At 50.2% G+C, this 60775-nt stretch overlaps 3 protein-coding genes across 17 annotated transcripts; all 3 read right to left on the minus strand.

Moving 5' to 3' along the window:
• Positions 1 to 489: 489 nt before the first annotated feature.
• Positions 490 to 27292, minus strand: WIZ (WIZ zinc finger; the record flags this gene model as incomplete). Of its 12 annotated transcripts, XM_080935806.1 has the most annotated exons (13): positions 490 to 1600; positions 2793 to 2988; positions 3176 to 3595; positions 3752 to 4279; positions 5298 to 5849; positions 6416 to 6805; positions 7766 to 8269; positions 9073 to 9243; positions 13361 to 13684; positions 14783 to 16884; positions 19414 to 19486; positions 25571 to 25837; positions 26599 to 26909. In XM_080935806.1, the coding sequence occupies 12 exons, from the start codon at positions 25773 to 25775 to the stop codon at positions 1441 to 1443; spliced, it is 5625 nt and encodes a 1874-aa protein (XP_080791932.1). In that variant the 3' UTR covers positions 490 to 1440. The 12 variants fall into 12 exon arrangements, with proteins under 12 accessions (XP_080791932.1, XP_080791926.1, XP_080791922.1 ...); XM_080935800.1 differs by lacking the exons at positions 14783 to 16884; positions 19414 to 19486; positions 26599 to 26909 and adding an exon at positions 27255 to 27292; XM_080935796.1 differs by lacking the exons at positions 14783 to 16884; positions 19414 to 19486.
• Positions 27293 to 28671: 1379 nt separating this feature from the next.
• On the minus strand, positions 28672 to 41745 carry RASAL3 (RAS protein activator like 3; the record flags this gene model as incomplete). Of its 2 annotated transcripts, none has more annotated exons than XM_080935810.1 (17): positions 28672 to 29199; positions 29301 to 29364; positions 30031 to 30188; positions 30384 to 30777; positions 31477 to 31595; positions 31694 to 31895; positions 31970 to 32206; positions 32937 to 33081; positions 33680 to 33824; positions 34136 to 34672; positions 35108 to 35206; positions 35305 to 35431; positions 35805 to 35872; positions 37927 to 37988; positions 38095 to 38173; positions 38300 to 38439; positions 41370 to 41745. In XM_080935810.1, 17 exons carry the CDS (start codon positions 41743 to 41745, stop codon positions 29044 to 29046), a joined length of 3108 nt encoding a protein of 1035 aa, XP_080791936.1. In that variant the 3' UTR covers positions 28672 to 29043. The 2 variants fall into 2 exon arrangements, with proteins under 2 accessions (XP_080791936.1, XP_080791935.1); XM_080935809.1 differs by having other exon boundaries at positions 35805 to 35875.
• A 7547-nt stretch (positions 41746 to 49292) lies between these two features.
• Positions 49293 to 57342, minus strand: PGLYRP2 (peptidoglycan recognition protein 2; the record flags this gene model as incomplete). Of its 3 annotated transcripts, none has more annotated exons than XM_080935828.1 (4): positions 49293 to 49362; positions 52121 to 52331; positions 53237 to 54244; positions 57279 to 57342. In XM_080935828.1, the coding sequence occupies 4 exons, from the start codon at positions 57340 to 57342 to the stop codon at positions 49293 to 49295; spliced, it is 1353 nt and encodes a 450-aa protein (XP_080791954.1). The 3 variants fall into 3 exon arrangements, with proteins under 3 accessions (XP_080791954.1, XP_080791953.1, XP_080791955.1); XM_080935827.1 differs by lacking the exon at positions 49293 to 49362 and adding an exon at positions 51183 to 51482 and having other exon boundaries at positions 52150 to 52331; XM_080935829.1 differs by lacking the exons at positions 49293 to 49362; positions 52121 to 52331 and adding an exon at positions 51183 to 51482 and having other exon boundaries at positions 53364 to 54244.
• Between the last annotated feature and the right edge of the window lie 3433 nt (positions 57343 to 60775).

Here is a 60775-nt window from a genome sequence, read left to right on the forward strand (position 1 = left end):
GAGCTAGCAAGGTCTAGCTCACTGGCAGGGTACTTGCCTGGTATCTTCAAGGTCTTGGATAAGGTTCCCAGAACTCCACTTAAAGTCCAATCTTAAAATAGCTGAGTCTCAACTCTGAACTTCATTCCCACCCAAAGCTCCCAGCAGATGTATGCTTCTACCCAATACCTTCAGGGGTAAAAGCACCAAGGCAAGAACCACTCCTGTAGGCATGCTATTGTAGCTGGTTAAACTCAACCAGCCTTTCTGTCTTGGCTCCCTTTGCAGGCCAGCCAACCAAAACCCCTCACCAGCCACAGTACCAAGGGCCAACAGCTGAGAACTTGGACTTATCCCCGGCTGAGTCTGGTCGCTTTGATGGCTAACAGAGAAAACCCAGGGCCTTTGGCCAGACACAACACTCATCCCCAGCTCCAGCTGTCAACCGGTGCCAGGCTGTCACTCCACAGAAAAACACACACTGGCTGCTTGCCCTGGGGTGTTTCCAGAGAGAAATTTAATCTAATTTACATATTTCTAGGTACATTGATAACCAAAAGATGGCCACTGAAAAGGTTAAAAGGTCAATTAGCTCCCGGTATCTAGCTGGCCCAGGATTGCAAAATAAAAAGATCCACGTTCCTTATTCTCTACACAAAACGCATTTTTTAAAAAAGTGAAAGATCTAGGGAGCTATACATAGAAAGCAACAGTGAAAAGGGGGAGGGTGGCAGGGGTGGGGGAGGAGAGTCCCACCCCTCACTCTACCCTCCCAGCCCTGGAGCCCCTGAGGCTCTGACATGGCAGGAGGCAGCTGTCAGCTTTGAGGCCTTCCAAGCTAGGAAGGCCCCTGGGGGGGGGGGGCAGCCAACAAGGATTTCCGTGGCATTGTGGGCTCAGTGGGAGCTCCCAAGCCCTAGTGGGATAGCAGAGGGAGCATGGGTTCCCCTGAGCAAGCACCGTGGCATGATGTGGTCGTTTGACTTGGGAACTGAGGGGGCTAGGGCAGATCCCAGGTCTCACGAGGTGCATGTGCATGTGTGTTTGCCTGTGCGTGAGAATAGATATTGGTGGGGGCAAGAGGGAACAGGAGTCTTTGGGGTCTTTGCAAATGGCCACGGATGGCAGACATAGCCCTGCCTGGTTGCTAGACAAAGGGAAGTGCTGTTCTCCCCTGCAACCAGATTGGCCACCACCAAGGGCCTGACTACTGCCCCTGCTGGACCAACCAGGTAAGCTCAAGGAGGATACCCTTGTGGCCCCAGAGTCCTTAAGCTGGGGGAAGGGTAGCTAGCTGGCTCCCAGTGCCCAGGTTGTAGTGTGCCCGGCCCCAAGAGGCGCCGGTTTGAGGTTTTGGCTTGCTCCTTTGGAAGTGGAAAAGAAAGAGGGAAAAGGGGGAGAGGACAGAGGAGAAATGGGAGGGGAAGGGTGGCACAAAAGGGGATCCGGAATGCTTATGTGTTAGGGTGCCTCTACAGCTGTTGTCTGTGCCTGTGGGGCCTGGGGCTCCTCAGGCGGAGGGTCTGCTTTGGAGAAGTTCATCTCCAAGATGTGCCGCTGTAAATGTCGTACCCACTCTTCCTGGATAGAGAGTGGGCCCTGGAATTCCACTTCACAGAACCTGCACAGGAAAATGGAGAAAGAAATGGCCAATGCTTTGAGGAAAGGCAGAAGTACAGTCTAGTCCCAGTGCTTAGGCACACCCACCACTACTCAGAATCCATGTTAAGACAAGGACTCAAGGGAAGAAGTGTCCCCAACGAACAGCCATCTCTACTATTGTGGAGTCATGGCAGGATCTCCTGGGCATGAAATCTCCATGCTACATAAGCAGCGGATTCTCCAAGTGCCTTGCCATCTGACATGTGTGCTCCGAGAGGGCGGTGGACATAAGCAAAGCCTGTCTAACCATCCTTCCTCTCTCTAAGCTAGGCTCCAATGAGCAGAGGTCTACAGCCTCTACTGCTCCAGAGCAAGAGCTGCAATTCTACTTTTTTCCCCTTGGGTTTTTAGGAGACATGGTCTCCAACTCCGTAGTTTAAGCTGGATTTATACAGGTGGCAATCTTGTCTGAGCTTTCAATGCTACGACGGCAGGCCTGAACCATCAGTCAACATGGACGCTATTTTTGACTTGGCCCGTATTATATAGCTAGAGCTGAGTTACCTCAGGTTTCTAAAGCCCCTGTATCCTAGCATGTGATATGTTTGTATGTGTGTGTGTATATATGCATGTGTGTTATGTCTGTGCATGTATACTTTCAAAAGAATTAATTGAGAATTTTTTTCCTTAGCAGAAAAATGATTGAGTCCTTACTAAGTGTCAGCAAGGTTTTCAGGGCTTTGCTATTAAATTCAGTCCTCGCAACGCAACAACTCTATCAATCACGTCTGTATGAAATGTTTTTTTTAAGATAGAGTTTCACCTTGTAGCCCTAGTTAGCCTGGGCTGACCTTGATCTCAGACAGATATGCCTGCCTCTGCTTCCTGACTGCTAGGATTAAAGGTGTACACCACCACATCATGCTAAATTCTTTTTCAAGGTAAACAAACAAAGTGGCAGGAGCAGAAAGGCTCTTGTGTGATGTTACTAAGCTGTCAAGTGTCATTGCTAGAACTGAACTCAGGTCTGACTAGCTAGAAAGTTCCTAATATCAGCCGGATACTCTGAAGTTCCACTGCCAGTAAGAAGCCTTTAACCTGGGCACTGCTATGTACCTCAAAACAGCCTATGAGACCCCACTTCCCAAACCACAGAGACTAACTCATTTTTGGGCTTCTAATAGCCAAGGCTATACTAGGTGTTAGCATACCTGCACTTGAGGGTATAGAGGTTGCCCACAAACTTGACCAGTGACGTTTGGGGGGGCCGAGGCACCAGGGAGGGGACTGGCCGGACTCGGGGTGGGGGTTGCCGCACTTCTTCCAGCTTCTGTTGCAGGTCATTGGCTTCCTCACCACCCCGAGCTGCAGAGACATCTGAGGGGCGGGCTTGTCTGCGTTCAAATTCTAACGGACAGAGTGAGAGGTGATGTAAAAGGAGGGCTAGGAGACACCCCAGCTTTCAGTGAGCACAAAGGGCAGAGGGACTTAAGACTGTTCTGATAGAATGGCACACTGATAAAGTGAGGGGATTAAGCAACTGAGGTGTGGTAGCTAGCTAAGCTCCTCCCAACCCTCCTCCACCAGCACTCACTGTTGATATTCTGCCGTTGATGCTCCTCTGACTTCACGGTCCCAGGTGGGCTGGTTGCCAGAGGTCGTTCGCCACTGTCAGCTGCCCTGCCAGCTTCAGGCCCTGGTTCCCCCCCAGCACTTCGGCCAACCAGGGACAGGCCCCCAGGTGCCAGCCCCAGGGGTGGCCGCTTGTCACTGTCACGGCCATGGCCAGCACTGCGGAACTTCTTGGTAAAGGGGCGGCCACCCTGGATGTAGCTTCGGTAGGCGCCCACTTTCTGAGGCCGGTGTTTGATCCACTCACTCAGGGTCTCGATGGGAGAGCCGTTGACACACCACTCTGTCACACCAAACTGCCGCAGATGTGCCCTGGCATGGCTGGCTAGGGCTTTTCGATTTTCAAAGTAAAGGCCACAGAGCTCACAGCAGGCCTCGGTGGCTGCAGATAAAGGAGGTTGCTATTCTAAGAGTGCAGGAAAACCCAGGTAGCCTAAGCAAGGTCAGGAGCTAATCCCACCTCCCACAGGGACCTTGCCTCAGGGGCCCTGCTTGCCCTGACAAATGCCATCCCAAGACCCTACCACCCACTGCTTACAGGAGTGAGAGGTCTTCTCATGGAGAGTCTTTGTCTTGAAGGGCAGTTCAGTCTGGATGTAGGTCTTGGCCTTGACCTCTGCTGGGAGGAATCGGTCCTCCTGGAGGGGCCGCTTGGTTGCCACTGGGCCCAGGTAGCTGGTAGCTGAGGGCTTGGACCCTGTGATGGGTGACAGGCTGAGCTCCCGGGGAACCTGGGTTGGCCCAGCTCCTGGTTTTCCTGGCCGGTTAGCCAGGGGTGACAGAGGCAGTGGGGAATGCATGGCCCCAGGAGCTGCTGTGGGAGAGCCATCTTCAGTGAGGGCAGGAGCCAGGTCTCCAGCTGGAGGCTCTTTTTTGATGAGGCACAGCTTGGACTTCTTCTTCAGGATCTCCCGAAGTGTGTCGATGGGGGAGCCATTGACAGACCATTCAGTCACACCCATCTGGCGCAGGTGGGAGCGCGCATGGCTGGATAGGCCTTTACGATTCTCAAAGAACTCACCACAGAACTCGCACCGGATGTCACGCACTGGTTCTGCCCGAGATGCTGCAAGGGGTCAGGGGGTGGAGGGGAAGGAGAAAGGAGGCACTGGCTATGGGTAGGAAGAAGCCTCAAAGCTCAAGACCCAAGACAGTGCCAGACTTCTGGATGTCCCTATCCATGAGGCCCCTCCCTCCAGACCCCAGTGAACGGCTCCTTCACCTGGGCCTTTAGGGACATCTTATACATCCATCCCTTCTATGTGTCTTGTTACCTTAAATTCTAGTTGGCTTTACATGGTCTCCCTGAGTAAGACTGGGAAGCTACATCCTCTCTCTGAGCCTCAGTTTCCTTCTCTGCAAGATGGGGGATGAAAACCATATCTCCCAACATTTCTGAGGTGTAAAATCAAAAGGGTTTGGAGCATATGGCAGGGAGCTGTCAGGTGAGCTCTGAGGTGAAGCCTTGGCCAAGTTTGCTTAGAGTATACCAAGAATGACCAGAGTGACAGAGTGCCAGGAAAGCAAGTGACAGTGACATGATAGCAACTATGCTACAAGGAGCTTTTGTAACCAGGCATCATGTTAAGTACTTCATCACACTTAGTTCTCAAGAGAACCGTATGGACACCAGACATGGATTATGCTGATCTCCAACTTCTAAAACTTGCCCAACTCACTTACTACTTACTACAGAGATCTTGACTCAAATGTCAGCATTCAACTACCAGGAATGTTAGCACAGTTCAAATACTTGAATGCCATCCCTGCCATCCCTCTATTCCTTCCAGTAAGACTTCACTAGTGGATCCTTGCAGCTATTCCTCCTAGGAATATGGTTGGCAGCCACAACTTACTGGCAAAAGAGGGCATATAAACATAAATATATAATTCTGCTACTCTGCATGAATAACAGAGAAACAAGCTGCAGCTTGGGTACAGGAACATACACAGGAAGTTCTGTGTTCTCTGAACTTGTTTGTCTTCCATTTCAGTCCTGTGACCTATGGAAACTGCTAAGAGGGTACAAGGAGCAGCACCAGCCAACGGTTCTACCTACCTACCCCACACAGGGTCACACTTACACAAGTTCAAGGGTGCCAAATCTTCTCGAGGCGCGCCCCAGGGACCCTCAGATGGGTGCGGCTCCCCATGAAGGGCCCCTGGCAGCATCTCCCTCTTGATCTCCACTCTCATATGTTCAGGCTTCAGTTTCTTGGGCAGGGAGGGTGTAGCAAGGCCTGAGAACATCTTCCGGGCCGTAGGAGGAGGAGAAGCAGTCGGTGAGTGGCCCAGGGGACTGCCTGGTGGTAGTGGCAACTTCTTGGCCAAAGGTGAGATATGAAGATCTGAAGGACTTCGGGCTTCTAGTGAGCTGCCAGGCCCTCCACTGCCCACCACCTTGGCCAGGGCTTTTGGGCTAGGACCTGGTGGGTGGAGGTGTCCACCTGGCCTGGATTGGGTCCGTCTCTTCAGGATCTCCCGCAGTGTGTCGATGGGGGAGCCATTCACATACCACTCAGTCACACCCATCTGGCGCAGGTGGGAGCGCGCATGGCTAGACAGGCCCTTTCTGTTCTCAAAGAACTCACCACAGAACTCACAGCGGATATCTCTTGTTGGCTCTGGGCCTGAAGCTGTAGCAGGAAGAAAAAGTGTCAGTTATAATTATGGACATCATCTGGATAGTCACCTGTTGGAGTATCCTGGACAGCTAGGTATGGGCGGCGATGTGTCCATAAACTAGGGAGGTAGTGGATGGCAGGTGCAAGTGAGGGAGCTGAGGGGTGGGGGTCAGACACCGGGTAAAGGCAAGGTACAGGAGATGCTCTGGAGAGCTAATAAGACCTCTGTCCTGGTACAGAGCAGTATTGATACTCCACAGCTTGATGAGTCCCAGTAAGAACAGGGTAGGAGACAGGACGAAGCCAGCCTAGGTGCCACATACTATCTAGACCTGGGACACCTTCCACACCAAAAGGCAGGACCTTCTCCTTGGCCTTCATTATCAGGCAGGGTCAAGGCCAAGAGCGAGGTACCAGCAGCCCACTGCCAACAAAATCTCTGGGTTGAGCCAGCCCACTGCCAAGGGCCCCTGTCTACTCCCTACTACAACAGGGAGGGAGTAGGGAGGGGGCCATGACCCGACAGGGAGGGGCTCCAGGGCCCACAGGGAGGAAGGGCAGCTGAAGTGAGAACCTACAGAGGTTGAGAGGAGATGGCTCCACATCAGAGGCCCAGAAAATGCCGGCAGCCGAGAGATCCTGCTTCCCCCAGGGACTGGCCATACCCGAGGCCTTCAGCTTGGCCTTCTTGGCCGGCGGTGGGGGAGGGAGCAAGGAGAGGGCTGTGGAGGCAGAAGGAGGCCGCCCCAGCTGGGCCAGGGCTCCCCGCCCGGGTGGGAGGCGAATCTGGATGCCGTCCCTCCTGATGAGCCCGTGGAGCACGTCTATGGGGGATCCCTTGGCATCCGGGTCGCTGACGCCCAGGTGGCGCAGGTGGGCACGGGCGTGGCTGGACAGGCCCTTGCGGGTCTCAAACCAGGCACCACACAGCTGGCAGTCCAGCTCTCTGCCCCCGTCACTATCTAAAGCTGCGGAGACAAAACACAGGGGGAGGGGGTTCACGGCCGCCACCTTGGTCGGCCCTAGGGGATGAAGGCAGGAGGGTCTGCTGTGATTTTCAGCTACTCAGGTGGTTGGGAATCCAAACTTCATACTTTAGACAGGTTTTTGGTTTTGTTGTAGATTTCAGGTAGCAGGACAGCCTATTCCTTGCCTAGCCCATTGGCATCAAGTAAAGGTGGGGAGCTTAAGGATGGACTTCTATGTCAAATCCTAATGCTGCCAGGCCCTCTTCCCCTGGGAACTTCAGAGGAAGATGGAAGGTGAAGAGCAGGGGGAGCCACAAGACTACCAAGGACCCCTACCCTAAACCCACAGCAGATTCAAGTGTCTGCCAGGAAACACAGGTGTCATCAGGTTTAATGCCTGCCAACGTGTAGGAAAGCATAATGGATACCTATAGAAACCTGACTAATGAACTTGGAGGGCTTCTTTCCAGACTCTACTTGCCAAGTGCAAGGCAACCATGATGGAGGGTCTCAAACAGAGACGCCTTAGCACAGATGGCTAGGAAACATGATAAAAGGGACCCATGTAAGGAATTTCTGTCTGGTAACCTGTCTATCCATGTACCTGTATGGTCCAAGATATCCCAGACTCCCACTGGGAAATCCAGGTTCACAGGCACCCTTGTTACTTTTACCACCCTACCATCAGTCCAGAGAAGGACAAGAGCTCTTCTCAAGTGGCAAGTAGGCCCCTGAAGGCTCAGATCTGTAGCAGACCTCCAGGAGAAGATCACCAGAATGAAGAAAAAAATGATCATCACAGGACAGCCCAATAGGAGACATAGTGAGTGTCTCAACTAGCACTGGCCTGGATGACCTAGGATCTGGAAACTACAGGTCTCAGTTCCTATCCTGGGTCCTCTTCATCTGAGGCCCACATACATCCCAGCACCCCCCTCAGCTCCCAGTACCCAAACTCACTGAGATTCAGCGGCCCCTCATCCTCAGACTGGGGCCATTGTGCCTTTGGGGAAGTTGGCCGGGGACTCAGGGACAGCTGGGGGCTCTTGTCCTCAGGATTCTTGGGTGTAGGGGATCCTGCCAGAGTCAGTGGGGCCTTCTTGAGGAGTGGAGAGCTGGATGGGTGGGTCAGGCCCTTGGCTGAGAAGCCAGGAGGTGATTTGATGGCTTTGTTGACAGCAGGGGCATCCATAGGTTTAGCCAGGGTGAGTAGGCCAGGCCTGGCAGCCCCAGCAACGAACTCCTTTGGTGAGTTGGACTTCTTGGTCAGGCTAGGGGGCAGCCCAAGGGGAGCATCAGGCAGGCCCTTCTGTTTCACCAGCTCGTAGAGGAGGTCGATGGGAGCACCACTGCTTTCAGACTCTGCGACCCCAAGCTGCCGCAGATGTGAACGTGCGTGGCTGGACAGGCCCTTTCGTGTCTCAAAGCAGGCACCGCAGACCTCACAGGTGGTCAGGCTCTGGGCTGGAGGATGAGATGGAGGCTAGGATGGAAGGCTATGAGGCCTTTGGGGTATAGCTAACCCATTCTCCTCCCATTACCCAGGTGAAAATAAGTGTTTTGTTTCTGCCAAATCCCTTTGATGCTGACAACCATTCCAAATTGGGGGCGGGGGGGATGTTAGTATTTCTGGTCTGGAAGTAAGGAAACTGAGGCTCAGAGAAGAGAATAGTTGTGCCCAAGAGCACACAATAGGAGGCTACACTCTCTGTGGTCCAGCCATTGGGTATGCCTTTCAGACCCACAACAGGGTGCCCTGACAATATATTTACACAAATGTGTGTGTATGTGTGTATGCATACATCACATATGGAGCTAACACCCAGCCTACTCTCTGCAACTAACAAAACATCAAAGGCTAAATCAGAAAGGTCTTAGTAACAGTGCTGGCCCCATCCCCATCGACTTCTTAGCCTTCCTGCCTGACTATAATGATGCAAAGGCTGACTGGTTTTGCTCTCAATATGCCTAGGAGCTAGCATTATGCTTAAGAACCGTGTAGTCTATAGAAACACAAATATGAAACGCATAAAAGCAAATGACCTAGGTTTGTGATCTCTTGCCTACTTTGCCCACTGCTTCACTGGATATTCATCCAGTAAGGTAGTAGCCGAAGGCCATGCATATGGCAAAGCTATAGAAACTCAATGCAGAAGGTAGCTGAGTAGCTATCTCCTTGGTGCCTTAAGGAACTATAAGGCAGATGAGTGCCAACCCATGTTAGTCCAAAAGGTGCTTCTGTGATCATGACTACCCTGGCCACTCACCCTTGAGGTCTGGCAGCTCCTGCTTGCTGCCATGAGGAACCTCTGCGGCCACTTTGCTGCTCAGCCGACTGGCCACCTGCTCCAGGGTCCCAGAGACAGGCAGGCTCTTCTTTGGGAGTAAGGGAGACCCCAAGTCCATGGCCACCATTGTGTTTTCCTCAGAACACAGGCCTGTGGGGTGGAGGAGACAGGCTCAGCCCAATCATGAGTCAGGCTGTCCACCCCAAGAAGGAGACTGAAAGAACAGTACTTCTTCCTCATCCTTGGCATCTGCTCTCGCTTCTGGAAGCCATTCATTCCATGAGAGCTGAGGCTGCACCCATAAACCCTTGAGGAAGCCCAATGCAGGGGCACTGAGATTGTCCAATGACAGGAAAGACAAACAGTAGTTTCAGTCCAGTAGAAGGTTCACTGGTCTGAGAACACATTGCAAATTTGAGCTGAGAATCTTCATGAGAGGAAATTTTAAGACAAAAATGACTCTCTGGGTAGAACTTATAAGGGGGTGAAAGTGGGAACAGTTAAAAAAAAAAGAGAGAGAGAGAGTCAGAGACTAGAGTCTGGAGGCCAGAGAGACAAGAAGCAAGAAGCTGAGGTCAGGGAGGGGAAAATCTCTACCAGACAAGGGCGCTGGAGCTTCAAAGACAATAGCAAGCCCTGTACTGGCCAAGGTAAGAACCTGGACCCTGGACCAACTTGGGGACAGGAAGAGTAGGAATGACAGAAGTTTGCACGAAGTTTCTTGAGCTTCCATCCATCGAGTAAGACTCCTCCAGTAAGAGATATGTAGGGAGAAGGAATCAAGGGTGATTTTCTTAGTCTGAGTTTTCATTAAAAAAGGGTCAGGGATGGGGGGATAGTAGGAGGTAATGAGGCAGAATTCTAAACAAGAGTTGAGGATGAAAGAACCGTGTGTCAGATGGACTTCGGAGACGACCAGGACAAAGCAATAGGGCAAGGGACTAAGGTAGGTCGCTCCTGGCTCAAACTGAGTCCCACAGAGGCAAGAAGACAGGACAGGAGGCTACCGAGATCATGACACAGAGTACTTTGTCAAAGTCTCCAGGTGGAAGTGGGCGCGTCTGTCAGATGGGGCAGGGCCAAAAGTGGCTTTCCAACACCGAGGGGATCGGAACCGTGACAACTGGGAGCTTCTGAGACTCCAAAAGAGGCAGGGGACTTCTGTCAGAACCGGCGAGAGTCCCGAGGAGCGGCTGCAGAGTGTTTCCGAAGCCTGGGACCCTCCAGGAGGCTGAGGGAGGCCCAGGGCCCGAGCGCCTAAGGTGGGGGGGAGTGGGGGTGCCACAGAGATCGGACGGCGGGTGTTGAGGGTGGCGACGGCACACTTGGGAGGGACGCCGACTTTCCCCTCCCGGGACCCTCCCCTCAGCCAACTCTTACCAGGAGCAGGAGCGGGCGCGGGCCCCGGCTCCGGCTCGGCCTTGGGCCCGTCCCGCGACGGCGGTGGAGGCGGCGGTGGGAGTGGAGGCGGCGGCGGCGCCGGGAGAACCACCGGTCCTGGACTCGGGGGGCCTGGCGAGGACGCCCCCGTGGGCGCGCGCTCCCGGGCACCCCCCGCGCGCGGCCCCGCCGCCGCCTTGCTCTCCGCTTTTGTCACTCGGCACTGGGCGGTGGAGGCGGCCATCTTGGCTCCGGCGCACGCGGGGCGGCCGCCTCAGGCGAGAGCAACGGAGCGCCGCGCGCCGCGACCTCGGAGCGTGCTCTGCTCCGCCCCTCCGGGCGCACCCAGGGCGACCTGATGAACGCCGAGCGCCTCGAGCGAAATGCTCTAGGCACTGAGGATTCCACTTCCAGGCTCCCGGGAGCTGCCCGGAGCCAAGCAGCCATCCGCCTCTAGCAGCCGCCACACTCCAGCATATATACTCATCTCTACAGCTAGAAACGGAACCCTCCAGACACACGTTCACCTCAATACAAGCATTCAGAATTACAATCCTGACAGTAGTGCTAGGACCTGCCTTGAGACGCTGTTCCACTCTTTTTTTTCTGTAAGCCTCTCTTGCCAGGTAGGCAAAGCTTCTACAATAATCCTGAAAAACGCTAGATTCTCCACTATGGTGATCCTACCCCAGCCTCACATCACCCTTGTATTATCAACCTGTTCTCAGTGCTGTCCCGAAATCCAAGAAACTTGGTCCCTCCTCACCTATGCTTCTAGTACCAATTCACTCCTCCTGCCCCAACTTCAAACTACCAAACTAGTTTGTGTCCAGTTGTTCCTTGACAGATAGGTGGGGCCAGAATTTAACCGGTGCTGCGCCCCCAATTTAGTGCCTTTCCCTTCTGGCTCACTTGGGGAAAAAAAAGGAAGAACCTTAACAAAAAAACTGCCACCCAGGGCCAATGCCCCATCCTGACCCGTATTTGGGATACCATTACTCTGCAAAGCCTTTTAGGATCATTTCAGCTACTCTGTAACACCCCCCCATCTCCCTGTGTTCTCTGAAGAGGTCATTCACAAATGCCTCTCTCCTTCTCTAGACAAAGCCAATGCAGAGAGCTAACTCTACTTCCTCTCACCTCCTTGGGAGTGTCTGGCCCTGATGACAGAGAAGAAACGTGAGCATGGTATACAGGCCGGTGCTGGGACAACACAGGAAAAAAGGGGGTCAGGACGGGAGCTTTCACAGACTACTCTCTACAGACCTAGACACCCTAAGAGCTGGCTCTGCCTTCCACCATGCCTGAGACATTATAAGCCAAATTAGGTGGGAAAGCTGAGTCCTTGGTGAGCAATCACTTACTAAAGGCAAGAAGCCTCATGTCCTATTTCTCTGTGTCTCTCTGATGTGGCTTCTGCCAGCCACCAACCTGTCTGTGCCTCAGTTTCCTCTTTAAGAAAGAGATGGACTTTTGACATCTTCACCCTGTCCTTTGAAATTTCTCAAGTGCCTTCACCTGGCTTACAGATGGGATGGGTCCAGCCAAGTCTAAAATATACATGCAGACCTGAGCCTGAAAACTGTAGGTAGAGCAACCGTAGAAGAAAGCCCAGCCCCAGTAAGCTCGCGTCAGTTCTCCCGGTTTAGATGTGTTTCATTCCTCAGAGCCAAGGAATTTGAATTTCATTCAACTGTGTCCCCCTCCTACTTTTGTTTCTTGAGACAGGCTCTCTTCCCATAACCCTGGCTGTCTTAGGACATACTACGCAGACTGGCTGTCTTTGTCTCCTGGGTGCTGGACTTAAAAGTGGGCACGACTCTGCCCAGCTGATTTAGAGGTCGGGTCCTTCACTCTCCCTCTAATTCTGATGTGCCCACCCTGCAGTCTAATACCAAATATCGATTCTAGATTTCCAGACACTATGAATAAGACGCTCAGAAGTCCAACTCCTATGTGTGGCTGGGAAAAAGCAAATAATCCACAGTTTCTTTGACTGTAGGATGAGTGCTCTACAACCCTAAGGCTAGGAACATAGCTCAGTGGCAAAAACGTGTGTTCAACATGCATGAGCCCAGAGATAAACCTTTGCCCTACAGGACTACTGGCTTTTGGTTTGGTTTGGTTCCCCCCCCCCCCGCCCCCCGCATATCTGAGATGACAGAGGTTAAAACTATAGTACATCCAATTGCTTGAGTATGGGAGGAGTTTGTCAAGGTTGCTGGGTAAAATGGTTGAATCAAGAGTCTGGATTCTACTCTTTTTGTAGTGAGTGCTGGGAACCGAATTGTGGATTTTGCTTATGATAAGCATGTACGCTGTCACTTAGCCACATCCCCAGAGTCCGGATTCTAGATCTGCACTGTTCACTACAGTAGATGACAAGTAACCCATACTAGCCATACTTTAAGTGCTCAATGGGCATATGTACCCAGTGGTGACTCTCGAGACCAGTACAGATTGTTAGACTATTACAGACATCTCACGAAGTTCTACAGGACATGGTATTCCACATAGGAAATAGTTTCAGAACAAAGAATTTGCTACCCAACTACCTAGACTGCAAGGTTTATCTCTCTCTGGCTATATAATTTGGGGGCAGGTAAATTAAGTTCTCTGTGCCTCAGATTCCTCCTTTGTAAAACAGATACGATGAAAACAGACACCTTAATAGCTTTGGGCAAGCCATTCAGGGCCAGCTTAGCTCACGCCTGGAATTTGCTATGCAGCCCAGGCTGACCCTGATCGTCTTGCCTAAGCCTTGAGTGCTGGGGTTACAAGCAGATGAAAAGCTTCCAGGAAAGCAGAGTGGCCACCTTCAACTTACCCACCCAGCCCTCTGAACCCCTGGGGAAGGGTAGGAGCCTGACCTGTTTCCTTCCCTTACCATCTCCGTAGATTGGCCCAGGTTCCTCCGCCCAGGTAGGTGGGAAGGGCATGGTGAGAGGTAAGCGTGGCCGCCGTGAAGTCAGGAAGCTTCCAGGTGGCCCACCAGGCTCACGGCCCAGGGGACTTGGGGGCAACTCAGCTGCTGAGGTAGCCAGCAGCTCCTGCAGGATGTTGATGGGTGAGATGGTAAGCTCCCAGTTGGTGATGCCAAAGTCACGAAGGTGGGCCCGAGCATGACTGGAGAGGCCAGCCCGAGTATCAAAACCAGCCCCACAGAAGTCACATCGCATCAGGCTAAAGGTGCCCGGGTCGAAGTTAGCCACTGCAGAAAGAAGACACAGACTTCCTGGGTTGGGGTAGTGGCGAGGGGAGCCGCTCTCCACCCCAGCTCTGCCTCCTTCCCAGGACTTCTCCTGCTCTAGAGATCACCCTGGAATGACTGACTTCCCTCCTGTTGTTGATGCTTCTGCCTGATCAGAAACTCTCAGCTTGTGTACCCTCTCTAAACCAGACACTCCAGAAAGCCTGACTGCCCACTTGCATATCAGGCAGCATTAGGAACATCTTCTAGAACAAGCTTTTCTGGATTAGCAATATGAGAGTATTACATAGATGCCCTCTCCTTGTCTGTTTTTTCCTGACATTACTCCCATATTATAAACTAAACGTAGGTTAGATGAAGAAATGGACAAACGGAGAACGGGATCCTCACATCTGGGAGTCTGCTCTGAGCCCTCAAGTTAGGGTTTCCTCTCTCAGATTTGGTCACTTGATGCCATAACTGCCCAGTTTCCTGGCTGTCTACCACTTATCCCCACACTCTACCTCCCCCCCATGCACTCCCGTTCACTCAAACACCATATTAACACCTTCCCCAAGTGGGCTGTGAACTCCCGAGTATTAGAACTACCCAATGTGCTCTAACTAGAGGTAGACCTCTGGAATCAGAAACTCTGCCTGGAATTTTTCACACTGCATAGGTGGTCCCAGGCCCTAGAGCCCACCAGGAGTCCTGTTACTGTGCTTGGCCCATGAGTTCTAAGAGAGCAACTGTTGTCTAGGTCACTGCTGGCCTTCTCAGGGCCCAGAACAGAGACAACCCAGTTCAACACACATTTATTGCATGGAAGACTCAAATGGAATTATCTGCCTGTGGCTGATTGCTGAGCTCAAACTCCTCTCTTCAGTTACCATTGTGACCAGGGCACTGGGACATCCCTGCACATCCACCAACATTTAGTGGTGACCTCGCCCATGGCTCCCAGGTGTTTCAAGATAGGAGGCCCCAAATTTTACCCTGCAGGATGCTACAGTAGAATTCGGAATAAGGGTGGGTAAGTTTAGAACTCTGCTGTCCAGCTCTGTGACTCCCAGCACTGAGAGAGGGAGATGGATTCCCAAAGCAAGGCCGATGCCCTACCTTTTTTCTTTTTCTTCTGGAAGGAAAACCTGCGTTCAATGGCCTTCACCTCCTCTGCAGAGATGAAATGCCGAACATTATAGCTGACACCCACTCGGTTCAGGTGGCCCCGGACATGGTTGGCCAGCCCGATGCCATTGTGGAAGCGATCAGGGCAGTAGGGGCATTTCCGCTCTTCATGCTCTAATGCCATGACTGGATTCCCTTCCAGGAATGTGTCCAGACCCAGTGAGCCACCCAAAGGTGTATCCAGGAGCAGAAAGTCCAGGGGGTGGGTACTTCTCAGCTCTAGCTCCTCAGGTGGCAGCTTTGGGGATGTCTGGGTGGCTGCAGCTATGACTTGTGGCCTGAGCTTTGCCATCAGAACAATAGGTACCATTCCTTGGAGCTGCTGCTGCTGAGTCTCTGAGGCACTCACTGCCTGCAGGGCATCTTGGAAAGTCTGTTTCAACTCAAGGGCCGGTTGAGGGATGAGGCTAGAGATAGCTGGGGGTGGAAAGGCTCCATTTCCAGGAATAAAATCCACTTCAGAAGTCGGCACTACATCTTCATCTTCTTCCTCTTCACTCCAAGGATGACTCTTGTCTTCCATTCTCTGCAGGTGGACAGTGCTTTTGTTTCTATTGGGCTGTATGGAATAGGAAGCAGATGCCATAGGGGAAGGAAAGCCCGGCTTTCCAAGAGACCGCTGGCCTGAATTTAACAATGGGAACTCTCTCATGCCTGGCTGCTGATACTCTGGACCAAAGGCTAGGCCAGGGTTATATCCAGAAGGGTTCTCCTGCCACACAGAGGCCAAGAGAGGCTCAGATTTGCTAAAACGGTCCATGGTGGCAGTGTCAGGGAAGTGAGTATGTGCATCCTGGCTAGTGCCTGGCTGGCTTGTGAGGTCCTCAAAGGCCTCTCCATCCTCCTCCCAATGGACACGGGCATGTACTAGCCTCATGTGCTCCCTGAGCAGACTCTTGCTAGGTGCTGTGAAGCCACAGTGAATGCAGGTATTGAGGCCTGAGGGGTCTCCATAGGAGGGATAGACGACGGTGCTAACATCTAAGACTGGGCTGCCACCCCTGAAAGGTTCCTTGGCCTGCTGGCTGGGCAGTGACTCACGCACATGCAGCTTGGCATGTTGCATGAAGGCTCTAGAGGAATTGGTGCCAAAGACACACTTAGGGCACTGCAGTCGTGCCTCCCGGCCCTCATCACCTGGAAATTGCTTTAGCTTTTGGATCTCTTCAATAATCTTCTCCCGGGAAGCCTGGTGCAGTTGCCAGTGCTGTTCCAGGGCAGTGGGTTCAGTGAAGGCCCAGCCGCATTCACTGCAGGCCAGTGGAGCCAGGTCAGCTGGGGGCTCCTGGCCCGGTGCTCTGCGGTGCTGGCTCATGTGTTCTAGGAGGTGCTCCTTGTGCTTGAAGTAGATGCTGCACTCGATGCAAGGAAACACAGCTGGTTCTTCTTCCTCCTCTTCATGGCAGTCTACCCCACCAGCTACTTCCTGCAACAGTTCACACAGGTATGGTCCTGTCTGGACTGGGGACAGGAGGGGCTGCAGTCGCTCCACAGAGGCTTCCGAGTTCACCGTCCAGGTCTGTGTGGCCACTTCTGAGGCTGATGTGTGGAGACCCCACTCAGAAGGCTGGGCCACCTCCCCAAAGTCCTCTAGGTCCTCTCTGGTACCCATAACCTCCATGTCCAATGTCTGGGGAGTGTCATCCACTGGCACAATTACTCTCCTGAAGGAAGAGACTGTCGGTGGCTGGGAAGGGAGGTCCAGGTGCAACCCTGTGTCCTTCAGGAGCCCCTGTTCATCTGTATCTTGGAGCCAATCAAATTTGTGGTGTCTTGGAGAATATTTCTCTAAGAACTTCACTTCACCCTGGTGGTTCAAGAACTTTCTAGAGCCCTTGAGCTTGGCATAGGGTTTCATAGTTCTCACAATAACTGAGTCCTTGAACCTCTGCTCAGACGGGGTGCCCTCCCTGGCCTCCTGGACCATGGGATGCTCCCAAGACCCCTGAACATCAAGGGATGCAGGGAAGGGACCCAGAAGATGGGGTGATTGGGAGCCCGGCTGAAAGTCCAGGCTGTCTCCATCCCAGTAGCTGCAAGGAAGTGCCAATGGGGATAAGTTAGCTGTGACCCTTGGTTCCCCTCCCTAGGGTAGTGATAGGGAGTAAATACTCCCAGGCTGAATGGAACTGTTAGTTCCTTGAAATCCAGCATAAAGGTGACTGTGGAGAGATTTCCAGTAATAGGGTAAAAGTGAAGAAGTCCAAGTGGGCCTTTCCAGAGGTATCGAGACAAGGCTAGGTTCCACTATTAGGGTAGACCTGTCCATACAGCCCAGCCCTGTTGCATCATTGGGGAAATGTGCAGAGACCACAGGTTGGGGATAGAGCCTCAAAAGAGTATCCCCAAATCTGGTGGTACAGTGAACTCTCACCTTTCCCCAGGGAGGATCCAAGGCTCTGACCTGGGCTCCAGGCTGCTTCTGTCTTGGTCCTCCCCAAACTGGCGATTTAGTCACATCTCTCCCCCAAATTTGGTGAAGGTCAACTTTGTGGCAGGACAGCTCAAAGGATGAACCTCCTCCCCTCTTGGAGGGTAGAGTCAGGAGTGACTAATGGTTCCAGTGACCCTGACCTTCCTGGGAGGGAGATAGGTAGGGCTGGGAGGTCAGAGTAGATGAGCAAAGTTCTCTGGGCCTCAGTTTTCCAATCCTAAAAATGGAGATGATTTTCAAGAGTCAGGAATCTTATCTTCCTTATACAACGTCTAAGGAACTTTTTTTTTTTTTTTTTTTTTTTTGACAGTTATCACCAAAGAAAACTATCACACAAAGCAAGTGCTTATTTAAAAGCTTGCCAACCTTTTGAGTCGGGGCTGTGACCCCAGAACAAAATATAGGGTAGAGATAGGTACCAGTGCTTAGGAATCAGGGAACACTTTACCTCACCTGATACCTAGTAAGCCTTGGGACTGATGGGATTTTTCCAGGGGAAAACAAGGTTTCACTATGTAGCCCTGGTTAGCCTGGAGCTCATTATGTAGATTAGAAGGGACGAAAACTCAGAGATCTGCCTGCCTTTGCCTCCAAAGTGCTGGGATTAAAGGTGTGGCTACCACATCAGGCTCTGGGGGGTTGTTTTTGTTTTTAATTTTTTTTTTTTTTTTGAAACAGGGTCTCATGGTGTAACCCTTGTTGTCCTATAATTACTTTGTAAACAATGCTGGCCTTGAACACACAGAGATTCACTTCCCTCTGCCTCCCAAGTGCTGAGATTAAAACTGTAGCCACCACACCTGGTTCTGGGACTTTCTAGCATAGTATTCCTGATCAGTACTCTCTTCATTTCCCCCCAGTGATGGGAATTAAACCTAGGACCTGGTTTATGTTAGGCAAGTACTCTACCATAGAACTACATACCTAGGCCCCTTCCCTTCTTACATTTTGAAACAGATTTTGAACTCGTCCTCCCTCAAATCTCTGGAAAAGCTACATATTATAAGTCTGTATTGCCAGGATGGGCTTGCTTAGTGTTTTAGACAGGGTCCCATTATGTACCCCAGGCTGGTATTGGACTCAAGACTGCCCTGCTTTAAAAATCTCAGGTCCTGAGATAGTATGTATGTGTCACTGTGCCTGTCATATACAGATGTGTCACACATGTGTATTTCTATTTTCATTGAGCGTCTCAATAATCCATTCTGGCCTTGAATTTACTGTATAGCAGAGAAAGATCCTGGATTCCCAATTCTCTAGTATGTGCCTCATGGGTGCCGAGATTACAGATGTACGATTCCCTTCATTTTAAGACCCTGCCTTCACAGGGGAGTGGATTGATTACATCCGTGAAACAGGTGGGGAAACAGGTGGTACAGACAGGCCACGTGGAGGCCATTGTGCTACGTCAGCGAGCTCTTTGGTGCGATGCAATATTAAAAGTACCTCTCAGGGTTGGAGCAAAGAGTCAGTAGGCAAAACTGAGAGCCCGAACACAATGGCTATTGTTCATTTCTAGACCTGTTGTTAATCTTGAGACTACTGTAATTATATACTAGGCCCACTGAGCCCTTTAGTAAAGAGTAGCAAGGCTGAGGCTGTAACTCAGCGATAGATGGTAGAGGACTTGCATTGAGTTTGTAAGACCTTCCTCTTCTGAGTTTTGTCCCTACTACCACAAATAAACAAGAATCAGAGTAGTGGCCATTAACACCGAAGCTGATTCCTGTTCTTTTCCAATGACCCTTGAGTTCCCAAGGCAAATTTGTGAAACATCTTGTGGCAAGGTAATTTTCATTTTGCAGATAAGAAAACTGAGGCTCAGAGAGGCATCGATCTAAGCATCACTTAACAGAGAAACTGGATTCTAAGAGTTCAACCTGCAGACTTGCTCCTCTCTGGCCTGGCTCCTAGCAGGGGTAAGGAGAGTTGACCTTCTGCGTTGCTATGACACCTCCCGCTAGCCATAGCACATACCCAGGATTGGTCTATGGGGAGTCACCTCCTCCTGCCTGGCCTCTTAATTCCCTCCTGTCCCCTTCTCATTCCCCAGAGGGCTTTGATGGAGCCTAGACACTCCTGATTGCCCCCTTGCCCTACCTGAGGTCAGGGCCAGCGTGGCACTCACCAGCTGCTGATCCGATGTGTGGCGGAGGTGGCACGGGGGAGGGCTTCGCTGAGGCCAGGATGGGGCTGCCCATCTGCAACAAAGAGGGGAGACCCTGAGGGGCTGGGGTCCCCCTGGCCAGGGCCGGATTTCCCCTGGCCAGGGCCCTCCATACCTCAGCTCCAAGAGCCTTGTGGGGTACTTCAGAAGGGGCCTGTAGGCCCCAACCCTATCCCTCAGAGGCTTTTGACCTCTGCATTCTGTATCCTAAAGGGAGGTTCTCTGAAGGAGTCCCCTTAGGTCTCCTGGAGGACCCTAGGGGCTTGCTGCCTTCCAGGTTTCCCCCACAACTAGCAACCAGGGTAGGTTTTGTTTCTTTGTGTTAAAGTCATACCCTGGGAAAACTCACATGCTTCTCATTCTAGCCACAGAAAAAAGCTTAGAGTCCCACCTGCCTCAACAAGGGCACGTATACGAGGTCTGGGTCTTCATCAGCTCCTTCAACTCCCCTTCCCTGGACGCTTCCTGCTCTGCTCTTATTAAACTCTTCCCAAACCCCCACTCCTTTGAAGCTTTGAGTCCTAACTTTGTTTGGCCCTAGCCATCCCTCCTCCAACTGTGTGTGTGTGTGTGAAAGGCACAGTCTCTTTGTGTTGCCCTGGTCGTCCTGGAACTTGCCATACAGACCAGGCTGGCCTCAAACCCATCAAGATCCTTCTGCCTCTGTCCACTAAATGCTGGGTAAGGGTGTGTGCACCAGTGCACAGCAGCTTCAGAGCTTTTGCAGTTGGTACTTCTTTAATTGCTCACTCAAATGAGATGCTATTATCTCTCTTTTAACCCAATTTATTTATTTATGCACTACTTTTTGGATTTGTTGGTTGGTTTGGTTTTGGTTTTATTTATTTATTTATTTATTTATTTATTTATGTATTTATTTAGTGGGCACAGGGTCTCATATAGCTCAGGCTGGCCTCAAATTTAATACGTAGCTGAGGATGACCTTGAATTTCCAATCTGTCTACCTCTATCTCCCAAGTGCTGGGACTACAGGTGTGTGCCCCTATGTCTAGTCTTCATTTTGATTCTGAGACAGGTCATTCTTGAGAGCAGCTGGCCTCTAAACTCACGATACCCTGCCTCTGCTTTTTGGCTGCTGGGATGACAGGCATGAATTACCATACCTGCCTTTGCTTAGCTTTTTTTCCCTTGAGACAAATGCTGCTACGTAGCGCCAGTTAGTCTAGAACTCATTATGTACCCAATTTAGCCTTACATCCTCATCCTCTTGCCTTCTAAGTGCTATGATTATAGGCCTGTGCCACCATGCCTGGCACCTGCTTCATTTATTTCTTAGCTTTCCCAGGTACTACCAGGTTCCCTCTGGATAGCTGCATGTCTGAGTGTGTTGTAAGCACATAAACCCCTGAGAACTGGGACATTTGAAGCTCATTCCTGGCAGCATTCCAGCATCTGGCATGCGAGTACTCAACAAACACATGCCAGATAACGAGTGGGGAGTCTGGCCGCCTCGAACCACACATGGCTCACGCCTGCCTTCTGGACCCTAAATCCTAGAATGGAAGCTCTTCTTGGGAATGCCCACCACCCGGCAACAACACAGATAGAGCCAACTCTCCATTATCCGCCTGTAGAGCCGATGCCTGGAGCCACTGCAGGAATCCTGGCCTGTGCCTCTCTCTCTGCCACGCTTGCCTGACACGGCATGCGTGCCAAGCAGGGACTAGGCCAGTTGCCTGGGCCAAGGTTAACATGCTGGGGGAACTTGTGCCCTGGCCAGGGCCTGACAGATGCAATTGCTGGATCGACCTCAACTTGAGGATGGTCCAGAAAGGGCGAGGACTGGCACAGATTCTTCCAATCCCCCACCGTCCAATTTTCCCTGGGAATTGAAAGCCTACTACTGGGGATAGAAGAATGAAAATGGGAGGGAAGGAGTGGTCAAGAAGTCAGTGCTGAGCCTGACAAAAAGGGCTGTTGTAGTGGGGCAGGGGTACAAAAAATTGCATATCCTAGAGCAGAGTGGTCTTAGTCTTGACACTTGGAGGGGGTCTTATGGGCTGAGGCAGTCCTGCACATTGTAAGATCATCCACAAGGCCTCTGGCTTCTACAGTAATTCCTATCTATCCTGCAATCATGCCAACTGAAAATGTCTGCACACATCCCCAAAGTCTACCCAGTGGGACCTGACTGTCCCCATTTGAGAACCAAGGAGGCAGGCCCACCAGGAGCAGGGATATTCTTGGGTGTAAGGTCAGGGGTTATGATGAGGTATGGAGAAGATGGGGGGGGTCTAGGAAAAGAACTAAGAAACAGGGTCTGTCCTAGACACAAGTCACAGAGGAGAGCTTTTCAGGAGAAAGTGACCAATTAGTGGATAACCAGTCCCAGCACAGCCTAGAGATATGGGTCTGAGGGTCCCAGGTGTCCTGTTTCTGAAATTCTGAGTGTCCCAGATTTGATGGCTGTGCGCAATGGCTGTTGTCTAAGAATTCTGTGAGCCAGGGGGGCACACTGGCCTCTTTGAGCAGTTCCAGTGAGGCTCCTATTTTTAGTGGCAGCAAGTTTGGAAGAAGGAGACCAAGCAGGGCCTATATCTGAGACAGCTTGGAGGTGGGGGCTTTGCCCAGAAGCCTCCACACTGAAGGAGATCCAGAAATCCCTGTGGTACCTCAAATGCAACTGAGTCATTAGCAGTGCCAGAATCCCTCACTGGCTTCTGCCACGTAGGGTCCCCGACACAGCTTACAAATGAGAGAAAAGGGTGTCCATGAGCCACTTATACCCTGAGCCAGGCAGCCCGCAGCCTGGCAGAGTTGCCAAGAATCTATACTTTGTTGTCAGACAACTCCAAGTGCAAGGCCCAGCAGTGTGACCAGAAGTGGCCTTTCAGGCTCCAAGCCTCTGTTTTTTCGTCAGTACAATGCAAACAGCCATGAAACCAGCTCCAAGGGGCCACTGATGGGGGCCAATGAGATCACAGGAAGAGTTCCATCCAGAGAAACAGCGGTGGGGGAAGGAGGAGATAGGTATTCTGCAGTGGCTGGTTTGATGATGTCCTGGGGTGGAAGCTGGAGGCTAGACTTGTAGCCTCGGGCTTGCTTTCTCCATGCTCTGATTCATTCCCTCCATGAATCCAGAAGTGACACATTCTTTGTTCCCAGGTCCCATGTCCCAGGGACAATAGTCGGCATGCACCAGACTCTTCGCTGATCTGAGTGGAACATGTAAATCCCGCAGACTTTGCTATACCTGCAAATCTACCTCAGAGTATATGGGACTGCAATGGGGCTTGACGCAGGGGCCCAGCCGCTAGTCAATATGGAAGACAGAGCAAGGCAGTGGTGTTTCCTTGTCCAGGCAGAGAAGTTTGGGGGTGCCACTCCTGGGAGTCTTTAAGGGGTTCTCAGGGCTGCACAGGAATGAGGGAATGCCCAGGCTTCAGAATGGAAGACCAGCCTTAGAGACTGTTCCTATTTATAGACATCACAAGACTCCTAGGGCGAGTGCCTAGTCTGCGAAGGGGAGTCAGGCAGGCCGAGAGGGCAGTGGGACAGACGTCCAGGCTTTCCCTAACTTCCATGCTATGATTTTGCTTCAGTGCCACCATCCACAAGTGTGCTCTCATTTATTCTGGGAACCCATTAAGAGAAGGCTTAGTCCTCCTTGGTGGCCTCTCTGTCCTCCTACCTAGGCTGTGAAACAGGTGCACACACGAATTCCTGGTTGCTCTCCAGTGTGGGTATGGGGTGGTGAAGACACACACCTATCTACTTTCTTCATCTCTCCATCCTGGGTCATCTGCTATATGGAGAAAAATGCCTAGTTCCCCGGAATCTACAGAAAATTCCTTGAATTCCCACAAAGTTAAGACCCCAACCCTGCCCTGGCTAGCTGTATGACTTGGGGTAAAGTCCTGGTACTCACGGGGTCCTGAGGAGAGGACTGCTAAGGGATAGCCCTCAGCTCTGAGGATTTGTTACTCACCATGCTCCCTCTTGTCTCATACTGGCAGGTGCCAGCCAGCCTCTCCAAATCTTCACAAGCTAGGGCTTTCTGTCCCAATCCCTTGTGCCTGCCTCGAAGTCATGCTGTTTCCTCCTCACACTACTTCCTGGTTCGCGTCTACCTCCCCTGCCCCAGATGAAGGGCTCCATGACAACGGGGCTTTGTTGCTGGGTCCCTTCTTCACCTCACTCTAGAAAGGTGGGTTCATAAACACCTGGGTACCATGAGGAGAGCTGCAGATCAAGGTGCTCCAAAAGTATACAGAGAGGCTATAAATAAAGGGTTCTGGGGATGCAGCCGAGAGGGAGAGGAGCACACACTTAACTTTGTGAGGCCCTGGGTTCCAAACTTAACAATGCAAGCAGCAGAACAAAACACAAAGCAAGAAAGAACAATGACAGAAAAGAGGAGGGAAAAGAAGAAAAATTACTCCAAGGCTAAAAAATAAGCCTGGCATGGTGACACACAACTTTAATCCTAGCACTTGGGAGAGAGGCAGAAGCAGGTGGCTCTTTGAGTTCAAAAAGCCAGATCTACAGAGTGAGTTCCAGGTCAGCCAGGGAAGACAACACAGAGAAAGCCTACCTCAAAAATCCAAAACAACGCAACAAAACAAAAAAACAGGGACTGGAGAGACGCCTCTGTGTTTAAGAGCACTTCCGCTCTTCCAGAGGGCCAGAGTTCAATTCCCAGCATCTACATGGCAGTTTACAACTGTTTGTAGTTTCATTTGCGGTGGATCTGATGCCTTCTTCTGGCCTTTGCAGATGCTGCATACAAGAGCTTCAGGTATACATGTGCACAAAACAGCCATACATATAAAATAATAACAAAAAAAACCTAAAAAGAGAAGGCTGGGAAGCTCTGCAGTTTCCATGACTCCTGCTCCTGGTATCTAATGCCTCTGCCGGCACCAGCAATCCCATGCACACATCCACACGCAGACATTTGTACCATTAAAAATCATAAAATTTTAAAAAATGAGACGAGGCATGGAAACGTAGCTCAGTGGTAGACTGCTTGCCTAACGTGTACAACGCACAAAACAAAACACAAGGAGACAGAACAAATGAATGAAAGGGAAGTTATTTAAAAATGAGAGAAGATGGCTGGGATAGAGCTCAGTGGAACAGCTTTTGCAGAGTGTGTGCAAAGGGTCTACGTGCAATCCCCACTTCTGTACGAAAGGCACATTACCGCCTGACTCTGTAGGTCTGGTACACTAACTTCGCCCCTCAGGTGTTTGGACTTCCCATTCCTAACATGACACTGTCCCTGCAAAGGTTCTAAGTTTGGTGTGAGTTGAACACACAAAGACTTTGGCATGTAGGAACCACGAAAGAGGTGCCTGGAAGTTATTAGAAGGCAAAGTTTTTGAGGGCCGACCAAGGAAATGAAGGGAGAAGTCTGATGCCTCAGTCTATGAGTCTTCAGCCGCACCAGATTTCTGCTTGGTCCTTAAACATGCCAGGCTCCTCCCCTCTACAGGGCCTTCGTACTCGCTGTCCCACCACCAGGCAGACGCTTCTCACCGTTCCTTCTAAGCTGTGCCTCAAACACCACTTTCTCAGGGGGCTTTTCCCAGGTTGCCGAGCATGGTACTGGCACCTGTTTAATATCTGCATAGCATCCACCGTCACCTGCCCTTATGACATCTGCTCACTTGTTCCTTGTCCAACGCCCCTTCTGGACTGCCAACCCCTGGAGGATTGGAACTCTTGCCTCTTTCTCATTATTTCCCCAGCACCCAGAACAGAAAGTGGCACGCAGCAGGTGCTCAGTGTTTAATAAACGAACAACAAATTGTGAGGCGAGGTCAGTGTGAGCTCTAGCCTCATATGGGGTAGAACAAGGTATAAAGAGGTGACTGGAATCTCTGACTCCCCAGACTTTACCTTACCACTAGAGGGCACAAGCTCAGGATCCACACCCCATCAAAACTGCAAGAAGGAACAAGTGGGCTTAGGGCAAAGAGCTCATGAGGGCAGAATAAAAAGCACTATGCAGAGCACCAGAGGATGCTCTGGGCACCAAGCACAACTCCAATCCCAGCTCAGCCCCTGCTGGGCGACCTGACTCTCTCTCTCTTTCTCTCTGAGCCTTGGGGACTAAGTGGGATACTTCTTTAGGGCCACAGAGCCCTCTTACCAGAAATGCCACTTCGGCCATCCAGAACGTCGCCAGGGCTTTCCTTGGTGATAGGCAGGTAATGAGAAGATCGAAAAATATCACCTTCCCCCTCAGCAGCCTCAGTCCCACCCTCGATGTCCTCTCTTGGAGCTGGGCCAGGCAGTCTCTCTGGGCCTCGAGGACGATCCGGGGCAGCCAGGCCACCTGCCAGTAACCCCTCCATGGGTGCTAGCCGAGGACCTTCCTTCACTCAGCACCTGGCAGATTCAGCAGGACACTGTGGGCCTGGAGACAAAGACAGGGAAGACATTAGAGGAGTAAGGAAAGAATTCTGTTTGTTGTCTCCCCTCTCAAAACCCCAGTCCTCTCCTTCAAGTCCTATGGCCTCAGTTTACCTCTCAGTTGAAGTGACGGGGGGGGGGGTGAGCGGTGTTGAGGCCCCATTCTCACCTATTGTAACCCAATCATCTTTACTGTCACCGTGTCTCTTTTCCCAGCCCAGCCTCCAGTCAGTCACCCCAGTCCTCCCTCACCACCCCATCTCCCTCTTCCTCCCATCGCTCACTCACAGCTTCACCTTGTCCAGCCGCTTCCCAGCTTTCCTGTAACTGCACAACCTACAGCCATGACTCCAGTCTCCAGGACCCCAGCCACTTCCATGCTCCTAGCTCACGAGGGTACCGTCTCAAGTGCCCCCATCTTTGCTCTTACACTTTTTTCACTTCTGCTGCCCCATATCAATTACGCCTACACTTTCCCAACATTCACACCCTTCTCCCTACCCAGGAATGTAGGGTTATTAACCCCTTAACCTCTCCACACTCTCAAGTGACCCCATCATTAACCCTTTTCCTTCTCCTCAGCATGATCTGTCATGCATACCAAGCCTGGGCTCCTCCACCCTGCCACCTTCCAATAGTATTGGGTGCATCCTCCACCGATATTGGTTGCTCTAGCCAGAGGATGAAAGGGACCGATAGGGCTCCTGTTTCAGAAATAAGGACCCTGGGGGTAGGAGGGCGGCTGTCCTCTCCACCTATAAATACCTTCAAGGTAGAGCAGAAAGTGAAGGGCAGGAATGAGGCGCTCTCCCCTGGGAGACCGTGGTGAGGCCGGGCCCAGGCAACCGGGGCGGGGCCGGAGCTCCAGGCCTGGTAGCAGGCGTTGCCCTCGGGGGCCTGAGTGCTCCCGGGGGGCCTATACAGGGTGGGTTGACAGTCTTGGCTGGAGGGGTCCCTACCCAGGCCTGGAGAAAGCACCTGCGGGTGCCCACTGGGGTAGGCACTGCCGGCGGGGATCGGGCAGGACGGCAACTTCGGAGCACTTTGGCAGCTTGGGGAGGGGGCTCCAGTCCAGATGGTCGTTCTCTACCCCACCTCCCGCAGGGGTCGCAGAGGTAGAGGCGGCGCTGCGCGGACGCACCCTGCGGGGAAGCTAGGGTCCCCAGGATGCGCCCTTCGCCCGTGCACCTCGGGGCGGGAGACCCCGCGGGACGAGCTGAGGTGGGGGGGAGACACCTGCCTCGAGACCCCCGCCCCTCCCCCCACCTGTACAGCCCCGCCCCCGACCAGGCCCCGCCCCTGCAGGCCCCGCCCCGCCCCCCGCCCCAGGGGGTCCCGCCCGGCCGGACCGGGCCCAGGCCTCCCCTCCCCCTTCCAGCTCCGCCCCGCCAGCGAGCTTCCCGGGCTGGGTCGAGCCTCACCGGGGAGGTGTAGTCTCCGGCTGGGAACTCCCCTACTTCATGGGGCCGTCGCTGTCACTACAGCTGCTGCAGCTCTTGGTGCCGGTGCCACGGCCTCCGCAGCCGCCGCTGCCTCCACAGCTCGCGGGACATTGTCCCTTTAAATTGCTCCCCCCCCCGCCGCCCCGCCCCTCCCCCCCGGCGCGCCGACGTGACCTCAGCGCGACAGCCCCGCCGCGCCGCCATGATGAGGAGGTCTGCCCCCCCTTGTGCCACTCCGGGGGTGGGGGGAATCCAACGGGCACGCCGCCATATTGGGAGTGGCCAAGCAGGTCACTCTTAAAGGGCCCGCAAGACCTTAGCGTCTAGGGAGGGGCTCTGTTACCATGACAACATCCTGTCCTCTGCGCCCTATACTAGGTTTCTATACTAGGTTTGTTAATAACAGGTGAGTGGGAGGGAAGCATGGAAGTTTTTTCTTGGGTCATTCATGGATCATTGAGGACCCCACCCAGTCAGTCCTTAGCTTTCAGTCTGTCCCAATCATAAGGTAGTTGTCTTTCCTCGTTGTTTGTATTGGACTTCAACATTTCCATGACTTTATGTCTGCCCTGAATGCCAAGCTCTCTTCCACCTAGTCTTCAGGATCATAGCCTCCAGATTAGCCCATATACACACATCATAAACTGGTTGCATTCTCTCATCCATCACCCATTTGTCCACCCGTTTATCTACATGCTCAATCTGTCAACCACTCAACAACCCAATAAATAAATCACCTATCCATTCACCTCTCTAACACTTACTCATCTATCCAAAAATCCACTTTACCTGTCTACCCATATCCCCCCCATGTACCAGTTCATCGATTCTATTTATCCACACAATCAAGGGATTCAACAGTCCTCCCAACACCCACCCATACAGTTATCCATCAGTTGTATGTTTGTCTTCACCCAGTGAGGAAGACAGGAACTATGTCTGTTACTTTATTATTTTCCCATGACTCGTTTGGGAGTCCCAAAAGAACTCAAGAAATGTGAGGTGTGTTTGTGTGTGTGTGTGAGTGTGTGTGTGTGTATTTGATTACTCCTTTAGTTCAAGTATTAATTTCCTATTTTGAGGCAGCCTTCTCTAAGTAGACCTATCCATTTTGATTAGTGATGTGCCATAAACTAGGTCAAATGTTCAGTAAATTAGCTAGCCCAGTCACCTGTTTCATACACCTTACTGAGCCAGCCACAGAACTCAACTGTATTCTCACGTGCACTCCCTTCCTTCATCTGCTTCCAGACTCATCGCCGTCCCTGCCATACGGTGTCCAGGTTGTGATAGGAAGTCTAGAAAACTTCTGTCACTCGGAGCTTGAGGTCTTGGTAGGGGATGAGGTGGGACAGGTGGATAGGAGATCTGTGCTTCATAGAAAAGGTTTCCAGAATAAAGATCAATACCTTTAATTGATTATCTTTAACTAAGAGTTGTCCACAATGTAGAGAAGTTTTAGATACACTTTACAGAGGAGAGAATGGAATCTTTTAGAGGGATGACCTTTGATCACGCCAGTAGTGAGGATCTGCTAATCATTTCCATCTTGAGGAGACTTCAAATTAGGTAAGAATTTGGGAAAGGGAATGGATAACTAGTGATTTTACTGAAATGGAGATGTACTGGGCAATCTCACAGTTCCCAGAGTGATTGACACCTCCCACTCTGCCCGCCCCCCCCAAAGGCCATGAAGGGCCGAGGCAGTCAAAAAATCCTCTGTAGTGGCTCTCTTGGTTTCCAGACCATATGGAGTGGGGTGAAATGCTCAAGTGCCCATTGACAGATCAGCTCCATTGACACATGGTGTTTTGAGAGTCATGGGCTGGCTCCAAGATCCTGGTGTTTTTGAAAGAAGCTGTAGGCTTTGGAGGGTATCCCTCAGCTGGTCCCGAAAACATTCCATCTCAGTCAGGCGGTGCTCCTGGGAAGGCAATAGACGTGGGTGGGTTTGAGGTTGGGGTGGGGGTTTCCGGTGTTTACCAGGCAGACTCCTCACTCCTCTGTCTCAGACAGGAGACTTACCAGACTTTCCAGCCTGAGGCTTCCACTGCTTGGGAGACCATCCTTAGACTCCAACTTTGAGATCCTGTGGGGGTCAGGAGCAAGGGAGTGGGCAGGTCAGAAACAGGGAAAGTCCCTTCCATCCTGGGTGGACTGCCAAGGACCCAGCGGGCAGAGCTTGGAGTGGAGTTGGGGTTTGTTCAGATTAGAAAGCAGGGCATAAGTATATCCAAAGCAAGGTCTGGTTAGAGCTTGGCACAGCTAAGATGTACACTAGCCAAGTGTAGTGGTGCAACCCTGTAACTCGGGGTGCGGGTGGGGTTGGGGCTGAAGCAAGAGAATGGAGAGTGTGTGGTTAGCCTGGACTACGTTTAAATCAAGGAGGAACACAATGCAGACGGGGGGGGGGGGGGTGGAAGGATTAATTAATCATTTTGAAGGCGGAGACTGATCAATGGGCAGGAAGGGCCTCAGATGGCCCAATCAGGTGGTTAGGAGGAGCTGGTTGAGGGGGTGTGAGTAAGTAAAAAAAAAAAAAAAAAAAAAACTAGTCAAAGACAGGTGTGAGATTGGCCTGGCAGGGGAGAGGCTGCGAGTGTCTGAACTGGTAACTTGGAGGTGACACATCTAGGTTATAGAGCTGTTAGGGCCTGGAGGCAGGGGTGGTTTAGGCGGAGAAGGACTTTCTGAAGGAGATTTGGACCCTGGCGAAGGAGCTGGAATCAGAGCTGCGGTGAAGGGAGGGGCTTACCCAGCTCCCAGTCTGGAGTCCAGATCCTGCAGCTGACAGCGGAGCTGCTCTTGCTGCCCCGTCAAGGCCTGTATGTGGGTACTCAGCGACTCCACCAGATGGGAGAGAACTTTCTGTTCCTCGCGGAGTGCAGCTACCTCGCATTGTATTTCTGCTAGCTGTGGGAAGACAGTAGCTGTAATCTGACCCATCCTCAGGTCCCTTCCTCATTTTACCCCATTCCTACCCGTTGGGGAACTTGTAAAACGGGGAAAACAGTCTCAGAGTCAGATGAGCCCTAAGGTCCTTCCTTAGTCTGGCTCCTTATCCCCAGCCCGCCCCACACACCGGTGAGGATCTGGACCGGATGTCACCTTGCTCACTGGTCGGTGCGTTCCCAGAGTTTGGTATCGGTCCCCGGGCTGGTCCAGTTGGCGCTGCCACGGCACCGATGGCTTCCGAGGTAGCGAGGCAGAAGTCCTACTAGTCCAGGCCCGTCCGCAAGGTGCGGGGCCAGTGCGTAGTGAGCCTTTGGGTCGAGGTTTGGAACCCGCAGAAGGGCGATGGTAGGTAGGACGTCTGGCAGGGACGCTCTGTGTGCGTAGCACTGGCCGGGGCCGCCGCTGGGGCCGCTCCTCATCGGCCCGCCGACGGGCCCAGCTTCCGGCCCCTTCAAAGCTGCGCAGAGATTGGCTCTTGGAAACGAGAGGAGTGTGCTTGGGGAGGTCGCGGGGTGCCAGGAAGCCGGGCTTCTCCCCTGAAGAGAAGCTGGAGGTGGGATGTGAATATTCAGACCCTAACAGACTCTGGAGATGATTCCACCCCAGCCTGGAGTCAAAAACAACCCCACTTTTACATAGTAGAATTCTCTTAGGACCAGAATTGACTTTGATCAGACTCTGTCGTTGACTTCTGACTACTATCCCAACCTACTGTTTTCCCCCCTCTCTAGCTTTGGCTCTGACTTCTGACCTTGACCTGATCCTTTAAATTATTTTGACTCCAGTGTGACCCCAGGGCATCAGCCTCTGCTCACAAGGGTACCCACTTTTTTCCTAATTGACCTTATCTTCTCTCCAGCCTCTGGGCTTGAGCTGACCCTGTTGTTCTTGACATTTGATAGGAAATGGTCTCTAACCTGTGACCCCATCACTAGTCCTGTTTGCCCTAAGCTTTCCCTCTGCTTTTCTGACTTTCATAAAATCTTGTTTCCATCTGACCCCTGATTTGACCACATGGCCTTCATCTTTTATCCCAAGGCTACCTTCTCTGACCCTGGAGGAAACGCTTCTCTGACTTCTGACATGATTCCATCCCAGTCCTGGACTCTGGCTCTGTGAATGTTTGCCCTTTGACCACAGTGGGCGACTCTCTTCCTGCCTTCTTACACAATGCCATCCCCGGGCTCTGACCTCAACACGATCCCTCCGCTGCCACCCATGAGAACACAGGCCAGATTTGGGTTACCTGGATCTGACCGGAGTGGACAGCCGGGGAAGACGCATCGGCACAGACACCGGGACAGGCCGGCCCTCCTCAATGGCTCGAAGGATGGTGGGTAGTGGTTCCAAGCTATCTTGGGTCTTCTGTCAAGGGATATAAGGACAATGTCCTGTGAACTCTCCAGTGCCAGTGCCTCCCAGCCTTCCTACCCTGCACCCAGGGTTCTGAGTTCAGGTCACACCTGGTCAAGTTCAGCAAAGATTGTGCAGAGCTGGACATGAAGAACTGCCAACTGGAGGGCCAGGTCTCCACTTCCCTGGTAGCCACTAGGTGTGGCATCTGCATCCACCATAGCTACCTGGTCCAGGAAGTGTTGCATGGCTGGTCCATGATCTTCTAGGAAGCTATTCATAAAGGCCATGTAGGCTTCCTTCTCACCAAACCTGAGTTAGAGCCAAACTGGTTAAATCAGGACAGACACGTGCCAAACCCCCCACTCTCTGACCCCAACACCTACGGAGCACAGTTGGCGAGATTCTGGATGACCTTGGCGATGAGCGTAAGTGTTCGGGCTGGGCCTGGAGCAGGGTGTTCTGGTGCCAGGCCAAAGAGGCTAGGTGCCAAGATGGCAGGGCATAGGAGTCGTAGGAAGAGGGAAGCACACACCAGCCGGGGGCCCAGTGCCTCCGAGCCTCTTGCTTTGCATGCTTCACGCCAGTGTGAGAATACAGTGCCCAGTTCTGCCGGGAAGCAGCTGCGGCAGAGGAAGCAACAGTCAGAGGAAGGGGACAGGGACAGAAAAGTGCGCGTGACCAAGGTTTTCTGTCTAGGGGCCAGGTGCATAGGAAGATTACATGACAGGTCAGTCATCTACAATGCATGGAGCCTGTGTGCTTTCACTTCACTGAGCCTGTTGTTTGGGTTGCAGGGTTGGAGATATCCAGGATAACAGTACCTAGGGCTTGGCTTCCAGATAGCATAGTTGTGGCAACTTTTAGGTCCTGAACTTGTAGATTTGGGCAGAAAAGACCACATGGAAACAGAGGTCATGAATTTGGGGTGTCTGGGTATAATATAACACAAGATGAGGTTAGGGTTACAGAATTACTTAGGATCATAAATCATAGGATTAAGCATGCAAGTTACCCTAGGGCCAAGGGATTACATGCTCATGTTTCCCGTAACCAGTTTCATGAAATTTGGCATACAAGATCTCTTAAGGTCAAGGGTCATGGGATTAGGAATATGCACCATCTGAAATTAAAATCTTATGTTGACCAAGGTTAGGTGGTCCCAGGTTACTTGGGGTTAGGTGGTATGGGACAGTGTAGGTAGCCAGACACAGCCGGTAAGACCGGTGCACTTAAATTTGACTTGGAGGTAAGCCTGTTCCTAATAGTAAATCAAATCTGAACGTCATGCATCTTGTTTGGCAGTGGCGGTGAGGCAGGGGCTGTACTCAGTGCTGGGTCCCCGATTCTCACTTGGAAGAATGGATGATGTTTTCAAAAACCTCCTCACAGCTGTTTCGCAGTCTAGCCTGGTGTTTTGGCAGCTCTGGTGTTGGGCACTTGCTGGGGTCCACTTCACAGTCCTCAGTGGAGGCACAGAGACTCCGCACAACATCCCCTGCAGTCCAGCACAGGCAGTCTCAGGTCATGAGCCCAATCACAGCACACCAGCCTCCAGCCCTGTACTGGCTGGTTTTGTGTGTCACCTTGACACAAGCTAGAGTCACTAGAGGGGAAGGAGCCTCGGCTGAGGGATGCCTCTGTGAGATCCTGCTGACCAGGCATTTTCTCAACTAGTGATCAGTGAGGGGCTCCTTCCATTGTGGGCGGTGTGGGTGGTGGTGTCTCCGACCTGGTGGTCCTGGGTTCTATAAGAAGGCAGGTTGAGTGAGCCATGTGAAACTAGCCAGTAAGCAACACCTTTCCATGGCTTCCGCATGGCCTTCAGGATCTGATTTCCCGACTCCCTTCAATAATGAACAGCAGCGTGGAAGTGAAAGCTAAGCCCGTTTCTCTCCAACTTGCTTTTTGGTAATGGTGTTTCACTTGTTGCTGTAAAAACCCTGTCTAAGATAAAGCCTATCTCCAACTTACTCTGGAAGCACCAAACATCGTGGGGGAAATAACTCCACTTCCACCCAATCACCATTCACTCTCAGAAGGCAGTCTCGCCCGGGGCTTCCTGGACCTCTGGCATAATCCCTCTCTCTGCTTACCCAGGGTCTCCTGGAGGTACTCCTGTGCCACCAGTTTCATGTATTCATCAATGGCCTTTGTGGCTAAGGTATTTTCTCGGAAGAGCAGCGCTTCGCGGCCTCCACAGCGCGCCAGCTCTGCGGTTCCTAGGTCTGTCACCAGTGCCTGTGGAGGACAGAGATCACATCGAACAATCTTGGAAACCTCAGTCATTGGCCCATCTTTCATACCTAGGCACAGGCCTGGTGCCTTTTTGCTGATATTTAGGCACACACCCGTAGCAGAAAGGTGCGTCGGGGCTCTCCTCCTCAAATGGGATCATTTGAGGGTCTGCCTCTCACAGTTCAAGGCCAGGTCCCTAGCAGCTGAAATTCTAGACGTACAGCACTTGTCCTGCCCCTCATGGTGTCCCACCTCGCTGGACACTGTGCAGGCTCTTTCCAGCACAGCGCTGTCTGCTAGTCAGGGCTTCTCACCTGCGCTCGGCCGGTGGCTCGTAGTACGCGCACCATGGCTGCTGCCAGCTCCTCCTTGGCCTGAGCAGACAGCGCGGGCTCCAGCGCCCCGCACAGGCGCCCGTAGTGGAAGGTGAGGAATTCGGCCAGCTCCTTATAGCGCTCGGACGGCAGCACGCGCAGACATCTCACCCTGATCCGCGCCCGTAGCACCGCACCCGCCGGCGCCCCGAGCACGGGGAACCAGCGTTCCAGGCCTGCGGCAGGCGAGCGAGGGATGCTCACCTCGTCCAGCTCCAGCACCACCCTGCCCACGGTTGTCCCTGCCGGGCCTGCTCCCCGCAGCCGCAGCGACAGGCGACGGGCAGGTGGCAACGCCTCGAAGTGGAAGCGTTCGGCCCAGAAGAGTTGGCCTGGGCCGGCCCGGGGGGCAGTGCGCGCCAGAAGCGCGCCATCCAACCACAGCTCCGCACGCACTCCGGGTGCAGCTACTCGGGGTAGTCCTTTAGCTTCGTGAACCCACACCGTCAGCCACGTCTCTTGCCGCTCCATGTTGTCCTACATGCAGAAGTGGGGTTGGAGGGGGTGTGTCGGAGATCTCTACGCTCCAAGACCCAAGATGCCCACGGTAACTTCTTGATGAGCACCGCGATCTGGGAGCCTTTCTCTGGGGGATATTGCAAAACCTCTTGGGGAAGAGGCTGGAGTCACAAATATCTGGGAGTCCTAAGCAGAACACATCTAAATTTGGAGGAATGTCTTACACAAAGTTTAGGATACAGAGGAGTAGCCTTGGGCTGAGGACTTGGTGACCAATTGGTAAACAGGACTTGGGGAGCGAATAGGTGGAGAACTGGATACCGGGGAAGGTTTGACATTTATTGGGGCTGGTGTGTTGCATGGGAGGTTTGGGGGGACAAACTGGGTGGTGTAAATGGGGCAGGGCCTGGCTGGTGAAAGGGTTTTCTGTGTCTGTCCCCTCCCCTCAATGACCTGGCTCGGCTGAAACTGCCGACGAAGGTCCTCAATCCAACGGTCTCTCTCAGCGCTCGAGCGACAAGAGAAACAGCAGCTCCCACCTGCCCAGGCTACCTGTTTGGGATGGGGCGGGGGGGGGGGGGTCGATTGTTTAATAGAGGCTGAGATGGTGCCAAGGGGTTAGTAGAGGCTAAGGTGGGTCCCTCAGTTACCCGGAAGCAGTGTGGCTCGCCCAGGAGGCTGGGATGCAGCGGCCAGACTCTCACGTCTCTCTCAGCACCGAGGTCCAGCTCGGACAGTGTGGCCAGCGATTCTCGGGAACCAAGAGCACTGGGGGGTCTGGAGCCAGTGAAGGGGAACAAGGCGTCATTCTTCGTTCACTCAGTCCTTAGCTTTCTAATCTTTAGTTTCCCTAGCTGCTGTCTCTTAGCGATTGATCCGCTGTTTCCTTTCCCCACCCCATTCCTTATGGATGTCCATGCAATCTTGGGAGTTCCTAGATCCAGAGTCTTCGGTGAGCTTCTATTTCATTGGAGATGACTCCCACCGTTCAGCCAGGAGATGAGAAAAAATAGCTGGGGTCTTTGTGGCCCCAAGTTCACCTGGCATGGAACCGACTAGAGAGAACCGGCAGGGGAGAAGGAACCCAGAGCTGCTGACCGACCGCAACAATGTTGCAACACAAGCCTTCCAGCTTCGCAGAGACGCTTACCCATCTCGAGGGGTGTGGGCTCCCAGTTCTGACTTGGCCCTTTTCTTCTCCTTCAGCCTCTTGAGTAACTTCTAAAGAGGCAGAGAGGGGTGTGAGCTAGGGAGAACCCCGTGATCTTTCCTCAGCTTTGTCCCCACCGAGGATCTTTGAGGGTCCCAAGTCCAGGCTGCACTAACATCTGGAACCAGCAGATGCCATTTAGATTTATGTTGTGCAATGCTGGGGCAAATGCTTTCAAATCACTGGCGTTATCTTCCCCTGCCCAACAGCTTGCGTTTCTTTCCCCCTCCTCTCCCCTCTTTCCTTCCCTGCTTCCCACCTCCCTTACTCGTGCCTTTTGAGTCACTGTCCAAGAAAGCCAGCATGCTCTGCAGTAGAGGTTAGCCAGCATGCTCTGCAGTAGAGGTTAGCCGGCATGCTCTGCAGTAGAGGTTAGCCAGCATGCTCAGCAGTAGAGGTTAGCCAGCATGCTCAGCAGTAGAGGTTAGCAAGCATGGCAGATAGAAATGGGCAGGGACTGTTGAAAAGCTCAGAGTGTCAAGGAAAGCAAAGGCTTTTGGCCAGTATTCAAAAATGTAACAGAACAAAAGGAAATTGGAAAGTAAGACTCATTTCGTTAGAACTTGGAAAACCAGGCAGGCTCCCATTTTTGATCTTTAGGATAATTTTTTTCATGTGTTCTTGTGTGTGATGTGTATGTGTGTGCACACATGCATGTGAGCGGGCATGTGTACACATGTGTATGTGGAGTGCTGAGGCTCTGGCATCAAGTTTCCTCGGGTGCTTTCCACCAGGAGGCAGAGTCTTTCACTTGAATCTAGAACTCAGTGATTCGGCAGCTGTTGGATTGTTCTGCAGATTCCTGGCCTTCACCTTCCAAGTACTAGACTCACAGGCAGCCTTCCCGCTTCTCTAGCATTTTCATGGGGGCAGAGGATCCAAACTCTGGTCCTCATGCTGCTTAGCTACTGAACTATCTTCTCAGCCCCAGCAGCTGCATCTCTAAGGTACCAGCCACTCACTTCCCTGAATTCTCTATGCACCCCTTGTAAATATGGAGGGAACAGGGTGGTGGATTCATACCTATCATCCCAGCAGTCAGGATGCAGATGCAGGAGGATTGCTGAGAACCAGAGGCCAGCAGGAGCTAGGCGTGGTGTATGCCTTTGATCCCAGCACTCAGCAGGCAGAGGCGGTTGGATCTTTGTGAGTTTGAGGCCAGCCTAGTCTACATAGTGAGTTCTAGGACAGCCAAGACTACACAGAGAGCCTTCCCAAATAAATAAATGAAGGAAGGAAGGGAGAGAGAGAGAGAGAGAGAGAGAGAGAGAGAGAGAGAGAGATCCAAATAATACAAAAGCAAGAGAGGAACTTTGTCATTAGCTCTGGGTGACAATAGATGCAGAGGCTCAGAGCTGGCCAGTGACCTAACCATGGTCTATTTTTTTCCTGGCCCTCTAGGCTGAGGACTGTGACTCCCATTACTCAGGAAGCAGAGATCATAAAATTAAAATAGTCATTGCGTGTGTGTGTGTGTGTGTGTGTGTATGTGTGTGTATGTATGTGTGTGTATGTGTGTATGTGTGTGTATGTATGTCTGTGTATGTATGTGTGTGTGTATGTGTGTGTATGTGTGTGTATGTATGTGTGTGTATGTGTGTGTGTATGTGTGTGTATGTGTGTGTGTATGTGTGTGTATGTGTGTGTATGTGTGTGTATGTGTGTGTATGTGTGTGTATGTGTGTATGTGTGTGTGTATGTGTGTGTGTATGTGTGTGTGTATGCGTGTGTATGTGTGTGTGTGTGTGTATGTGTGTGTGTATGTGTGTGTATGTGTGTGTATGTGTGTGTGTGTGTATGTGTGTGTGTGTGTGTGTTTACTGTTCAGTCTCAGTATGTACTCTGGCTTCTTGGAACTCACTATGGAGCCTAAGCAATCTCCTTGTCTCTGTGACTAGATTACAGCCATGCACCACCACACCTGGTGCTAACGTGTGCGTGTGTGCGTTTTATGAAATAGGTCTGCAGATATAGTTAGATGGTAGAGCATGTCTGAGGCCAAGGTCTGGGAGATCTTGTTCTCCCCTGCCACTCCCCGACCCTGTCAAACTGGCTACCATACCCGGACATTGTGGGCCTGGTTGGAACCAGTAGCTTCCGGCTCGGTTTTTCCAGGAGTCCGAACTGTGGGTGGTCAGGGGTAGGAGGTTGAGAGTAGAAAGCAAGGTACATTATAAATCACTCTGAAAGGCTTCTCCATCCTCCAGCCTCCCCAAACCCCCAAATTTACCTGGATCCTTGAGGTTCCCCAAGGCGGCCTGCATGCTGCTTTCTGAGCTGGCACTTCCCACTCGGATTTGACGAGGACCCTGTCCTCCCATACAAGTGAGCAGTCAGAACGGGAAGGCACACATGAGGGGGGTAGGTACACTTCTGGTGTTCGCCCCCTTAACGCCAGCTCTGTCCTGTTCCCCTCCCTCCCCGGCTCTCCTTACCTCCTCCTCACCGAGCATCACCAGCCTTCCTTCCAGCAGGGTAAAGCCATCAATGTTCCAAACAGGCATGTCCGGAGTGGGAGGCTCAGGGATCCGTGCAACAGGTAGATCTGGGGCCACTGCCAACTCCAGCCCTGGCTCTGGGAAGAGGAGGGGATGCTGATTTCAGAGTCTCCCCTTCTCCCTCTGAAGGTGCACGCTTCAGCAAAAAAAGCAGGCTGGGTGCCCTTGGGCACCTCTTTACTTCTCCAGGATTTGTTCTCCACAACCCTAGAGGTGGACACGGCCCACCGGCTCCCCGTGCAGAACTGTCAGTGCTCTTCATGATTTTTCTCACTCAGTCTTCAAAAGCCATTTAAAGAGCTTTAGAACTGAGTCCCAGAAAGGCTGAGTGGCCTACCCAGAACCACACAGCTTAGGGTGTGATTAAGCCAGGCTTCTAACACAATCATTCTTAACCAAGAAACTGGGCAAAGGTGGGCCTCGTAGCACACGCCTGTAATGCCAGAACCTGACATACTGAGCTAGGAGGAGGATGAGTTCCAGGCAAGTTTGGATTAGTAATTTGAGACCTTATTCTAAAAATGAGGAGGGACGGAGAGGAGGAAGAGAGAGAGGGAGAGAACGATGGGGCACGAGCTGTGGCCTGTTCTATAGATAACTACTCTAGGAACAGCAAGGTGCTTCAACAGGTAGAGGTACCAGCCACGCAAGTCTGATGTGAATTCAACCCCCGGAACCCACATAAAGGTGGAAGGAGAGAACAAATTCTACAGTGCTATCCTCTGACCTCTGCATGCTGTGAACACACACACACACACACACACACACACACACACACACACACACACACAGTGGAAAGGATTCATTTGAGAATGGTATAGAAAAAGTTGTAAGTCTACGGGAGTTTTCTTTCTTGGAGTGGTGATGATGGGGGGTGGGTCAGGAAGGACTTGACCCTGACAGAGGACATGCGCACTAGGTTCTGAACTCAAGTTTGGATTCCACTCAGCCAAGTTGAAAGAGAAAGGATATGGAGACTCTGAACAAAGGCCGGTGGTCGGGCAAAGCCCAGGGAAATACAGGGAAGGGCAAGAAGGCTGAACTGAAGTATCTGCAACCACTTAGGACTTGGGGTTTGTTTATCGGTGGTGCTGGGGACTGAGCCCCAGGATTGGCTTGTACTAAGCATACACTTCACCAGTGTGCTACCCGATCCCCACTGTGGAAGATGTTGAGCTAAGAAGGAGCAGGTTTGTTTGGTAGAAAGCTCTGTCTGGAGCCTATGTAGTGGGTAACCTCTGACACTCTACTGGGTCTCAGAGACTGCTTCTGCAGAACTGGGATCTTAGCTCAGCAGCAGAGCACTCACCTTTGTGTGTGACTTCCTAAACTGGAAAGAAAGAAAGAAAGAAAGAAAGAAGGAAAGAAAGAAAGAAAGAAAGAAAGAAAGAAAGAAAGAAAGAAAACAGTTGGGCATGGTGATATACACCTTTAATTCCAGCAAACAGGAGACAGAGACAGGCAGATCTGTGAGTCTGAGACCAGCTAGATCTAAGTTGTAAGACCCTGTCTTGGACAAAAAATATCCTTATAATATGAAACCACTTTTCTAAATATAATATTAACGTGGGGTTGCATTCTATGACATTTATCTAGTTTGTGCTTGTACACACATTTGTCACGGCACAAGTGGAGGCCAGAGAGCAACTCGAATTTATTTACTTATTTATGTAGGGTCATATGAGGGTCAAAGGACAACATTTTGGAGTCAGTCTCCTCTGACCATGTGGGGTTTCAGTCTCCCCTCGACCACCAGGAGCTTTTACTTGCCAGTCACAGATCCAGAGCCTCCTGTGTTTTGAGATAAAGCCTTGTTATAAGGCTTAGGCTGGCCTAGGACTCAAGACCCGACCATCTCCCGCTCCTGCCTTCCCAGGGCTGGGATTTTAGTAGCTCTGGCTCTAAAATGAATGGAAGGCATTTCAAGAATTTCTCGAAAAGTGCTGAGTTAGCTAACCAGGAGCTTCCAGGAAACACCAATCGGCTCAGTTTATTTTCTACCCCGTTTTACCACTAGGGGTGATACACACAACCCCACAGCCTCTCCCATGTTAAACAAGTGCCCTCTACCACTGAGCCACATCCGACGCCCTAACTCTGTCCTACTAATGGGTCTCTTGGTATACACTAGGCCCTGGTCTCCTCCCGTCTCTCAGTTCTCAGTTTGCAGCATCCGCTGTCTTCAAACCGACGTCATTTTTCTGTCTGTAATGCCCCCCCCCCCCACTACAATGAGAACTCCACCGGGCAGGGAGTGTCATCTGCTTTGCTCACAGCTGTTCTCAGTGCTTCGGCCTAGACTAGAACCAATTCGATATTCAAAAAACTGCTTGGGCCAGCAAGATGGCTCAGAAGGTAAAGGTGCTTGCCACCAAGGCTTACTGTCTGACTTTGATCCCCAGGACCCACATGATAGAAGGGAAGAGTTGACTCCTGAAAGCTGTCCGTTGACCCCCCATGTGAACTATGGCTGGCTTGTCTCCTTCCCAATATAAATAAGTAAATAAATGCATGTTGTCCTCTGACCTCAACACATGTGTTGTGATCACACACACACACACACACACACACACACACTGAATGAATAAACATTTGCTTGAATGAATGAATGTTGTCTTTAAGGCAGAGATGGAGAATTTCACACTCAAGGAAACAAAGTAAGACAGGGGCTATACATAGGCAGCTGAAATCCGAGCCCAGTCAATGGCTTGGTTACTGGATACAGAAGACAGCAACCATCAGGGCCAAGAACCATTAGATATCCACACAGTACTAAAGTTCATCCATTCAATGTCCCTTTCTGAACCCCAGCTGCCTATGGGGCCTGAGAGTCTTCCTCACCCCAGTTTCAGGGGAAAGATAGATGAGGCCTGCTAGGGGCCCCAGCCGCTTCCTGCTGGGTTTTCATACTCCCCACAACTTCCTGTGTCTAGAGGGCTGATGCTAGACAAACACCCAGGCATCCGGCCACCCAGCCTAGTCCCAGCTGGGTTGGGGGAGACTGTACCTGGGGCCTTCGGATTTGGCTTGGGTTCCAGCGGTGCCTCATTCCTGTGCCTCCCCCACAGGGACTTGGAAAACCGGAGGCGATTGGGCCGTGACTCCTTAGGGGGTGCAGAGAGGACCCGACGAAACAGAGATCTAGGGGCTGGCTGGCTGCTCACCATGGGCTCCTGATGGCTCAGGGTCCTTCCCCAGCCTGCGAAGCGGCCCCAGCGGAACCCTCTGGCTCCAGTGTGCCAACGATAGGATGTCAGCGGAGAGGGCAGCGAGGGCTGCGTTCGGCAATCTTCACTCTGCAAGGGTGGGTCCATGGCGGAGTCTCTGCTACAAGACCAAAAGGTGACACTTCTGTACATTGTCTGTCCACATTCTGTTTTCATCTTCCCTGGTCTCTTCTCAGCTTTGCCTCCAAGGAACAGACTTGAGGGAGCCACACGTACACCCTCCCTTACCTTGATTTCCTGACCAGTCCAGAACCAGCAGCCGTCTGTGCTGTGCCTGGCTTCCTTCCTCAGAACCTAGCTCCACGTGACCCTGTCTTGTCTTCCCTCCACCCACCCCCGCCCCCGACAGTTAGGCTGGGAGGGCATAATGGGGGCAGGATGCGGAGGTGGGGGGGGCATGGAAGAGAGGTTGGCAGTTCTGGCTTCTGGCGAGGTCTAGGAGGCAGTACAAACTTCTCTCTGAACTTCAGTTACCTTCTGTGAAGTGGGAACATGCTGGATAAATGCTGGCTAGCAAGGCTACAGGGCCCCTTAAAGTCTCCCGATGGCCGGAGTGTGGAAAGATATTCACCTATGTAGGGAAGCCGCCACAATTTTATTGGAATAGATTTAGAAAAAATGGTCGGCATTTATTTATTATTATTGTGCTCATATGTTGATGAGAGGACAACAATGTTCTCTCCTACCTTTATGTGAGATCCGGGGGATGGAACTCCGGATCTTACATGGCAAAAATGTCATTACCCCTCTACCTTGGCAGTGGACCTAGGGCCTGAGGATGCAAGGCCTACCTGTGTTCTGTTACGGAGCCACATGCCTATCCTTCTTTTCATTTTCTATCATACTCATTGCATGTGTTGTAGCCCAGGCTGGCCCTGGACTCTTGGTCAGACTTTCCCCAACCCAGCGTTAAGTTAGAACTGGCGACTGTGCACGTTCAGTGACAGTTGTAGCACTCACTGAGCCACGCCTCCAGTCCTTGTTCTCCTAGTATGATTATGTGGGTTCCCTTTGATCCAGTGTTTCCCCTGCTAGGTTGACACCCAACGAAATGGCCACCAACACTGCAACGAACAATTCCAAATGATCCAGGTGTCCACTGGAGGCTGAACAAGCATTCAGTGCCACATCCACACCGAAGAGTATCACATAGCAAGGAAAATTAATAAATCCTTCAACTAATGATGTCGCTGAGCAAAAGCAGAAGCTAAAGAGTATACCCTGGGTGAGTTCATTCATAGACTCCCAAACCTTTCTGGGAGTGGTAACTGCATACACATAAAAATCTAGCACTTAGGAATCTGATGCAGGACGTTTTTCATGAGTTCAAGGGCAGCCAGGGTTCTCCTGCAAGACCCTGTTTCAAAGAATAAAAAACAAGAAAGAAAGAAAGAGAATAAAGGAGAGAGAGAGAAAGGGGCGGGGGGGGGGAGTTGAGAACCAAGCATATGAAGACACCACAAATTGGGGAATTGGGGCTGGAGAGACTGCTCGGTAGTGAAGTGTGTGAAGGCTGTTCTTGCAGAGGACCAGAAACTGTTCAGTTCCTTACATCTGTGACAGTTACCAACTGTCAGGAACTCCATCTCCAAGGGATCCCATGCTACCCTGGACATCTGTACTCACCTGCAGGAACACACACACACACACACACACACACACACACACACACACACACATGCACAGACACACAGAATTAAAAATAATAAAAATGAATCTTTTAAGAATCAGAGAATCAGTTTCATTCCGAAGGGCTAGTGGCTGAGTGAGGACAGAAAGGAGACTTTTGGAAGATGGCTCCTTTGTTTTGTTTTGCTTTGTTCGAAATGGGATCTATTGTGTCTAAGGATGGCCTTGAACTTGGCTTACAGACAAGGCTGGTTTAGATTTCTGTTCCTCCTGTCCCTGTCTCCCAAGTGCTGGGATTATAGGTGTACACCACATATCAGCCTTTTTGTTTGTTTGTTTGTTATTGGTTTTGTTTGGTTTATTTCCCTCTTGAACCCAGGGTTTTATTTGTGTTCGATGAAGGCTTTATGAACTGATATGCATGTTCAGCCTGGATATATATATATATATATATATTTTTTTTTTTTTTTCCACACAAGGTCTCCTACTTAGTCTGATTCTCCTGAATACTGGTATCAATCACCTCAACCAAGATTTAAAATGTACCCCTACTCCGTGTGTGTGTGTGTGTGTGTGTGTGTGTGTGTGTGTGTATGTGTGTGTGTGTGTGTGTAGGGGAGTAATGTACTCATGCATGAGAGGGTGTCCAGAGGTCAGAAGCATGGGATTCTCTTGGAGCTATAGCCACAGGTGTTTATTAGCTGCCTGATATAAGTGCTGGGAATTAAACTTGGATTTAGGAGTCTGTTTTATTAACCACTGAGCCATTTCTCCAGATTCCATCCCAGATTTGTTTTAAATGCAAGTAAATTCATACAACATAATTTTAACATGCTCTGTTTTTGAGTTTCAGTGCTGGGTGTGTTCTGTTGTGAAATGTCTTGATGTGAGTTTAGGGGTGCTGTCCCATCAGTGTCTTTATGTTTTGATAAATGTTTACTTGAGAAAGAGGTGGGGCCATCAAGATGGGTCAGTGACTACAAGGCAGTTTTCTGGGACCCACATGGTAGAAGGGGACAACAGACTGTCACAACTTGTCCTCAGACCCCTACACTCTCATGCACATGTGTATATGTGTAACGTACAAGATAAATAAAGTGCAGTACAAGTTTAACGGAAAAGGAGTGAGTCAGCACTGTTCTCACCCAGGCTGGCCTCTCGGCCATGTCCTTTCTCACTGTGGCCTCAGACAGCCGGTTCCTCTCCCTGTGCTTCTTCATTTGTGAAGGATGATGGTATCAGTCTCAAAAGTTCCCATTCAAGGGCTGGAGCGATGGCTCTGAGGCTAAGCAGGGAAATGTCATGGCACCGGTGCCTCACATCCACTGGATGGCCAGCTCGGGGTACCTGAGTCTTCACACTCCACACTGCAAGGGTGTGTAACCATAACAGATCACACCATACACAGATCACACTCCACACTGCAAGGGTGTATAACCATAACAGATCACATTACACACTGCAAGGGTGTATAACCATAACAGATCACACCATACACAGATCACACTCCACACTGCAAGGGTGTATAACCATAACAGATCACACTCCACACTGCAAGGGTGTATAACCATAACAGATCACACGCCACACTGCAAGGGTGTGTAACCATAACAGATCACACCATACACAGATCACACTCCACACTGCAAGGGTGTATAACCATAACAGATCACACTCCACACTGCAAGGGTGTATAACCATAACAGACTACATAAACTACATAAAACATTTTAAAAGTTCACGTTTGACAGATGTTTCCTGAGTGCCTACTATGTGCTGGATGAGATGGGGGGAGATTGAGTAAATGTGATTTCTGTCCTGTCACCGTCTGGGGAGGGGGACATGTCCTGAATTCTGTGTGACGTATGAATTTGTATGGGAGACTGGGACGACAGAGATTTACTGGATGAAGGATGACCAAACTGAGCATAGATGCCACTCTTCTCAGACTGGAGAAATCAGGGACGACTTCTCCAGGGAGATGATCTTTGCAAACCGAAGCATGAGAAGGAGGCGGATGACTGTACCAGGTAGAAAGGACCAAGGCAAGAATAACAATCACCCATGGGGCAGTGCATACATGTAATTCCAGGGCTTGGAAGACTGGCACAAGAAAACTGGTGCCAAGTTCGATGCCAGTCTGGGATATATAGTGGACTCTGTAAGTGGGGAGGTGGCGTCATGGAGTGGATGGGGTAAGGCTGACTCCCTGGTATATGGTGCTGTTGGTCACTAAAGGCCTCCGTACTGTGACTGTCCTGAAACTCTTGCTTTGAAGAAGGCGTGATGGTGCATTTTCTTCATCCCAGCACGATGGAGGCAGAGGCATGGGGAGGTCAGCCTGGTCTACAAAGAGAGTTCTAGGACAGCCAGGGATGCACCGAGGAATCCTATCTTAAACTTCGCCCCCACAAATAAAATGGACATTGCATTTATATTTCTTTTTTAAAATTAATTTATTTATTATATGTAACTACACTGTAGCTGTCTTCAGACACACCAGAAGTTGGAGTCCATTACAGATGGTTGTGAGCCACCATGTGGTTGCTGGGATTTGAACTCAGGACCTCTGGAAGAGCAGTCAGTGCTCTTAACCACTGAGCCATCTCTCCAGTTCTGCATTTATATTTTTTATACCTTACGATTTTATTATGAATAAATCTTAATTTTCCTTTAAATTTGTATTTTGAGGGCTAGAAATATTCGTCATTGGCAGAGTACTTGACTCACATGCACAAGGCCCTGCTTTGATTCCTAGTGCCACATAGACTTGGGTGAGGTGACACAGGCCTGTAATCTCAGTTGGTAGGTAGAGGGAAGACATCAGAAATTGGAGGTCATCCTTAGCTACAGAGTGTGTTCAAGGCCAGGGTGGGATACAGAAGTCTTATCCAATAAAGCAACACCCCCTCCCATGTATATTTCTACTTATTTTATTGGCCATGTCATTACATACTGACTCTATTCCCACATCTCTGCCTTTTCTCCTTCTTTGCTGGGAATGAAACTCCACACTATACTGTGAAAGTGGTCTACCTTCGAGCCATACCTCTGGCCCTAAATAATTTTTTTCTTCATTTTATTTATCTTTTGAAAAAGATTTATTCTTATGTCTAACAGGTTTCTTGTTTGTTTGTTTGTTTCTCTGCATGTATTTATAGGTACCACGCATGATGCCCATGGAGGTCAAAGAAGGCACTGAATCCCCTGAGACCAGAGATACAGATAAAGACTGAAACACTATGGGGTGCTGGGAACTGAACCTGAAATACTCTGAAAAAACAGTGTATATATATATATATTTTTTTTTAATACATAAGTGAGTGTCTAATACACTTTAGACACACCAGAAGATGGCATCAGATCCCATTACAGATGGTTGTGAGCCACCATGTGGTTTCTTGGATTTGAACTCAGGACCTCTGGAAGAGCAGACAGCATTCTTAACCACTGAGCCATCTCTCCAACTCCAAGCAGCAAGCTTGAGCTATAGCTCTAGGTCAATATGTATATATATATATATATATATATATACACACATTATATATGTACACATACACACATATGGGATAAGGTCTTATGTATTCCAGCCTGGTCTTGAGCTTGCTGTATATATTGGAGGTCATCTTTAGCTATATAGTGTGTTCAAGGTTGGGCTACATGAAGAGGACCATGGACTCCTGATTCTTTTGCTTTCTGCCCCTGAGCCCTGAAATTAAAGGGCGCATCATCATGCCTCATTTATGCAGTGTGGGAGATGGAGCTCAGGCCTTTGTATGTGCTAGGCAAGCACTCTATTACTGGGCTGCATACTCAGCTTTATTTTAATCAATTGATTTACTAGAATTAGTTAATTAATCAATTAAGTTTTTTTCAAGACAGGGATTTTCTGCATTAGACCTGCTGTGTAAACCGGGCTGGCCTCAAAGTCAAATGCCACCTGTCTTTACTTTCCAAATATTGGGATTAAAGGTATGTGCGTATAAGTTACTTAACTGATTAAAATTTGAGATAGGGTCTCATTATGTACTATAGCTGGACTGGAACTTGCTTGCTAGAGCAGGTTGTTCTCAAATTCACAGAGAAATTCCTACTAAAGGTGTGGGCCACCTCACGAAGTTATCTTTTATTAAAATGACAAATTACAGTTGTATACATGTGTTGGGTAGAATAGGATGTTATGGAATATTCCTATGATGGAGAATGACTGATTACACTGGGAGGCTTTTCATTTGTGGTTGCTGGAGGTCGGCTTCCAGTCCTCAAAAATGCAACCCAAACATTCACCTCTGAAATGTATCCCAGCCTAATGGAGGGTTGGCGTGGTAAAGCCAACAACTGTTCCTGTAGAGAGATGTTCCTGTTCTCATATGTCTGTGCTTTAGAAGGCCCACCTCATTCGGACCACTCGCTGTGCTTGTGAGCTACTCTGTGTTCTGCATAGTGACTGGGGTCAGGGGATTGCGGTTGGGGTTGGGGGTCATCCACAGAGGCCAGAGGAGGATGCTATCAAGTGTTCAGCTCAGTCACCCTCTGCCTTATTCTACGGAGACACTGTATCTCATCAGATTTGGAGTTTGGCTGGCAGCCACCAAGCCTCAGCGACGCTCCCGCATCCTTCCCTAACCCTAACCCTTCCTTCTTAGCACCAGGGTTCCAGGGACATTGGCAGCATCCAGCTTTTTACGTGAGTTGTGGGAATTTGAACTCAGACCCTTACGCTTATCTCCGGAAGTATAGCTCTTCAGTTTTATTAGTTTGCTGCATACTGGGCTGCTCCCAACACTTCCCCTTTTCATGTTCTCCTTTCCTTTCTTTTTCTGGTGCTGGAGGAAAGCCCCCCCGTGGGGGGGCAATACGCTACAGCCTCAAGTGTTGTTTTAAGATCATTTGTTTTGTAAGGAAATGAGGTCCAATCTGTTCATCATGTGACAAACAATCCCAAGGAGCCACTGAGCTAACACTTCTTGAGAGTGGCCCTGTACCAGTGACCCAGGGATGACAGGGAGGGGTCTGTCTGGTGCTGTCCTGTAGCTGAGTTCTGTTTGTCCGCAGCGGGAACTTGCTCGACTGCTTTCTCTGGCTACTTTTCCTCCAGGCTTTGCCTTTTTTCTCCCTAATAGGAAAGTTCTAGGGGTGCCCCCAAATCACCATCTTGTACTTAAATTCATTTATTTGTTTTTGTTTTCTTGATTCTGTAGCAGAGGTTAGCCTCTGTTCTGTGGTGGGAAACAACCTACAATGGCTCGTTTCCAGTACAAAAGCCCCTTAGATGGGCTTGGGTTTCAGGTAAGCAGAAGGCATGGGTTTCTTTGCCCTAACACCTGGTGCCTTCTTGTCTGGCCTTTGGCTAACCTTCTTTTCAAACCAAAGGTTATCTCTCTCAGGATGGGAGGGTATAGGCAGTTTGCTGCACCATGATCAAGGGCATCCATTGGAAAAGGGGGAAATGGACGGATAATAAGACCTAGGCAACATGCAGCAAAGAGGGGAAAGAAATTTTGATTAAGACCATTAAAAAAAAAAAAAAAAAAAAAAAAAAGACAGTTTTTGTCCCAATGGGGCACCATTGCCAGGTTTGTTGGCATTTCACCTTACGAGGTCGTAAAATAAACGGCTTCCATTTTTGTCACCCCGATGCCCTAGAATTCACTGTTTGGTGTCAGTCCCTAATGCCCACAACTTCCAAGAAACCCTCCTTCCTCTGTCTTCCGATTGCTGTGATCACAAGTCTGAACTCCATACTCAGCTTTATTTGTTTTGTGGTGCTAGGACAGGAACCAGGAGCCTCGGATGGGCAGTGGTGGTAATGCCTTTAATCCCAGCACCTAGGAGGCAGAGGCAGGCAGATCTCTGTGAATTTGAGGCCAGCCTGGTCTACAGAGTGAGTTCCAGGACCAGGCTACACAGAGAAATGCCGTTGTGAAAATACAATTAAAAAAAAAATCAAAACCAAAAAACCTCTTGCTTATGAACTAGGTGCTCTCCCACTGAGCCACACACGCTTTGCTTGTATTTTGGTTTCTGAGGAAGATTTCCTTTCAGTGGTCCCTTTGTTGGAGATCTGTGGTTGCTCAAAGGATCATCAGGGATAGTGCCTCCTGGATCTGCAAGGGTCCCTCCAAGAGGTTCTTAGTTTTCAACCTAGAAGAAGTAAGAGGATAGGAGACTCAGGGTGTACGTATGGCTGGGTCTGCCCTCCTGGCTATGGAATCTTGAATATAGGTCAGGATGGGGCCCCGAAGTGAAGGAGTGGATGCAAAGCTGACCGTAGCAGGGTATGGTGGGAGGCCGAGGCAAAATGATTTGGGCTCATCTTGGACCAGCTGTGGCCCAGGCCTTAAGCTTTTAATCCCAGCACTCAGGAGGCAGAGGCAGGTAAATCTATGCATGTTAAAGGCTACACAGTGGAAACCCTGTCTCAAAAAAAAAAAAAAAAAAAAAAGCTAACCCAGGTTACACAAGTCCAAGTCCCTATTGAGATAAACCAAACCAAACTCAAACCTGTCTGAGGCAAGGGCAGGCGGATAAACAGCTTAATGAAACAGGAATGGCAACATATAGGTAAGTAGAGGCTGGAGGATCTGAAGTTAAAGATCATACACACACACACACACACACACACACACACACACACACACTCACTCACTCACACCCTGGTTGGGCTATGGAAAAACCTTGTCTCAAAATTAAAGCAGCGGCTGGGGAAATGGCTCAGGCAGCAAAGTACTTGCCTTGCAGATATCAGGACCTGAGTTTGATCCTCGGAACCCACATAAGGATGCTGGGAAAAGTGGACCTTTCAGTCCCAGCACTGGGGATCTGAGGACAGGAAGACCCCGTGGACTACTAGCCAGCAAGCCTAGCCTGTTTAGTAAGCTTCAGTCTGAGGAGAAACCCTGTCTCAAAGGAGGCAGGTGCCTTTCCTGAGGATAACACTGGAAACTGTCTTTAATACTACAGACACACACGCATGCACATACACATGTACACGCACTCACACATACTAAAAAGAAGAAAAAAAGAAGGCAGTAGCAGTTGGACATGATATACTTCAAGAGCCTGCAACCCTAGCACTTGAGGCAGAGACAGGAAGGTGGCGGGGGTGGAAGCCAGTCTGAGCCTCACAGTGAGTTCCAGGCTAGACTGGGTTAGACTTTGTTTCACAAATAAACAAAACAGACTTAGGTAATGTGACCATCCCCGTGTGGTTAGTTAGTGGTAGAAATCAGAGGCTCGGTGAGATGTTTAGTCTGGTTGCGCCGGCTAGGACTAGAGTAATGTAAGCATGCTCAGGAGTCGGGGAGGCAGAGGGTATGGAAAACCCTCAGGGTTGAGATGAACAGAGAGCATCACAGGAGTAGGGACTGGACTGAGGTTTTGCCAACAGAATAATTTGGATCGAAGGGTTACAAGGTAGGTTAGGGTTGTATGAGCAGAAGCCTTCACAAGAGGCTGGAGTGAGCTCTAAGCTGGGTGTCCTGGCATAAGGTAGTGTAGGCAGGAGGGTTTTATCTTGGGTACTGTCATATTGATTTTAAAAAAAGTTTTAATTTGGTAGTAAGGACCTAAGACAAGTTACTCTTCAGATGAGGGTGTTGAGTAGTAGCATCGGGCCACAATCACGATGAGGCCCTGGAGAGAGAGAAACTTGAGTTCCAAAACACCCCAGGAGTTCCTGGTTGCAGCTGTTAGAAGGAGGCTGAAAGGCAACAGTGGTTTGGGGAGAGAGCTGGGCAGAAGTCTGTACTCTAACAAGTATAAGTAAAGAAGGCCAGACAGCTCACAGGGGTGGCAGCAGAGGAGTTAGAGATCAGGCTGGGGCAAGGCCAGGGCTGAAGTTGTGTCATCGGAATCCAGGGCAAATGATGCCATGGAGGGAGACTGAAGGCTGTGCCTGAGTCATGCTTCCAAGGTGCTGGGGTGACAGGCTAAGCTCAGGCACAGGGACAAGCAGACTCACCTCAGTGAAGTGAGGCCAGGTGCGCAGCAAGTTGAAGAGCGCGTTCCCGGGGCAGTCGGTGGTGCGCACTAGCTGGCGGTGGCCGAGCAGCTTGTAGTCTGGTCGCAACAGACCTGCGCGAATTGCGCAGCTCGGGAGCAAGTCGCGCACCGTGTTCAACGCAGCTTCGCTGGGCAGTGACCCAGTGTAGTTGCCCACGAAGGCCACACCGAAGCCGCGGGAGTTGTGGCCGCGCGTGTGCGCTCCTACCCAGTGCCAGCCACGACCCTGGTACACATAGCCGTCGGAGCCTACCACGAAACTGTGGAGGGGAGGGGGTGTTTAGGCTCAGCAGTGCTGTGTCCCCGTGCCTTCCAAGTACAGCACACTGCTTCTGTTTCATCCAATTAAAGATCGTTTGAACACCAAGTGCAAACCCAGAAACCGTTCTTTCTTGAAAATGGTGCAGAATACTCCAATCAAAGAATTCAGAGAAAGAATCAGGCAGAACTCTCTGAGACTACCTTTTTCCATATAGCTCCAGCCCTGCTGAGACATTGTTTTGGTAGAGGGAGGAGGAGGAGGAGGAGAAGGAGGAGGAGGAAGCTGTGGTGGCCTAAACTTTTAATCCTAACACTCCGGAGTTCAAGGCCAAGCTGGTCTACAGAGCTCCAGGACAACTAGAGTTACATAGAGAAAACCCTGTCGAAACAAAACAAAACAAAACAAAGCAAGCTTTTTCCTTTTGGAATCTACCCCTAAGAACCAGTCACACCCTTATTCACTCTTTTACTCTTCTCTCTTTCCCTTGTGGGATTCATAGCCCCACCCCAATCTTGGACCACAGCCTGGTTCTTAACCACGCCCACCACAGATCCTTTAACTGCTTGCGCATTTCTGCCCACTCCTACTCCCTGCCTTCCAGTCCCTCCCACAGTGGACTAGGCCGGGCCCGCCTACCTGTAGCCGATGTCATCCCAGCGGCGCACGTCCTGGTGGAAACGCTGCATTGAGCGCATATCAGCGGCGCACCTCTGGAAGGTGGTGCAGGGGGGTGCTGGCACGTACGTGTGATGCACATATAAGGATTCGAGTGGCAGCTGGGTTGGCGTTGGGTGGCCTCGGTAGGGCGCCGCTCCCCAGCGGCAGCGGGGGTGAATGGCTGGGCATCCTTCAAGAGCAAAGGAGCATCAGACTTTCATCATCAAGCATTTCCTTCTGGAGGACTGAATCTCTACTAAAACGAACCTGTGGGCATTCATCCGGCCCCCAGGATTTGACAAGCGTCTAGTTTTGGGCTAGGGAGAGGGCTGAGAAAGGCATACACAAGATGGAAGACGGACAGACAGACAGACAGGCAGACAGATGGATGGTAGGTAGATAGGTAGGAAGGCAGGTTGGTAGATATACAGGTAGATACTTGATAGCTACATAGGTGGAATCCACTATATGTCCTTCCAGGAGAAAACCCAGAAGCATAAGTATGGTAGTGCATCCCTGTTAATCTCAGCACTTGAGAGATTAAGGAAGGGGGCTTTCAAGTTCAAGACCTGCCTGGGCCATATATATATTATATATATAATATATATATATAATAAAGAGGTTAAAAAACAATCAGCCGTCGCGATGACTTCCAATTGTATGCTTACTCTTGTGTGTGGAAGGTGGGGGTGGAGTCCAAGGTCTCATGTAGCCCAGGCTGCCCTAGATATATATTCAAGGATGACCTTGAACTTCTGATTATCCTGCCTCTACCTCCCAAGAGCTAGGATTATCAGCACGCACCACGGACAATTTGCTGTGGTGATAGGAATCAAATGCAGAGTCTTTCTTATGCATACGCTCTGCCAACTGAGTTACACCCCAAGCCCTCTATAAAACGTTAAAAAAAAATCATATAAACTCTCACTCGTTCTTCAAGGACCAACTCTAGCATTTCATTGCCCATGAAGTTGTCCTTATCTATATAGACTCGGATGTCCCCCTGGATTTTCAGGGCCCTGAATCCTGCTGATCTAGGGGGATCACAGTAGGCTGGAAGTGTCTATTTATGAGGGGCCAAGGGAAACTCCTTACCCAAGAAAGCCTCAGTGAACTCCTTGGCAGCAAAGGTGGCTACCTCAGCCAGCTGTTCTTGGCTCATGTTCTGAAACTGCAGATGTCCTGACTCCAGTTTCTGTAGCAGGACTAGGGTCTTCCATACTTGCTGGGCCAGGGTGGGGGCTGAAGTCAAAGCAGCCCCGTTCTGCCTTCGGAAGTTGCTTCGGAACACTGGATCTCCATCCACCCCAGCTCCGTAGTACTCTCTCAGCAGCTGGCTGAGGGGTGGGCGGGGCCTAGGGATCCGGCTCAAGTGGTTCCCAAGGAGAGCTCCATCCAAGGCACCATTGAGGAAAGCCATGGTGAGCCTAGAGGCCTTGGGGTCCAAGAGTGTGAAGACCCTGGGGGCAGAAAGCTGGTCCCAGCAACCCTCAGTTCCCAGGCCAGGAGGACTCCGAGTCTGGGACCTGTGGAGGAAGGCCAGACCTAAGTCTCGAGCCAAGGTGATGGCCAGGAGTCTGTCCACAGTGGTGGGGGCCTTGGCTTTGTCATTTGGTAAAGTGGCTTCAACATCTGGAGAAGAGGCATTTGTAAAGGCATCCATGAGTCCTGACCAGATGGTCCCAATATTGGTCAAGGTGTCTCCAGTATCGCAAAGGATGTCCAGGCAATCTGAAGGCAAGTTAGCAACACCGTGACCCTGTAGGCCGGCCTCTAGCCCAACCAGCAGAGGTTTCACGGCTACAGTGGAGCCATCGGGTGCCAGCACCACTCCAGACTCCCGTCCACTGTGTACATCATGTTGGGCTACCTCAGAAATCAGGCTTTGAAGCTCCAGGCTGAGTGAGTGAGGCTCTGGCTCTGTAGTGTTGGGGCTTGGTGCCTTCAGCAGCAAGTGCTGGTGAAGGGAATTGTGGGGGATGTAGTTCTTGGCTGACAGAATCCACGCAGAGGCAGTGGCGCTGGTCTCAGTCACCAGTACCTTTTGCTCAAGTTCAGCAAGGACCTGGATGATGGAGTCCATGACCAGGGGCAAGGGGGAGGCTGCAGAAAGAAAGAATGAGTCAGCCCAGCAACGCAGCTTCATTTGCTCTGGAACGTTCCTCTGTTCACGCACGTCCCATTTTCCTAGTGTTCCCAGTTCTTCATCTGACACCGCTGTGATTAGCACTACCGTTGCATAGAGGAGGAAGTGAAGCACCCAGACTATTACCTTCTGGTTAAGGAGGTAGGACTGTCTGAGCCCTGGGGAGCCACGGCAAGACTATGAGCAGGAGAGAGGCCTGGCCAGGTTAATCATTTGTAGTGGTTTAAATAAAAATATCACCCAAAGGCTCGTAAATCTGAACCATTGGTCGTTAGGGAGTGATGCTATTTGAGAAGGATTACGGGGTGTGTCCTTGTTGGAGTAGGTGTGGCCTTGTAGGGGGGAGTGTGTCCCTGGGAGTGGGCTTCAGAAGCTCAAGCCAGGCCCAGTGGCTCTCTCTCTCCTTCCTGCTGCCTACGGATGAAGTTGTAGAACTCTCAGCTCCTCCAGTACCATGTCCATGTGCCATGCTTCCTACCATACTAAAAATGGACTGAACCCCGGAACCTGTAAACCAACCCCAATGAGATGCTTTCCATGCTATGGTCATGGTGTCTAGTCACAGCAATAGACTGAGACATCATTCTAAAGTTGTCCTTTGGGCTAACCGGACAGAATCGAATTTTCAAGGTGCTTGTAGAAAGAGGGGCAGACAGTGTAGAGGTGAGTGAGGAAGGTGGCTGAGAGCACAGGGGTAGCAATGAACAGGAAGCAGGCAGAATTTCTATACATGTAGGAATAAAGGCAGGTAATTTAAAAATTACTGTTGTTTTAACAATAATTTGTAGTATTTATTACTGTTTAATAACAACTTATTTATAATATTATTATACTTTCATTATATTTAGAAATATATTATTTAATATATAATTTATAATGATATAATTTGTGGTGATTATACTTAATTTAAATAATAAATTATAAACAATTTATTGCTTAATTATTTAATAATCATTTTTATTATTTACAATAACATGTGTGTATCTATGTGCATACGGAGGGCAGAGCTTTTGGATATGCTGGAGCTGCAGTTACCAGTGGTTGCCGTTACAGTGTAGGAGCTAGGAACAGAGTAGGCCGTCTGTAAGAGCACTGCACCCTTGTAATCACTAAGCCATCTCTCTAGCCCAGACAGCCAGTTTTTGGTGATAGATTAGACTTGGGAAGTTTTATAAAGAGAAAAACATTTTGAAGGATACATATATGAGTACACTGTTGCTATCTTCAGACACACCAGAAGAGGGCATCAGATCCCATTACAGATGGTTTGAGCCACCATGTGGTTGCTGGGAATTGAACTCAGGACCTCTGGGAGAGAGCAGTCAGTGCTCTTAATGGCTGAGCCATCTCTCCAGGCCCCTAAAACCTTCTAAAACTCCTAAATGACAAGAGAAGTTTATAAAAGCAGTAGCAATTGTAAGGAAGAAGAGACTCTCCATACAGCCAACCTGCACGCAAGTTCAGCAGGGAGCGCCAAAGGTGCAGCCATTTTTCATGCTGAGGATGGGTTTTTTGGTGATGTAGCTGCTTTAGAGTCACCCATATACCTATAAATAACCCCAATAAACTCACTGGTTAAGTGATAGATTTTCTTTGGTCTAACATCAGTGCCCTATTTGGTGTGTAAGATGTTCATTATTGTCTCTGAAGTAATCACATAACAGCTAGGAAGCAAGGTGGCTCATGCCTGTAATCCCCTCATTTAAAAATGCTGAGGCAGGAGGATCACAGCAAGTTCAAGACTAGCCTGAACTACATAGTTTCCTGCCATCCTGGCTACAAAGTGACATCTTGTCTCAGACAAACACACAGACAGATGAACAGACAAACAAATAACTTAATAGGAGGTAGAGAATGGGTTTTTCCTTCTTTAAGAAAGAGAATCTAAGCCAGGCACACTGGAACATATCTTTAATCCCAGCAGAGGAAGGCTAGTCTCTGAGTTTGAGTCCAGCCTGGTCTATAAATCAAGTTGCAGGACAGCCAGAGCTATAGTAAGACCCTATCTTGAAGAAAAGAAGGAAGGAGGGAAGGAAGGAAGGAAGGAAGAAAGAAAGAAAGAAAGAAAGAAAGAAAGAAAGAAAGAAAAGAAGGAAGGAAGGGAGAAAGAAAGAAAAAGAAAAGAAGGAAGGAAGGGAGAAAGAAAAAAAAGAAAAGAAAGGAAGAAAGAAGAAAAAAGAAAAGAAAGAAAGAGAAATCAAGAACGAACGAAAGAGAGGGATGCAGGCAGGGAAGGAGGGAGAAAAGAAACAAGTGGAAGCTAGTTTGGTTTCCAGCAGAATCAGGGGATGTTGAATAATTGCTAATGTTTATTTAACTATTCACCTTGTGCCAGACATATTTCAGTGACATATCTGACTTATTTAATCCTCATAAAACATTATAAGGTATATCTGATTGGCTTCCTGTTACAGATGAAGCATCTGAAATGGAAATGTCATATTAGCTGCTTCAGGTTACCCAACTAGGAAGTGGAGGAGGTATGGTTTGATCTGGGAAGGTGGGTTGTTCTGTTTGCTGTAGGGGCTTGCTATATAGTGAAGGCTGGCCTCTAACTCATTACATAGTTAGTCCAGGCTGACCTCAAACTCATGATCCTTCCGCTCCAGCTCCCTATGTATTGGAAATACAGACAAGTGTTTTCATACCCAGAGCCTCAAGGTCATTTTAATCCCAGTGTCTGGAATCAGTGCTCTTTTGTGAGCAATACGTCCTATAACTTTGCTCTTTGTTCTATAAAATATCCTTTCTCTCCTGCTTCTCAACCAAACCCAGCTCTCCTTCCTCCTATCCAGGTTCTGCGAATCTCTTTTCCAGGAAACTATCTTTAAGTTTTGCTTTCAGGTCCCCAGGTCTTTCTGGCATCCTCTTCCTTAACTCTGTGGGGCTGGGAAAGTGTAAGGTGCCGTTCACTGAGACCCTGACTGAGCCTTGCTTGGCCCACTAGGGTCGAACGACCCCTCCCCCTCGGGCCTCTGCCTTTGGACTCACCTGTCCCTGGCTCCGGCCACAGCAACAATCCAAGCACAATCCAGAGGACACCCCAGGCCTTCATTTTGGGGCTCCAGTTCCAAGGCACAGACCCCAGCAGTGAACCTCTGAGGCCCTAGGGGAATAGAGGTATGAGAATTAACCTGCGCTACCAAAGTGCCGCAGGACAGAAGTGACCCTAGCCGAGTTAAGGGAGTGTGGGAGTAGAGAGCTTGGGTCAAGGTTATCTGGTCTCAAAGTCTCCATCCTGTCCTGTCCCCGCCCAGAGTGACATAGTAACATGATGGGTCAGCAAGACAGGTCCGTGCCAAAAGCCTGTAGACTGGGAAGTTTAAACTCCAGAAAAATTTAAAAACGTAACCAATTATTATTATTATTATCATTATCATTGTTATTGTTATTATTATTTTGGTGTATTGGGGATTAAACTTGGGGTGATATGCAAGCTGGGTCAGCAGCTTTGAGCTATATCCCCAGCCTCCCTTTGCTACAGCTTATCTTATGTTATTTGTTCTAAAATAGTTTTAAAAGACTTGAGTGAGTTCCGGGACAGCCAGAGCCACACAGAGAAACCCTGTCTCAAGATTTTTTTTTAATTAAAAATATATATTTAAATTAAAAGGTATTTGATAGGCTATTTTTCTGCAGATGAAATGAACCAATTCAAGCCAGATAGGAATATATTAAAGGCAGGTTTGTTGGGCAGCTGCTCCCAGTGAGTTCATTAGCTCTAAAGGACCAAGACCTGGGAAATCACTGTGCGGGGTGGTGGGGAGCAAAAAGAGAGAAGGGGCAGAAGAGAGGAGAAAGAGTGGGGTGGGTGGTGAGTGGGGAGAGACCAAAATGTTTGGATTACATAAGGAAGAACCTCTGGGGGGAAGGGCAGCCCAGCCCTAGGCTGGAAAGTTCAGGGTTGGGGGCAGGGTTTTCCAGGTAGGGACTGAGGGGTGTTGGGAGAACCTGGAGGCCAGGTCTGATTTGATATGTAAAATGTGCACCACTTCAGGCCCTGGTCCTATGCCCCTCCCCCTCAATAAACCTGCTTTCCAGTGAACCTTTCTTCAATATGTTCTAATTTGGCTCGAATTGGCTCATTTCACCTTCGGGGAAATAACTCATCAGTGTCATTATTATCATGACTATGTGTGTTTTGTGTGCCCATGAGATGAGTGTGGTTGTGTGTCTGTACTACGGTTTGCAAGTGAAGGTAACAGAATAACTTTTGCAAGTCAGTTTTCTCCTTCCACAGAGATCTAGAGAGAGAGCTCTAGTTGTCAGGCTTTGCCCCTTATTTTAATTGTGTTCACGTGCTTATATTATGTATGTGTGGGTTTTTTGCTGGAGGGCCATGCCTCTGAAAAACAGGTCATTGGATTCCCTGGAACTGGAGTTACAAGCTGTTGTGAGCCACCTGATTGATGTAGGAACTGGATCTAGCTAGATCTAGGTCCGATGAAAACTGTGCTCTTAACCTCTGAGCCGTCTCTCCCGCTATGTGTGCGTATGAATGTATGTGTGTATGCATGTATGCATGTAAGTATGTGTGTATGTATGTATGTGTGTATGTATGTATGTGTGTATGTATGTGTGTATGTATGTATGTGTGTATGTATGTATGTGTGTATATTCATCATCTCTCCAGTCTTCCTTCCTTCCTTCTTTCCTTCCTTCCTTCCTTTCTCTTCCTTTTTTCCTTCCTTTTCTTTCTTTCTTTCTCTCTCTCTCTCTCTCTCTCTCTCTTTCTTTCTGAGTCTCATCCAGCCGTTATTTACTTACTTACTTATATATTGAGACAGTCTCATGTAGCCCCGGCTGGTTTTGAGCTCCTGATACTCCCATCTCCACCCCCGCCCCAGTCCTGGTATTATAGGTGTGTGCTGCACATTGCTATGTTTTTACATCTTATTTTGGGACAGGCTGTTGTTATGTGGCCCAGGCCTGCCTCAGAGTCAGGGTCCTCCTACCTTAGACTCTTAAGTGTTGGGATTTTAGGTGTGGACTACCAATGTAGTTTAAATTCGGCACTTTCTTAGGAGTGATGCTTTGAAGTCAATCCAGTAAATTCTGCCCAAGTCTCAGAAGTGACAGCCCTGTAGCTACCATTAGATGACACTCTCAGCTGCCTGATAGGACAGGCTATGCTGAGCAAGGTGGGGGCTTGTTTCTGTTATCTGAGATATTTTTCTTTTCATTTCTCTTTTCCTTTCTTCTTTCTTTCTTTTTCTTTTTCTTTTTTAAAGACAGGATCTTACTATAAGCCCCCAGAACTTTTGCTGTGTAGACCTGGCTGCCTTCAAACACAAAGGTGGCTTGTTTCTGCCTCCTGAGTGCTAGGATTAAAGGCACCATCATACCCAGAGACATCCATGAATTTTGAAGGAACAGAGATAGATATGTTTTGGCTTACAGTTTCAGCCGTCGTAATTCTTGGTCAGTTGGTTGGCCTTGCTGCTCTGGGCCTTTGAGGAGAGAGGAACGTCTGATGGAGAGAGCTGCTTACCTCACTATAAACCGAGATGCAAGAACGGAGAACAAAGGGGTCAGGGTGCCTCCCGCTAGCCCTCTCCTGGCACCCCATGCCTTTAACACATGGGCCTTCTGGGAACCTTTCATATCTACATTCTAGTAAGCAGAGAGAGGAAGCCTGTGGTTAGAGCAACTCTCCTCTTCTGTGCTGCACACACATCCCCACCCCCTGCGCCACAGGATGCTGGAGAAGTCAGTGTCTTCCTCATCTTCCTCAGCTTTTAGTCTCTTCCTTCCTCTCTTCCCCCTCCCTCTCTCCCCCTCCCCTCCACTTCCCGCTCTCTTTACGTGTACATGCATGGTGCATGTGTGGCAGAGGACTGTGAAAGTCAGTTTTCTCCTTCTACCGTGTGGGTCCCCGTCATCAAATTCAGGTCATCAGGCTTGGAGGCAAGTGCCTCTACACACCGAGCCATCTTATTGGCCCTGGTTTTTTAAAGTCTGAGAGTGTGCGTGTTTATATGTGTATGTGTGTGTATGTATGCTCATGTGTGTATGCACACTCATGGTGACAGGAGAATATCTGTATTTTCCTCTATCCCTGTTTGCTTTATTGTCTGGAGACAGGGTCCCTTCCTGAACCAGGAGATCACTGGGCTAGGCTGCCTGCGAGTTCCCGGGCTCTCCTGTCTATCTCTGCTTCCAAGTGCTGGGTTTACTTGCTTTTTAACATGGTGGAAGGGGGTTCTAACTCAGACCCTCATGCTCACATAGCAGGTGCTCTGACCCTCGGAGCCACCTTCCCTGTCTCCTATGTTTTGTTTCTTGAAAAAGGGTCTTAGTCTGTAGCCGAGGCTGGCTTTGGATATAAAGCAATCTTTCTGCTCTCGAGAGCTAAGTGCCAGAATTACAGGTGGGAGCCACCATACCTGGCTCTTGAAGGTTGTCTCCCAGCCTAGTTCTAGCCAGAGGGCTCTGGTTCTATTCTTGGGACCCACCTAGGTCTGTCGTACAGGATCTGTCCTCTTCTC

This window comes from Micromys minutus (genome assembly GCF_963924665.1).
Source record: "Micromys minutus genome assembly, chromosome: 22".
NCBI lineage: Eukaryota > Metazoa > Chordata > Mammalia > Rodentia > Muridae > Micromys > Micromys minutus.